Source organism: Meriones unguiculatus, chromosome 8, assembly GCF_030254825.1.
Source record: "Meriones unguiculatus strain TT.TT164.6M chromosome 8, Bangor_MerUng_6.1, whole genome shotgun sequence".
Classification (NCBI taxonomy): Eukaryota; Metazoa; Chordata; class Mammalia; order Rodentia; family Muridae; genus Meriones; species Meriones unguiculatus.
In genome coordinates, this window is record NC_083356.1 from 864954 (window position 1) to 925901 (window position 60948).

The following is a 60948-nucleotide window of genomic DNA, read 5'->3' on the forward strand; positions in this document are numbered from 1 at the left end:
TCCCCAGCTCCCTAACGCAGGGTGGTCCTTAGACCCTTCCCACTTTCTCTGGAGACTAGTGAAAGTGAACCTATAAAGCAGGAGAGCAGAGAAGTCCACTAATGAGCCAAACACACAGGAATTAAATATCATCTTTATGACTCAGGCAAAGGGAGCAACCAACAATCAGACCTACAGGGAAAAAGCCGCCACATGACAGCAATCCCAAGAAAGCTTCACTGCTGCCCAACTCAGAAGCAGTTCTCAGATCACCCCTCCCTCCGCAACACCTACAGTTATCACCGTGGCCCACGTCAGCCTGGTGTCTGGAGCTCAGCTGTCAAAGGACACCTCAGTTCTGCCACCCCCACCCTGAAGCCCATCGCCTCCCTTCTACCTCAGCTCTGCGAGCCTGCAGCTCTGCCCCTTACATCCTGGCTCACCCTGCTGGGAGGGGGTAGCCTTCAGCCTGTACAAGCTCCTTGACCTACAGGGAAGGCCCTTCTCTTCCTTTCTAGCTTTCTTGACCCTCCAGCACTCCTCAGCCTTCCACCCACCCCACACACACTTCAGGAAGCCTTTCCAAAGCCTTGCAGACTGATTATCCAACCTTTCTCTCCACCTCACCAGCACTTACCATCCCCAAGCTCACCTAAAACTAGTTTTCCTTTCTGTCTGGTGTGATCCGGGGGCAGGGCCTGGATCCTTGTACCTCCTGCTTCTGGAAATCACATCCCTCTGCCAACCCTGACTACCCACAAGGAACGGTTCATCAAATGCCAAGCAACAAAATGAGACAATTAAGACACAGAAAATGCACAGATTTATGGAGTGACGACTCTATGTTAGGATTTCTAGAAGCAAGGTTTTCTTTTCAGAGAAAGGGACAGATACAGATGGTAACGAGAAACCAGAACATGTACAATCTTCTATTAAAGATCACTTCCTGAGGGCTTTCCTAAGGAGAGCCCTGGGTCTGTGAACCTCAGTTTAATTAGAAAACATTCTCCCCTCGGAGGTGCTGGGTGCCGAGGGGTGCTGAGAGCAACACCAAGAAAGGCCAGGGAACCCTTGTGTGAATTCCACAAGGCCAACGGCACCTTCCCTCCCACCCCCACCCCGGCCTTCTCCCTGTGTTTCTCCTGTTTCTGAGCTCTTTCCAAATTCCTAAACAGAAGTTCCATCCCAAAGAGCCAAGAACAGCTCATGTCAAATCCAGCAATCCACCCACTGAACTGCAGGCTGCCCGGCTTTCCCAGCTGAACCCCACCTATCTTTCTTGGTCCTGGAGGTCACCGCTCACCCCTGTCTTGTCCTGGACCTTCCAAAACATGTTCCCATGAAGTCAGTCCCACTGAGTCCCCCAAGGCTGACCTCACAGATCTCATAAGACAGCTTCAAACAGACTGGATGCAAGTGACTTTGCTGGAAGCTTAGTAAGGCCTTCACAGAAGAAGCCTGGTGGGACTATTAAATTGTTTTCTGCTCTCAAAGCTTCAGAGAAATGGACTCCGTGTAGCAGCTCTTGAGATGCATTCCTTTGTGTGAAGCACAGCTTCTGTCCCTGCCCAAACTGTATAACTTCTCCTCTCCTTGTGATTTCCAGAAAACAAAGACCCTGGAGCCAATCAAACCAGGGCTCTCAAGAAAACTAGAAACGTGTCTGGGTGTGTGGGCTTCTCCGGAGTTGCCAGCGTTCTGGATTGAGGAGATCCAGAAACACAAGAGCAGAGGCTCTGACCCAGAAGAGCTGACAATGCCTAGACAGGTGTGGGGGAGCAGCTGCCCTCCCAGCACTGAGGAGGATGGAGCAGGTGGACAGGTGTGGGGGAGCAGCTGCCCTCCCAGCACTGAGGAGGATGGAGCAGGTGGACAGGTGTGGGGCAGCAGCTGCCCTCCCAGCACTGAGGAGCAGGTGGACAGGTGTGGGGGAGCAGCTGCCCTCCCAGTACTGAGGAGCAGGTGGACAGGTGTGGGGCAGCAGCTGCCCTCCCAGCACTGAGGAGCAGGTGGACAGGTGTGGGGGAGCAGCTGCCCTCCCAGCACTGAGGAGGCTGCAGCAAGGTTGTCACAATCTAAGCTCAGCCTGGCTCATACAGTGAGTCTACAGTTAGCTTGGGTTGTGAGTATCTCAGTGGTAATATTAATTGTGGGCTAGAGTGCTGGCTCAACAGTGTAAGGGCACAGACTGGTTTTGCAGAAGAATAGAGTTCAATTCCCAGCATACCAGGTAGCTCACAACCACCTGTAACTGTACCTACAGGAGAGCCAATGCCTGTAGCCTCTACGAGTATTGATACTCACATACACATACATGTAACTGGAAAGTAATAAAATCTTTTAAAATTATTGTTCTCAAAATAATTGTGCTATATCCAGAAATTTGAAAAGTGCTTTGACTTGGAGTAGATTTTAAAAGAAGGAAGGAAGGAAGGAAGGAGAGAGAGAGAGAGAGAGAGAGAGAGAGAGAGAGAGAGAGAGAGAGAAGAAAGAAAGAAAGAAAGAAAGAAAGAAAGAAAGAAAGAAAGAAAGAAAGAAAGAAAGAAAGAAAGCAGGCAGGCAAGCCAGGCGGTAGTGGCACACACCTTTAATCCCAGCACTTGGGAGGCAGAGACAGGCGAATCTCTGTGAGTTTGAGCCAGCCTGGTCCACTAAGGGAATTCCAGGACAGCCAAAGCTACACTGAGAAAGCCTGTCTAGAAAAACAAAAAGCAAAACAAAACAAAAAAAAACAAGGAAAGAAGGAAGGAAGGAAAAGGGTAGAATGCAGTATCATCATGAAAACCTAGTGTGTATCCTAGGTCTACAAGCAACAGAGAAAAACTGGAAACTTTTAGCTTTTGCCTTTTCTAGGATCTGAGTCTAGTCAGTCGTTCATGCCCTCATTCAATAAATATTTACTGGTCCCCAACTACTCAGCCCTGGGATGTAGTGAAGAGAACACAGACAGAAAAATTCCTCCACCCTGGTGACAAATCTCAGCAACAGGAGCAAACCATAAACAAATGAGATAATATCCTGTGTTAGACTGTGATCTGTGAGGCCGGGAAAACAGAAGCTCAGAGAGACTAGGGTGTGCTATGGCTACAAGCTATGGTTCCAAATGGGGAGCCCAGGGCCAAGAGCTGGGAAACAGCATGATAAAAGCGCTTGCTGCCAAGTCTGACAACTGGTTTCCCCACCCTACACACACACACACACACACACGGACTAAAATTAAACTGAGTAGTCCATTCTAGTAGAGTGCCACATACCTGTAACCCTATAAACTTGGGAGGCTGAAGCAGAGGCTCACAAACTCAAGGACAGCCTGCGCCGCACTGTAAGATCTTCTCTCAGAAACCAAGACAAGCCAGTCACAGTGCTGCACACTTTTAATCCAGCACTTGGGAGGCAGGAGCAGGTGGATCTCTGGGAGTCAGAGGCCAGCCTGGTCTACATTGAGAATTCCAGGGCAGAGTGGGCTATATAGGGACCCTATCTCAAAAACAAACAAAAGACCTAAGACAAAAATTTACTAATATTAGAGGCTCAAAGACAGCCTCAATGAGATGGCGTTTTCACCAGCAGACGGGACAGTAGAGGGATCAAGTAGAGGGATCAGCGATGACACAGACCTCTGAGGAGGGCAAGGACAAAGAAGCCGGTCATCTTTGCACATGTTCTAACACTTGGCTTGAAGAACACAGACATGGTGTCAGGTATAGTCACACGGTCGTTCCATCACCAGCAGCCCTAGCCAGGATGGTGGCGCCCACTACAAGTTTTCCAGCCCCTCCTTCCCCAGCCATCTAAACAAAATCCTCCTTTTTTTCCTATCTTTGCAGATTTGATTGCTCCACAAACATCAGAAAAACAGATAAGTCAGATAAACAGAGCCATATAGTATTTGTTGTTCTGTCACTAGCTTGTTTCCCCTTAGAATAATCCACATGGCCTCACGCGTCTAAATTCCTTCCCTTCTGAATGCTAGGGTTCCACTGCAGAGAGAGTCGGCCCTGTGCTCACGCTCTTACCCCTGTGAGGTTCAGCCTCCCTTCTGCCTTTGGCCGACTGACGATTTTAGGAGTGCTGGATACAATGTCTTTTCCAACCCACTTTCCTTCTTTTGGATATCGAGAAGGGAGTTCACTTGCTCGTGTTTAGCTTTTAAGGAGCCATCATGCAGTTTTCCACAGTGGCTCAACCACTTTGCATTTCACCGATAGCACAAGGGCGTCATCTCTTCACACTCTCACAGGCACTTGCTGGTTTGTGCTGTTTTAATAATAGACATTTTCATGAGCACAGAGTAGAACTTAGCCATTCAGGGTTGGCACAGAATGAGGAAGGGGAAAGAACAGGATTAACAGAGATCAGGACACTGAGTCATTCAAATGGGACCTTGGGGCCACGAGAGGATTGGGACTTTTACTCTCAAAGCGAAAGAGCCTCCACAGAGCAGCAGGGCGGTGGGGTCATAGGTTGGTTTTTTGAGCTCTCTGAACTAAGTACCTGGCTCTCAGACTAAGAATGAGGGATCTGAGCCCCAGTGCTGCTGAGTTTTCTCAAATGTCCAGCGTCCTGAGAACAAAATAAGCTGAGGCAGTCTCCTACCTGTCCCCCTCCTTAGTCACCAAAGTGGAGATGCCACACAGCCCGTGGGGTCACTGACAGATTGCTCCCAGGGTATCTGCTCATGGTGGTTAGCCACAACACAATCACTTAAAAAGCAAAAAAGAAAGTCTCCTTTAAGCCGCCCCTAGTTTTGGATTACCCCTCTCTTACTGTGGATGACCAAGAGCTTGTATAAAGACAAAGGGTGCTCAGACCTCAAAACAAACAAACAAACAAACAAAAATGGAGAAATTAAGGACGACACAGATGTGGGCAGACTCTCAGAAAAGGGGCAGAAGCTCTGTGAATCACGCACTCACAGACCTTGCAAAATTAAATAGATGAATTCAGTCCCAAGCCCCAGATGCTTCAGGAAGGACTGTCAGAAATGTCTGAGATGATCAGAGCTGGGGAGAGAAAGGGCCCCAAAGGGAAGCCAGAAAACACATTTTTGAGAGGCAGAGAGTACCTCTCATAACCTCGCTTCCCCCAGGCGACAGGGATGAAAGCTTCTACATCAAAATGAGAAGTCCAAGGAGTTATAGATTTTCTCAACAATAAATAATCTGAAGAGAATGGCCGCCCAACCACCGTTTATAAATGTTAGAAAATACACACTTGTGTGTGATGGTAGGAGGGGATGGAGAGGAGAGAGGGGAGAATTATGGAGTTGTCCCCTCTGGGAGAGGAGGAGGGACAGAAATCAATTTCACTATGGCATTCTTAAGATTCAAATGGGGGCTAGGGGAGGGAAGTATGGAAAAATCCAGAAACCTAAATAACTAATTTCTCCCAGCGAGAAAACAGACCACATACCCCCAGGACCTCTACTGTTTTTCTTTCCATCAGAGGGCCTCCTCATTCATCTTTCTGCCTCTATAGGGTATAAACACCACCACCACCCAGGAGGAAGGAGACCCCAAAACACCACCCAGGAGGAAGGAGACCCCAAAACAGCCCCCCCAGGCCATCACCCAGTGTGACAGCCCCCTCCAGACCATCACCCAGGTCGTTAGCACACACTCCTACTACAGTCTTGATAAAGAAGGACTGGGTACCTCTCAGCCCAATGAGTTATAACAAAAACTGCAATAGGATAAAAGAGAAAGCTGTCCTCTCAGCTAGAAAATTAAGGCAGTGAAAGTTTTGGGTCATTCATTCATTGATCTATTCACCCAATCATATTAACTGCCTACAGATACACATAAAGCAGAACAGGAGAACCAGGCGTGGCAATGCACGCCTTTAATCCTAGCACTCAGGGGCAGAGGCAGGAGGAGCTCTGTGAGTTCTAAGGCCAGCCTGGTCTACAGAGCCAGTACAGAAAGCCAGGGTTATTACACAGAGAAACCCTGTCCCAAAAAAGTGGGAAAGGGGGTCTCCCTATCCTGTATTTTAAAATGTTCTTATGGATATCCCAAAATGTATAACTTGAATTTAATGGTGTAAAAAATTATCAATCAAACTAGCTTTCAGCCAAACAAGCAGCCTGTTCTCCTCAGCGCTGTGCATGTTGGGAACAGCAGGCTAAGAGGCCAGTTCAGGCCGGAGGTAGAGGAAGAGACAGGACAATGGAATGTGTGTGCAACCTTGGACCTGGGTCTGCATTGAGGAAAAACTCCTCCTATTAAAAAAAAAAAGTTACTGAACAACGATCCACCTTGACAATAAAACAGACACACACAGGGAAATAGACAGACGGAAGGCAAATGTGTCTGGACATTAACTGGCCAGTCCTGATGAAAGATAAGTGGGCGTCACTATAAATGCTATCCCGGCAACTGTTCTGTAGGTTGGTATTTTTTAGCCTAAATGGTTGAAAAGAAAGCAAGGGTTCTCCAACAGGAAAAAGTGATAGAACTTTCTCCCTGCAAATGACCTTTATAAACAAGTTTGCCTTCTTGGGGTGGGAAGTAAAATCCACCCGGAATGATCAGGACCCAAATGAAGAACTTTAGCTTAGCAAGCGGGTGGTCTGAGAAACTCCTTTGCCTTTGATTTACAGCCCCAATTGTCAGCAGGTAAAAACGCCTAGAAAGAAACCACAACCTTGGCTCAAGCTAATACAGTTATAAAAAGTACATGCTGTTATTGCAATGTTGTAAGACTAGCACAAATTAATAAATCAGGGCCCTGAGCACTAAGCAGGATGGGAGATAAAAGCACACAAAAACTATCTTACAAACAGATGCCAAGTATGTATTCAGAAACTAGGGACGCTCAGGAAGAGGTAAACAGGAAGCAGTACGCTTTAGCTCCAAACGTGCACACATCATTTTACTCAGCCACCATAACAGCTGTCAGTCTGTCGGTCATGAGGAGATGCCAAGACCGGTATAAAGGAGGTGTATTCCGCTCTCAGAGTCTGAGCACTGGTCTGCCGGCTCTCCTGACCGTCCTCTTGCTGGAGGAGTCCCGGGGTGGGACATCACAGAACAAGAGACAGAAAATACTGTGATTATTCTTCCTGTCCTCCTCCTTCTACTCTTCTTTATTTTCCTTCTCTTCCTCCTCCTCCTCCTCCTGCTCCCCATCTCTCTTAGAAAGTTGTCAGTATTCAAGTATGAGGCTCTGCCATGACAACCTTTCCAGTCACCTTCCAGGAGCCCCATTTCTGAACACCTAAGCTCACATCTTCCCATAATGTTTGGAACAAGCATTCTACATTTCATGCGTTGGTCTCAAATTCATGATCCTCTTGTCTCAGACTCCCGAGTGCTGGGATTACAGTTGTATGTCACCTGCCTGCCTTCTAAGCTTCCACCTTTTTTATTTCTCTTGTGTGTGTGCATAGCGGGCACACGCCCATGTAGGCACAGGTGTGCGCACCTCTGTATGTGAGGGAAGGCAGGAGAGGTTCCCCTGGTCTGCTATCCATCCTCTTCCTCTGAAGAAGGGTCCCTCACTGACCCTATAGCTGGCTTACAGACAGCACACTCCAGTGACGCTCCTGCCTCTGCCCCTACAGCCCTGGGCCATGGGCGTGCAATACACCTGAATTTTGTACATGATGCTGGGGATTTAAATGTAGAGCTTCTAGCTTGTGCATCAAGCGCCTCTGCCTGCTGCACTCTCTCCAGCCTTTGTTTCACCTTCTTAATAACTCAGGGTAGAGGTTAAATTTCAGCACATGAACCAAGTGTGATAGATGCATCTGTAATTCCAAGACTGAAGAGTCAGGGGCAGGAGGATTAGGAAGTCAAGGCCAGCCTTGGCAACATGTCAAATTTAAGGCCAGCCTGGGTTACATGAGACCCTGTTTCAAAAACACAAAAACCAAATCAATCAATTTCAATAGATGAGCCCTTGAAAGGATGCCTACACAAATCATATCCAGCTCAGAGCAAAGACTCAACAACTGTTCCTGTTATTCTTATTCTTTCATCTGGTGGACAAGAGGGTTAAATCATTTTCTCAGTAAAAACAGCAGCTGGGATTTGAAACAGGTTCTTCGTGACTGTGAAGCCTCTTTCTGCTTCAGCACCTGCTCCACAGAGAATGAGGAAGGTCCAGTCGGAGTACAGTGGTGCACACCTGGCAGGGAGATCTCGGCTAAGGATCATCACTGACTACACAGTAAGTTCAAGGCCAGCCTGGACTTCATGAGACCCTATCTCAAAGAAAAGTGTGTGGGGGGGAACAGGTGGAAGAGGAAGAGGTGGAGTGGCCATAGCTGAAGGATGGTCTGATTAAAGGAACAACATCCACCAATGTTTTTCCGTTCCTTCCAAACAGCTACATAGTGCAGAGACAGAGTTCCATCTAAACCACTGCCTGCTAAATCCTAAACCAGTTAACTCCCAGAAGTCTCCAGACACTGACAAGAGATTCCAAAGGCTCCCCGTGGCTTCTCCAGGAGCTCCCACACATGATTTTAATTCTGTCTTTTCCCACAACTTCATCGTCTCCCTCTGCCTGCAGGTTTGTGGCAATGTAGTAAAACATGTCTAGACGCCAACTATAGGGAATCCTCCTGAGATTTCACCAATCTATTCCAAATCGTTGAACTCACTATCTCGTTCCTAAGAAGGGGGAGTCTCCTGTCCACATCAGGAAATCTAGAGGAAGAAGTGGAGCCTTGTCTTCATCGCCAAAGGAAGATGAAGAAGTAAGAGGAAGGCATTATGGAAAAATGGTGGCCCAGTGGTAGGAAAAATGGTTGTGATTTCCCTGATAACCCAAACACTGCTATATTTGGCTTTCCCAAACCTCAGCCATCACCCAAGGCTTCCAGATGCTGCCGGCACACACTGTTAAGAAACATCTGCCGCAAGGAATGGCCCCAACTGGGACAAAGGCAAGGAGGAAGGCAGACGGTGCCAGTTTAATGAGGATGGTTTAACAAAGCATCCTTAAGCTTCCTAATTCACTTGGCCATTTGCTCCTTAGAATTGGCTGCCAATCAGGAGTAGGCGGGGATGTTTGCTAGGGAAATGCAGGCTCTCCCCATCCTCAGCCCAGAAGAGCATCGTGTCAGCTTTCCCAGTCACCCCATTCCAGAGCTGAGCATGCACGATGGTGCCGGGGAGTGATGGCTGAGCTACAGGAGCTGCAGCAGCCTGGCCTGGTCCGTCTTGACAAGCCCAGCCCCTCTGCAGCGCAGTCCGACGTCCGGCCCGGAGCTCACAACACCTACAGCATTCTTAGACTGTCTTGATCTTTCATGAAAATACACACAGGCGTCAGCCGTCTGCCATCAATACTGTCCTCTCAGGCACCTCTGAATGTCAGTTAGGAGTACGGACTTTGAGATAAGGAATAATGGGTACTTTGAACACGTGACTGGGACAGGAAGAGCCATGAGAAAATAAAGACTCATCTTTTGCCATTTGAATTTCAAAAGAGAGAGAGACACAGACAGAGAGGCTCAGGCCCACCCACACTTGCAATGACTAGGAGACTGACCAAGCAACCTGTAAGGATCCTGGTTGTACTCAGAGACATGGCATGACAATTCAGAACAAGCCAAAGATGCCTCAACAAGAGCCACTGGTTTCAGATCCTTGGGGATCACCTAGCCCCACACTCCAGCCCATGTGACTTGGTAGCACCTTTCTTCAGCCAGAGTCTCTCTAAAAGGATCCTACAGTTCAGTATTATCTAGGGACGGCCTCTTGCCACAGCCCCTGGCCTACCATCCTGGCCTCCAAAACTGATGATTCAAAACAATGCAATCTACTCAGATTCACCCAAACAGCTTTCAGAGTGCTGCCCTTCCCAGAAGCAGCCTTCAGCCCAAGTGACATCCTCTTGCTTGCTGCTTCATAGATTCATCTTGCTTGATGCTTCGTAGTTACAGCAGATAACTGAAGTGTGAGTGCCCTCTACCCTCCTTCTGGAAAATGGCAGTTTCCTCAAAGCCAGAAATCAATCTCTCTCTCTCTCTCTCTCTCTCTCTCTCTCACACACACACACACACACACACACACACACACTTACCACTTACCCAGACCTACAACTTCAATATCTTACACTGCTTTACTTAATTTGGAAGCTAAGGCAGGAACAATACCTTGGTAGTATTCCTATGATGTGAATGTGCAAGTTACAGGAAGGAGAGGACAAGAGGCTAGGATACAGCTGATTTCCTTCACAAGGTCCTGGATTGATGGAGGGGGAAGACCAAAGGAGAGAGGTGAAAGGGAGGTGAGGGTGAGGGAAGGAATGCAAACATAAAGGAAGGGTCTGTAATCAGGTGAATGCTGGTTGATACTGGAGGATGAAGAAGTGCCCATGAACTGCCCTGCTGGCATATGCTCCCCACAAAGGGAATCTTCTGTACTTGCTGCACTTTCCTGCATCACAGGGAAGTGAGCTCATGCATGAGTTCTGATTAAGTTGGGTTGTCCTGAATAACAGGCACTAATTCCTGTACATTTCTGTACATTTGTGCCTCCTCAAGTGGATTGCACCAAAACTTTCTAAGTGATAACACCTGGATTCAAACTAATAAAATCATTTTTTCCCAAGGCAGGGTTTCTCTACGTAGCCTTGGCTGTCCTGGGCTCCCTTGTAAACCAGGCTGGACTCAAACTCACAGAGATCCCCCTGCCTCTGCCTCTCTGCATGCTGATATTACATGCATACCACTATACATGGCTTCTAAAATCATATTCAAATGCATGAGTTTTGGATTTGATCTCCAGCATTGAAAAAAAAAACATATTTCAACTGAGTATTAAACAGGCAACTTCTAAATTAGAAAATTTAAGCACTAACAAAATTATTTTTTCAAAGGAATTAAATCAAATCAATATCTCTCCCTCCCCCCAAAATAAATTAACATCACAATCATCACTACCAAATTACCATATATCACATACCAGGTCCTGAACACCACATATGAAATACCATATACCACATTCCATATGTCAAAACACCATATACAAAAGAAATGGCAGAGAATAGAGACTTCCTCTCCTGGGGGAGCTCACAAATAAGAGCATTTCCTGGGCACCTCACTATCCCCAAAGGAAGCTGAAGATACACGAACCACAGATTGGAGAAATTAGTCATAAATTACAGGTGAACATTTCCCTGAGCTGGCCAATTAGAGTGTACTCCACCCCATCAGCTCAGCTGGGGAAACATTAACGTGGCATAGCTTCATGATGGTAGAAAGCCGAGGCTGTGATAACACACACACACACACACACACACACACACACACACAAGCTCGCTCACGTGCACGCACCATCAACCAGACATCACAGGCTTTCCATCCCTCCTTGATGGCCACTCAACATCAAAACAAACAAACAAAAAAAACACAAAACCCTCTACACACGTTCTAACCAGTTCTCACAAACACAAAGATCCTCTTAAGCCTTCGCCACAGATACTCAAGCCATTGGTCCCAGCAGGCAGAGGCAAGGGATCTCTGTGAGCTCCAGGACAATCTGGCCTTTATAGTGAGTTCCAGGACAGCCAGGGCAGTGTAGAAAGACCCAGCATCAAATAAATAAGTAAATAAATAAACAATCTAATACGTTCTAGACTTTAAAATACAGTAACTATGAACTAGTTTACTTGAACTATGTGAAGGAGAAGGAAAAGCTGTTTCAGTAGAAACTGTTTCCTGTCTCTGTAGAAAGAGAAGTGAGACCCAGATGGCCTCGCCGGAAGGTTGGGAAGAAAGCCGAAGTGGCCACGGTCGGCTCCTACTGAAGGAGATAAATATTCACGCTCTCCTCCCGGGAGTCTTGGAAAATGACCTCACCAAAGTGACTGTTTACCAGGCTTCTTTCCCCGACCTGGGGACCTCCTCTCGCTGCACTCTGCCGGAATGTTCCTTCAGAGAGCACTTGCTCTCCCTGTCTCAAATAAAACTCCTCTGGGTGGAAGCTGATTCCTGTTCTTCAGCGAAGCTGGAAATCGTAATTCTGCAAGCAAACAGTTCTGGCTGCCACCAAGTCCCCAAGAAGGAGCACAGGTCCCCCTCACCATGCACACCCACCAGCCATCACAGCAGTACACCGGCCTCCCTCACCATGCACACCCACCAGCCATCACAGCAGTACACCGGCCTCCCTCACCATGCACACCCATCAGCCATCACAGCAGTACACCGGCCTCCCTCACCATGCACACCCACCAGCCATCACAGCAGTATACCGGCCCAGAGACTGGATCCCGAGCTCACGGATACACCAAAGCCCAAAGACCATGCAGAGCCCCTTCTAGGTAAACCGACACCCATGACAACAGAGCAGAGCAGGCTTACTTCCTCCCTCTGCGCTTACTCCCTGCTCTGTGCAGACACTACAGGACTCCACGGAGAGTGAGTCATCAGGAGTCCAGAGCCCCACAGAAGTTATGGGTTCTTCATACTACCTAGTGGGTTCTGGTAGGGTTGTGAGCACGCTGGTATTTCTGAGACCCTTGGGGACAACTTCAGGACAGCTTCTTCATCGGGATTCGACACACTAAGAGATTCCGTTACAGCCAGAATCCAGTTTTGGAAGGTGTCGGGCCCTGCAGCCGGGGACCTCGACCACTCAGCTCTCCCCAAGCTGAGTGGCTCATTAAGCTGCCCAGGCTGGCCTTGAACTCACCGTGTCTCTCAGGCTAGCTTTTCATCTGTGGTCCTCTTGACTAAGGCCCCTAAAGAGCTGAGCTTATAGCCCTGCAACATCAGGCCCAGCTCCAACTCTGGAAATTCTCAGCATTTTTATTGTAAACAAACAACAACAACAACAAAAAGATGGTGGACTTGACAAATTAAGAGAGACTGTAATTCTGAGCTCTCTGGAAACAAGTAGCCTGTGGGGAAGAGCCACCTTAGGTATCACCAGACCAGACAGACGGCGCTGCAAAAGCCAGGTATAACAGACAAACGCGTTTCCTCTCTTTTCTTCCATGGTTCTCTATGGCCCATTTCTCAGCCCAGCTTTGTCTCACCCAGAAATCCTCGAGAAATAATTCCATGGAGAACAGTAGGAGGCATCCATCTGCTTCGCTTTCTGATCAAAAACTCTAACATAGGAGAGTATTTGTAAACACAGGGCTCTGAGCCACACTCATTTTTTCCAAGAAGCCTTGCTGAATAAATCCTGTTTCTGTCCACAGATCCCCTTACTTCCTTCTAAGCAGAGAATGTAGAAATCCATCCAACAGTCCTGCTACCCTCACATTCTGTGTCTGTTTATAGACTAGCAGTCCTAAGTGGTCAGAGCCTTTGCTTCCCCTCCCATGGCCCTCCTCCCAGAAGCCACAAACACAGTGCATATGGGAGGCCGAGAAAACGCTAACTCTCTCTCTTGCTATCTTCCTTCTGGCCGCAGTGAGTCATTGGCTGTTCAGTAGCAAGATGCCTCTATTTCTCCTCACCCCTTCTCACTAGACTTTGCCTGGTTCCTCTCCCTGCCTCCCAGACAGCTCCTCTGCACCCCACCATGTACAACAGTCTTCACAAGAAAGCTCTTCTGTGGTGTGAAAAACACCAGATCAGAAGAACCAGGCTGGAGTGGCTCCCGTGGCAGCGGCCAACTTCAGCACAGCTCGCTGGCCATGATCTGGAGGAGATGACACTGACATGAGCAGAAACAACAGCCCGAGCAGCAAGCGGCAGCCTCTCCTCTGCAGGTTTGTGGTGTAGACACCACCACTCTTCCTTCTGTAGATGTGTTGCTTCATCTGAAAGTCATGGTTGGGGCCACCTAGGTGGGTTCCTGAGGTGAGGAATCTGAGGACATCCTCCTCCTTCATCTGCAGGACATCAAGGGCTCCGGACATTGTGTGGCTTTCCCTCTGGGAATCAGAACAATGCCGTACGGACCCATCCCTGGGCAGTGTGGAAAGGCTAGAGATCCTCTCTATTAACTTGTACTTCTTAAGGGAAATTGGGACATCCACACGGTTTTGCTGAAGTTGGGGGTTAAAAGTCATCTCTGAGACATACATCATGTGTTGATGGCAGTGGAGAACACGTTGCCAAGAGCTGCTGGAGAGTGAAAGAGAAAGCCTTCAGCAGCGCTACAAAGGGTGGTTATTTTTCTGAACTTCCCAGATTGAGATGTTACCCAAAGGGTACGTGTGTGTGAGGTGGAGAAAAAGTGAGGACTTCAGGGGCCTCAGAAACTAGAGTCTCAGTGCATCCTGCAGTAACCGCAAACTTCCTCTTAGAGATGCAGGCTCTTCTCCGACCCTCCTCAGTCCCTAGCTGCACCTACTCCACACGTCAAACTGATGATGCCGAGAGGATAGAGCCACCAGGGTTCAAGGTTTGCTTGCCACCAGCTCGTCTGAGACATGCTTAGAACCTACGGCAAGCCTTGATAGTGGATTTTATTTTATTAGCTTTATTTCAGGAGTATGAATGTTTTGCTACATGTATGTGTGTGCCCCACATGCATGCCTGGTACCCATGAAAATCAGAAGAAGGAATCAGATTCCCTGGAACTGGAGCTACAGATGGATGTGAGCCACCATGTGAGTGCTGGAAGTCAAACCCAGGTCCTCTATGAGAGCAAGGGTGCTCCCAGCCATCTCTCCACAAACTACCAGGCAGCCACGTGCTGGTGGGACTTGGTAATTTTTCTTCCAAAAACCTTACTGGATGGGCCTAGCCTCCTCAGCAAGCAGGAAGAGCAAGAAGACTTCCTTCAGCAGCTCTCAAGATCATCTCCTCTCACCGTGGGCAGCCGCCTTGTCAAAGTGGAGCTGGTCTTCTGCAAAGTCCACATCAGTTCAATATTCCCCCAAACAAGACGAGACAGAGAGTTTGAGACTCTGCAGTGAGAAAGGACGGCAAAGACAAAGCAGCAGGAGCCCCAAGTAGGTAAAGCATTCACTCAGAGAACATTTCTCATCATGTCACATGCTGGGCCCTGCATTGAAAGACAAGATGAAGACGTAAAATCTGTACCAAGATCAGGAGGAAAGGCCAAGAATAAGGGTGTGAGATGATTCTGGAGGAGCAGCCTCCCTCCTGTCTTCCTGGAACTGGACTAGAGATGCGGAAGAGTGTCCTGGTTTTAGTAGGAAGGAATGTAGGCTCCAAACCACTGTGTCCTGAACAAATGACACCCTCTCCAGGTCCACAGACCCCTAGTGTGAGTCCCCAACCCAGAGCTCCGCCACGGAACCACGGAATCATCCTATCAGCAGCCCGGCAGGCTCAGCCCTCCTCACATGTGTTAAAGTTACAACCCAACTCCAGAACATATCGCTCATTCACCCATGGCCTAGCTGAAGAGGAGAACTCTAGGCTCTTTGGAGACAGAGGTGTATCTTTTGAGGCGCGCTCTAGAGGAAGGAAGGCGGCACAGCCTGGAATCAGGAGGGAAGCTTAGGCAGGCAGTAGGAGCAGGGCTTGGACCCAGTTTGGGTGTGAAGGCAAAACAGGCTTACCCAGTGCTGAGCTGGAGACTGGCAGCACAGAGTTTAAAAACCAGAAGGCAAGCCAGGAGTCCCAGGAAAACCTGATTGGCTGGAGCAGAAAAGAGGGGTGGAGCTTTGCCTGTGGCAGTTTGCTAGCCAGTCCCAAATCCAAGCAAAGACCCCCACTCTGAGGTTCTCTAAACAAGGAGAGAAGTACCTAGTTTTTTAACTGCTCCCCAAGTCTTCCTGCTAGCTTGCCTGGCCTTCACCCATGTTTCCATCACCCCAGTTATAAAAACTCAGGGAAACTGGTTTATGTTTCCTTGCCAACGACTTCCAAAACATTCACAGTATCCATTAGCAGAACACTCCCTAAGCACCAAGGAGCAGGAGATAGGGAAGTCCTGCCTGGACAGCTTCCTGCTCTCTAGGGATGTTCAAAACACGGTTCCAAAACCATGCAGGACTGTAGAAAGGGACTGTCCCCTTCTGGAAGTTACCTTCCAACACTGGTGAGGCTGTCACCTGAGGGGTGAAAGGGAGCTGACCGAGAGACGAGGGCCAGAAACCATGGGTCTTGTGGCACCCACTGCCTTTACATGGTGGTCCCATGGATACCTTTAAACCCTAATTACATGCAGGAAAACCCCGAGTAGATGGGGGAGAGGAGATGAGGAAGGAGGCAGTGGGACCTGGAGGTACAGAGTCTATAGCAACTCTAGGACAGAATGCTGGACCAACAGCAAAGGAGAATTTCCCCTTGGCTCTGCACCTCCAAGCCTGACTTTGACCCTGCCCTGTGCTTCTCAGTTAGCTGAGGACACCTCCTCCTGGACATGGCGGTGAGCTGTAGGTGGGTGGGTGGCAGTCCAGCCTGCAGAGCCCACATCCTCAGAGGCGAAGGAAACAGACGGAGTTGGAAGATGGCTGGAAGGGTAGAGTGGTAGGGGAGGGCCATCTGGGTATTTGATTTATGTCTGCTCCAACAACTCAGGTAGCCCTCCCCTGCCTCAAGCTGGGATTTTCCCAGATGTGCACTGCTGGAGGGGACGGAGGGCGGCGCAGGGGGAGGGTCTCTGTGTCCTTGTGTCTGGGCCCAAGAGCAATCCCTTCCCCTCTCTCCCAGGGCTGTGCTGCCTGCTGGGTAAGGGTGGGAGGCTGGGGAAATGCCAGGGCCCCCAGGTAATCACCAGGTAATGAAAAGAACTGGCCCAGGGCTGGGGGAATGCAGAGGAGGCAGAGTTGGGGCCATAAATCTCTTCGGGAGAAAGGGGGTACAGAACTGGGGGACCTGACAGCTGGAGCCCATCCAGGTGATTTCACATGAAGTATCCGAACCTGCTGGGGTAGAGGGAGGGGAGGGGGAGAGGCAGGCAGGGGTGAGAGCTAAAAGAGACAGAGGCAGGAGAAGCAGAAGGAGACAGGGGGACAGCGATGGGGGACATGGAGGGGACAAACAGGAGGACCTTCCCCAGGGACTGAAAGGCTTATGAGGAAGTGCAGGGCGATGTGATGCTAACAGAGACCCTTAGAGAGCTGCCTGGGAAGCATCAGCCCAGAAAACTCAACCCAAAATATGTAAAGTCAAAGAGACAGACAGACAGACCTGCCTGACAGAGATGAAGGTGAGGGAAGCAAAGAAGGAACAAAGAAAGCAGGGCTGCGGTGGAGAGGGGGAGGGAAGGAGACAAAGAGAGAGAAGGAGGCAAGTGCGCAGCAGGAGGAGGGGGCGAGGCCAGGGAGGGGGATATATATTTTCTTTATGATCCTCTTCAATCTCACTCGGCTCGCTGCGGAGTCTGTTCCCTCTCAGGTGCTGCCTGGTGGTGGATGTGCCCAGAAAGCTGATGGGCTGACACTGCAGCCACAGCGGCCCCAGCCACAGCAGGCACCCACCTGGGGGATCTGAGCCTCTGCCTGGGTACACCCTGCCACCCCGCCTCCCTCCCCCCAGACGCTGCCAGCAAGCCCGGCCTGAAGCCCAGCTCTAAATTTTTCAGAGCTGACAGGCTAACACAACAATGACAAGGGGTGTGGGGCAGAAAGGAGAGAGAAACTGAGGCAGACGAGCAAGAAAACAAGTTCTGGGGATATTGGGGACACCTTTGGTTAAAGACCACTGAAAGGAGCATGAAGAGGCAACCACTATGGAGGGTTACAGAAACAGCAGCAAACAAGATGCCGCAGGCTTGCCCCCTTGAAGGAAAGCATCTTCTGAGAACTCATGACCAGTGTCTTCAAGCAACTCCCCAGAACAGGCCCCCAGGAGTGTGTGTATACATATACATATATATGAACATACGTGTGTGTGTGTGTGTGTGTGAACGGGGATCCAGAGGCCCCGTGCATGCATGAATCTATGCTGGTGAAGTACAAGGCCAAGAGTACAAGGCCCCAGCACTCTGGAGTTGGAGCACTCGGCGGGAGGCAGAGGCAGGCTGATCTCTGTGAGTTCAAGGCCAGCCTGGTCTATAGGTAGAGTGCCAGGACAGCTGGGGCTACAGAGAGACCCTGTCTCAAAAACCAGATAAACAAACAGCCAAGAGCAGGCCTAGGACTAAATCCAGCCCTGTGAAGCCTGTCTTTGCTAGGGGTTGTCTCCAGACTGAGGAACTGGGTGAGCACAGGAGGGATCACCCAGCCCTTGTCGGGGCCAGGAAAGACTATCAAGAAAAATTACCTCCCTTTTCCGTCTCCTATGTTAAAAAAGCAAGAGGCTGAATAAAGGTGATAGCCAGTGTTCAATAAGTCTCCCAGCAACAGAAATCATTTCTTCCCTGCCAACTTGGGGTCTCAGAGCAAATTCAGAGGCTGCTGTCGGCAGCCTGCTTTCAAAGAGGCGCGGGTGGAAACCCACCAGGGGGCGGAATCAAGGAAAACAGACTTAAACAGAGCCCTACCCCCAGGGTCTCTGCCTCTGCCTAGGGACCGCAGAGGCCTAGCCCAGCCCAGAGGCTTAAAGGCTGAGCCAGCTCCAGGGAGGAAAGGTGCAATACCAGAAGCGACCGCTAGGGGGTGCCTGCCAACAGCCAGGCTTGGGAGATGAAGAAGGTGGTGACGCCAAGGAGACCGGAAGGCAATCGATCAGAGTCTCCCTGGCAACCGGGCTGAGCCGAGACCGACAGCACGTCGATAATGAAATCATCGTTAAATGACTCCAAGCCCTAATTAATAATCCAGGCCAACCGAGGCCGTGCCTGACTGGGGTCGAAGGAGGGGATGTCATTGTTGGGGGAGCTCTGGAAGCTTCCAGACAATTAATCAATTAATCCACTCACTCAATAATTGGCTCCTTTGTCCTCCGCCGTGACCCCCTCCCCCACCCCATCCAACTCTGACTGTAAAGTGACTAGCTAACACTGAACTAACAGTCCAAGGGCCACAGTGCCTATCCCTTTCATTCTGACCCAGCACACAAAGGCTGTGCTATGCGAGGCTTGCCAGCTCTTCCACAGAACCTGCCAAAGAATAGGTATTTTAGGACCTGGATGGATCACTAGCAACACACACTTCCTCCTATCTTGCTGCCTCCTTTAGGCGCGCACACACGCACGCACACACACACACACACACACATACACTCACCTTTACCCTCACCCACGGCTACCCTGCCTGAAAAGACACTAAAGCACAAATCCTGAGAGGCAGGTAAATGCCAACCACAACACCTGTAACTCAAGGCAGGTTGACCTTGGACTTGTCTCAGGCTTCTGTGATCCCTTCCTGGCCATCTTCTGCTCTCTAATGCCAGTCCTTCCACGGGGTTTGCTAACCCCTGGGGATGTGGGCATTGCAAACAGTGCCACGTTCTGTGTGTCAAGTGTCCCACTCTCCAAAGACTCGGCTTGAGCAGCGGAAGGACCGATGGCATCAGTGTGGGAAGGAAAGACGCCCTAACCATCCCCCATTTGCCTAGACCTTCTGGCCCTTGCCACCCACCTTGCTTATTGCTCTCCACAACCCCCAGCAGGAAATGAAAAAGGTACAGGAAATTGCACTTTAAATCCCCCCAGCTTCTGGCTCCCTCCACCAAACCAAGGAACAGCACCTTCACAGACAGGCTGTTTGTAATTAGTAGGGTACTTAGAAGGAAGATCTTCCTACAAAAACAGCCCCTTTCTCAAGCAGCTAAGCACATTATTCCCCCCCCCCAAAAAAAAGTGGTCTTGGGAAACATGCTAAATTTGGAGAGAAAGAAGCAGAGGATTGGGGAAAGGATAATGACTGTGAGGTGCCAGGCCAGGGAGGCAGCTGGGACATCCTTTCTGGGGAAGCTGACTGAAAAGTTACCTGTAGCTAGCTGGGCGCAGCAGAGGGCAGCCAAGGGCTTGAAGGGGAGGAAGTGCGGAAGGAAGCACTCAGGGAAGCCCTGAGAGGAGCCAGAGACCAACACCACCGCTCCATCCATCCCACCCCAGAGACGCTCAGGAGGGAGGTCCGGGGCTCACCATCAGGGCTTCCTTCTAATCAGAGCCAGGCGCTGCCCTGGGACGTTTCTTCTCCAGGTCCCTCCTTTCCTCCCCTTCCTCCGCACATACACATCTTTCACAAAGACACTGAGCTAGATCCAGGACTTTAGTTAATACCTCCACTAAAAAGATAGGCTTAATTTCAGCAAGAGAAATTTAGAGTCAGCTTCACAGAGGATTTCCTCCCTCAGAGTTAGGGTTGATAAATATTCCCTCACCACCAACACACACACACATTTTTTTCTCAACTGGGCACCAAGTAATTGATAAGGCAAAATATGGTCTGTCAAACTATTAGAAAAGCAGTCCCATTTAATCTTACCTCCAAGAGGGATTGACTGTCCTTCCATGCCACCTCCCCCTCTATCCCACTCCCAGCCGGGTCATCGGAAGCACTGCAGAAGAGCCAGGTATAGAAACTGCATCGGTCTGAGCACTCTGGAGGCTGAGGCAGGAGGGCTGAACTTGCCTCAAGTTCAAGACTGGCCTCTGCTACAAGGTGAGCTCCAGGCCAGTCTAGGCTACTGCCTGAGACTCTGTCTCCACCAGAAACACGCTGTGGGTAAGAGCAGACAGTCAACACAGGGTCTTCCCCAGGCCCCTCGCCTCCTGTTCTGTCCTCACCTCTGTGCCCTACTCAGTACCCATTCTTTTGGACTCACCTGGCAAAGCCAGTCTTGGAGGGATGGGAAAAGTCCCAAGGCAGAGGACAGTACTCAGCTCTCCAGGGCGTGAGAAGAGCAGGGAACTGAACCAGAGGAGGGGGAAATAGTGAAGCCTGTAAGTTAACTCACTAACAGATCTGCCCCGGGGACATAGGGCAAGGAGTGTAGAATTAGACATGAAAAGTAGGAAGGAGGATCAGAGGGCAGCAAGTGGCTTAGGAGACGGTCAGGGTGTACAGGGCATGGGAGAGCTGATGTCATGTCTGCAGCACACTTGAAGAAAACCAGCTATGGAGAGCTCACAGAGACAGCTTGAAAACCCAGAGCATTCAGGTTTTCCAAGCCCGTGAAGCTGCACAGCTTTCTTTTGCTTATACCTCATTTTATCCTCAAGAGCGAGCCACGGAGGTGGATCCTAATGCTGCCGTTTTACCAATAAAGAAACTAACAGAGGCAGGCTGGATAATTTGCCTCAGGACGCAGAGCGGCTGGTAAGCAGCCAGGAACAGAGCTGCACATTCTGGTTCCAACTCCGAAACATTCTGCTCTGAGAAGCAGCCAGGCTTGGAGTCCGGCAGGAGAGGATGAGGTTGCCTTCCCACACCAACCCACACCCAGCCCTGCAGGAAGGAGCCTGAGGCCTGATGCACTTTCAGTGTGCTGTACAGACCTCTGTTCAAGCTGGTTAACTATTCCAGGCCTCTGTTAAATAGGAAAGTGCTATCTTGCCTTCTGAAAGTGGAAGGCCGGACTGGATAATTAAATGTGTAATTTAGGCTGCTGCTGTAGTTCAGTTGGTAGAAGCACGCTGAAAGCTCTGGGTTCAATCCCCAGTACCACACAAGCCAGCCCTGGTGGTGAAAACCTATAATATCAGTACTCAGGAGGTGGAGACAGAGGGTAGAGGATCAGAGGTTCAAGGTTACCCTCAACTACATATTGAGTTAGAGACCAGGACAGACTACATGAGATAGATCCTGACTCCGAAAAACTAAAATAAAACGAAATGAATGACTCAGTTCATTCAGAAAGAGTAGATACACAGGTCTCAGAAAACTTGGGTCTTCCTACAAGCCTTCTCCACCCCATCTCTGTCTGCTGACCCAGGGGCCTCTTCCTCACATTTCACAGCCTGAACAGCTGTCTCCACGCAGCCATGGTTCACTAACCCATGAAATCCAGACTCATTCATCCTCACACAGAGGACATGTCCGGGCCGGGGAAGTCAGCCTGGCTTCTGAGCATCCTACTCATCCAGCCCAGGGTCCCTGTGGAGCTTCGACACTGGGGACCTTACGCTGCTGTCCTATAACCCTGCCACCACTGCCACCCCAGCCCAGGGGCCTTCCAGGACACACCAGCCAAGACATTCTACCCTGGTGTAGCAAACAGGCCCCCTCAAACACGCCCACCCCACCCCACTGTCCCCCAACACAATGCCCCCGGCACATTTCTGCCTCACCGCTCTTCTGAGTTCCCCACTGGCCTTTGCTTACCCAACAAGCCACACTTTGCTCAGAGTTCAGTTTTTCTGCTCCCTGCCCACTGCATGAGCACCGTGACCCCTTCCAAGAGGAAGGCCCTATACTTCCTGCACGGCTTCCGTCGTCTTCCTGCCTGATCATTCTTAGTCTCCCCAACACCAAGTACAACGCTTGATCCAACTGCTCCGATAAACTCACACACCGTGACTGCCTCACTTACACCTCTCGCTCTCCGGTACCAGCCTTACCCTGCCTCTCTGCATCTCCCCTCAGAGTCTACAAAGGGCAGCACACACAGAGGTGGCTGTAAGCTCAGACCTGCCGCTTAGGAATGAAAAGGGAGCAGGGTAAAGGGCCACAGTCAGGAAGAGAATTTTGTGCCTAGCGTCGCCCTGCAAGGTTTACAGGGCAGGGAGACCGCCAGCCAGAAATAGCTCCACCTCAGGGCTGCAGGGAAGGCAGGAGGATCTAGGTGCCAGGCGGTAAGTCCCCATCAGGATGCAAGAGCCGTGACAAGCCACTCAGTCTCCAAGAGGGCACAGCCCCACTGCTTCAGGCTAAGCAGACTACAGCCGGGTCATTCCTGTGGTGTCTGGGGCTTTGGGGTTTTTGTTTGTTCTGAGACAGGGTCTCACTACGTAGCTTTGTCTAGCCCGTGTGTAACCTTCTATGTAGACCGGGCTGGCTTGGAAATGGTGGCGAGTTCCCTGCCTCTGCCTGCAGAGTGCTGGGACCAGAGGCTCGCGCCGGCCGTGGCTCCGCACTGGTGTCCGGGTTTTCATTTTCTCGGTCCGGTGTACGGATCTGCACGGTGCCTTTGTTCTGGGATTCAGCCCGCCAGAGCTGCATGCAGGTGCTCAGCTGCTCGAGCGACATCCGCTTGGGGCCTATGAGGGCTGCGAGTTTGTCACACCTTCCCTCAGAATTTCAGGCTAGGGAGCGGACTGAGGGAGAACACGGAGGGAGAGGGAGGCGGACGAACAGCGCTTGCGTGCGTGCTGTGTGCCAAGGTCGCTACCCTCGTTATCCCTGCGCTCTTTCTCACAACTGTCCCACAACCAATGCACTAAAATTACTCCCCCCTTTGTAGGCGAGCAAGGCCAGGTAAGAGGCCGCAGGGTGAGGGACAAAGCAAGACCTACAGGCCATCAGCAGCCAGGGGAGCGGGGCAAGACTCCGAGCCTGCCAAACATGCCTGCAGCTTTGCTAAAGGAGCAACAAAGACCTCAACCACTCCCCGGCTTCCAGTCCTAACGGTTAAGGGCCGGGGGGGGGGGGAGGGGGAAGCCCCCGGGCACCTAGTCCTGGGGTGTGAGGGCCTGGGGAGGAACCCTGACAGCAGGCGGAAGGGCGGGCGGGAGGCTGCTGCAGCAGGGCAGTGACATGGCGGAGCAAGACAGAGGCCCGGGCCACGGGGTGCCCGGCACGGAGCGCGGGTGACTGCGTCCGACGGTCCTCGCCAGTGCGCGGGGAGGGGAGGTGCCGTAGAGGAGACGGGGAGACTGCGACAGAGCCCGGAGCGAGGGTTCGAGGCAGGCGGAGGGCGGGCGCGGACCCGCCGCCTGGAGGCGGGAGGACCGCAGACCCTAAAAGAGCGGGCGGGGCGGGGGAGACCTTCGGCTCAAGGACACCGGGCGGGCGGGCGCCCAGCGCGCAGCCCCGGGGCGCAGCTCCCGCCGCCCCCGCGCCCTCCCCGGCCGGGCCGCGCGCGCCCGGCGCTGGCATGAAATTGGCTGCAGCCGTAATGAGTCCGCGCGGCGCGGAGGAGGATGAGGGCCCGCCAGGGAGCCCTGCGCGCCTCGTTTAGCTTGTTTATTGTTCAGGCCTAATTAAAACGTTCCACCGCGCTGCGTTTACATCCGCCCCCCGCTAATGAATTCGCGGCCGCCGGGCGATTTCGGAAACTGCCGCGGGCCGGAAGGGGGTGGGCGGGAGGCAGCGGGACTGGGGAGGGAGCCAGGCCCGGGACGCCCCCGCGCCTTCTCGGCCACCGCCCCGGGAGCCTGCGGACATCCCGCAGTCGGCTCCGCGGTGGTGCGAGCGCCCCCAGCTGCAGCGCCCTAAGCCGGGACAGGCGTTTTGGATGCGGCCGCCTCGGCCGGAGGAAGGGAGGCCGGGAGCCACAGTGCGCGCCCAAGGCCCCGCTGCTCCTGAGGGCGTGCGCGCGTGACCGCGCCTGTCCCGGGGAGCGCGGCCACGCAGCATCTGTGCGCTGGTGTCTGTGGTCTCCCTCCGCCCATCCTATCCCCAGCAGGGCTAGTCTGAACCGGCTTGGAATACTTGTGCTCTCCCTAGCTGTAGCTGTTTGACACTTTGGCTGTTTGCCTCCTTGTCACGACCTCGGAGAGGGCAGATGGAGCCAGTGGAGGGAGAGAGACGTGACTCCACGCCAGCCTTGCTACTCCTGCAGACACCAGCACTCAGGCGCACGCAGCTCGTGCGTTCACTCTGCCTTCCACCGCATGCAGCCAAATGAAACACCCAGAAAGCAATGGAAACGTTGCTCACACACGACCACGTGGAGACACACAAATGAACAAACACGCTCAGACATAGCTGATGCCAGTCGCACACAGATGGAAAGGCACAAGCCTGCGGCAGAAAGCCACATGGCACGGAGCTACTTGGATACTCACACCCCTACACCACACACACACAACCGCACACCTATCCAGGAAAGTGTACGCAAGTGTGTCTGATAGGCGTGTGTCAGTAGGCCCCAGCTCCTCTTAGCCAGCTGGGAGCACCCAGCGCCCTGAGCCTGCCTCCAGTCCATCTGTCCACGCCGCTTCCTTGGACCCAGCCGGAAAGGCTGTTCGCGGCCCTCCTGATTTGTTCACCCTCCTCAGAACCACCAGGGCCCGTTGGGGTTCTCCACACCCACTCCTAACTCTTTCAGGCAGCCTTCCCACACGAACTGGCTCTCCTTGTACGTTTACCCTGGCATTCACACCTTTCAGTCTGATACGTGTAGGGTGTCAGGGTGTCACCAGGTTTTCTGCACTCAAGTGTGCTCTACACCCACAGGCCACGGGAAGGGGGTGTGCGCCACCCTTGGTGGGGCTGGGGGAGGATGGGGTGTGGGAGCTCTGTTTTCCACAGCCAGAAGACTGGAATCTCCAGCAGCGGCTGCAGGCTCTCCTGCCACATCCTGCAAGGCTCTTCAAACGGCTTCTCAGAGCACCGTGGGAGGAGGGGGACCCCACGGTGTCCTCCCCCATTCACCTTGTACTTAGCTGGAAATATTACTCCCCAGCTGGGCCTTCACCTTATTCTGCAGCCTTGATTCCTAACAACACTTAGCTGTTATCAGAATTTAGATCCACCCCTAAAGGATACAAATTTGCCTCTGGTGAGACTGCTCAGAGTTACACTGCAGGCTTTAAAGGCGATCCCCAAAGAGGAATTGCCAGGAATGACCCAGCGACCGCAGCAGCTCAAAGTGCTACTTAGATGAGATGGCATGCGCCGGAATAGATGGGTTCTCTGAACAAAACAGAAAGGCAAGGTCACCCTAAATTTTTTTTTTAAATCTTTGCCTGCCTCCCCAATACCCTGCTGGCTGTTTCATCCCAGCCCACCCTCTGTGGGGAGGTTGGTATGCCTGTGCCAGCCCCCAAACCTGCCTTTTCCTAACTCCAGCCTTTGGATGCCTCCCTCGCCCACAATCGGCTGGCTGCTCCCCGCGCTGTTCTTCCTGCTTTCTGTCAACCTCTTTTTCAACACCAACTATTTCTCTTTCTCCCTTCCGGATCTTGCTCTGGCATTTTCCCCTCTCCTCCTTCTCCATTGTTCTGAGCTCGCAACTCGCTCCTCGCTGGGGCTAACAGGTAAAGGGACTCTGCTTCAACATCAGGTGGTCTGCCATTTTAAGTGGAGCCGTATGGACGGCTGAGCTGGGCTTCCTGCCCCAGGCTTAGAAGTTCTCCTCCCACCCAGGTCCTGGGAAGCCAGAAGAGCACTTGGCGTGGAGGCGCCATCGTCCTGTGCAACCTCATAGCCCGCTTCCCCTCCACCGCCTCTTCCTCCCGGTCATCGAGCCGGTGGTCAGGGCTGTCTCGGGTGTGGTGTTGCCTTGTCTTTGTGTGGGTCTTCGCTCCCTCCTATTTCTGGCCCCTCTCCTCCATTTCCCCCTCGTTCATCTCCAGGGTGCTAGGACCCACCCAATTTTGTCCCACTCTGGAGGTCCCTGCTTGAATTTACTGGGTGTATTGTGGGTTTCTCCTCTTGGTGGGTGTGCTCCCCCCATTCCCGGCCTCTTAGCACTGCCCACGCGTTCTGGGGATGGAGTGGGGAGGCTGGTGCGCAGGCCTGAGAGGGGGAGGGGCGGGCGGGCCTTTGTGTGGATGAGTGACGGCTGCGCAGCCTCCGCAGCGCTGATTAGGATGCAGCAGGGGCTCCGACTGCAGCACTCAGCCCCTCCCCAACCTTCTCGCCCATTCCAAATGTCTGTCCTCTCCCTGCCTGCTCCAAGGCCCCTGTGTGGTAGTGTGACTTACCCCATCACCCTAGCTCCTACGGGAGACGCTAGGATTCCTGAGGACCCAAGCCCCGTCCGTACCCCCACCTCGTCCCCCAGGTACCCACCTGAGGAGAGGTGGAGGCCCACTGACGGTGCTCGTGGGGATGGGGTGAAGAACAGAAACTTACGTGGGGGTCAAGACTGGGGACCCCATCTGAGCATCACCAGGGTGCTCCCTGAAGCCCTCACACAGACTCACATGGAGCATCTGGCTGGAAAGGAGATGAGTGGGGAGAGGAGCGGGATTATAGCTGTTAGTCCAGCAGTCAGGAGAAAGTCAAGGGCAGCCTCAGTTTGGGGCCCCACCTGGTGTCCATGAGACCCTACCTCAAAAGGCAGACAAGAAAAGGGTCCGTAGGTGCAGGCTCCGCCCCTCGTTGACTCCCTCCCCCTCCAAGGCATTTGTGAACTGTGCATAGCAGGCCCTCGAACCGGTGCCTGGTTCGGCGAATTGGGTTCCTTTCACTGTGCCTCCCCAAGCTCCATTCACCCCCAGCGTCTCAGGCTCGGTCTGGGAACAGTTTCCCTTCGAACACCTCAGTCGTTATGAAAGCCCAGCTCCAAGCCACAGCCAGCCAAGCACTACCCATCAGCGGCCAGTAGGCCTCCTGGCTGCCTGTCCACAGGGCTCTCCCGTCAGTAATGAGCACTGAGTCTGAGGGGGAGACCGAGGGCAGCGTGGTGGGTGGGAGGGACCCACAGCTAGCAAATAAGGAGGCCTGTCAGCATCTGTCAAAAGACGCCGTGTCCCTCCATCATCCGTGTCTCCTGCCTTCCAGCGCCTGCCAATCCATTTCTCTGTGGCCGGTGACAGCCTGAGCTCAGGCGCCCGGTGCAGGGAGCTGGGGCAGGCTCGCCGCGCTTCAAGCTCTCCAGAAACGTCGCCAGACCCGGACATCTTTCTTGGAAAATCCCCACCCAGGAAGCTGGCGGTGCGTGTGTGTGAGCCCGAAGGAAGGGGAGAAACGCTGCACACAGCCCCGCTCACTCTCAACCCCTTTTCTCCTCAGCGCAAGTCGAGGCGCGGGCAAAAGTACGGACGCTCCCAGCTGAGGAAGGACCTCGGCGGCACAGGGGCCGCCGGGGTCGCCTGCAGACCTCTGCAGGGAAACAGGCCGGAAATCACAAGCGCAGCTAGACAGCCGAGGTGGCTTCGTGTCACGCGTGAGATTTCCACCAGGGGGCGAGAGAGGCAGCTCCGCGGCCAGCTGGCCTCCAGCAGCAGCCTGCGAAGGGCCGAGCGGCCACGCGAGGGCGGCAGAAAACAGGCTCCCTGCAGGCCCCGAGCCTGCGTGTGGCTGGGGGGACTGAACAAGAATCTGAACTTCCCAGTCGAGGGACCCTTTCTGCACCCCTGTCCTCCTCAGATTCCCGGCCCTTGAAATGCTGTCACCTACATCAGCACCTTCTTCCATCCCACCCGATGACCCCCCACCCTGGCTCCTTAGCTCTAGAACCAGACATAGGAGCACCCCATGACACCCCAGCTCGAAGAACGGCATGCTCTGGAGTCCAAGCGGATGACTGCAGCAGAAACTAGAACGCGGGTTGTCTGGGAGGCAGGGTCTCCCCACACGGTGCCAGACGCTGCTCCAGAGTTACCCATACCCTACAGTTGCTGATGACTCTTAAAAAGTTAGAACCAAAGACGCCATATTTCATTAACACGCATAACTCGTGCATACGGGACAGTTGGCCCAGGACACAGAGATGCGGGCTACTAACGCTGCCTAGGGACCACTTATCTCTGTCCTGCCTTCCTGCCTGCTGGTCTGAATCCTTTCTTTCCTTGAAGGAGCTTTGCATTGTCCCCAAGCTCTTTGAAGATGCAAGGAGGAAACCCTGTTCAGGTGCTATACTTGGTCTCTCTACATGGGCGGAGAAAGCTGTCTCCCAGTCCCTTTCCTGCCCCACACTCTCTAGCTCCTCCCTCTCTGCTTCCTGTCCAGATTCTTTTTGCTGTCCCTCTGCCCTCCACTGGGAAGTTCTTCTGACTAGCCCTCCAAGCTTCCAGTGAAATTAAAGAGAGTGAGAGTGAGGAGAAATGAGACCTGTGTGGGTATAGGCCTGTGGGCTGATGGCTTCTGCCCACCTGGGACTTTCCTCAAGGGGTGGGGGGTACCAACCTTTCAAAAGACCTAACTCTGCCCATTCCCGTGTGCCTCTGGGTCCACTCAGATTCTCAGATTCCGTCCCTCCCCCACCAGCCCCCAAGCATCTTCCCAGAATCTAGGCAGCCCGGAGCCTCCATCCTGGGGGGGACTGGGCCACACTGTCACGGTCACGTTGGGGCATCGCACGGATGCCCATTCTGCTAGGAATCCCCAAGGTCAAAACCATTCTGCTGTTATTAAAAACATAAATGTTGCATACCAGGCAGCCACGGAAGAAATTATAAGGCGGCCAGACAAGAGGGAGAGGCAGGGCTGGTAATTGTCTTCTTCCCGAGTCAAGCTCCACAGGGCTGGAGCCACGCGCAGAACATTGCTTTTTAATTTAGCTCAGGAAGGCCAGCAGCAGCAAACGGAGCAGGGCAGGACCCCAGCTCCAGGGGAGGATTTCCCCACCATGGAGGGAAGACCTCTCCCATGCCTCCTACAGGAGGACCCACTTCAGTCTACAGAGACAGCGGTGGGCCAGGATTTCTAACAAGTACAGGGAAGCAGAGTCGGCGGCTGGGAGGACTCTGGGAACCTTGGTCCTCCAGGAAGCAGACTAGGCCCAGGAGGCAAGGTGTTGAGAAAAGTCAAGACTCACAGTGGGAGCCTCGGGGCCTGGGGTTCCTGGAGAGTGAAGGGACCCTAAGACGGGAAGGAGACAGGCAAGTGCCTCCATACCCACTCCACAGAAGGGGTAACGTGTCTATCAGAACTCTGGGTTCCTGTCCCTGACTCCTGTGAACCCCATGGCCTCCACGGAAGTAGACCATCGTCTCCAGTGATGAGGAAAACTGGGGGCAGACTGGACCCCTTCAAAACCTCCCCCAGTGCCTTCCCACCTGTGGCTCTGTATAGGGCCTTCTCCTTTCCAGTCCTGAAGAAAGGATTAGAATTAGACCATAGAGGGGACTGTCAGATCAGCACTTGATGGTAGTAGACACAGCCCAGGTCAGAGGAGAAAGGCTTTGGAACTGACTTCCCCTGCCACCCCCGCCAAGACAGGGTTCTCCGTGTAGCCTTGGCTGTCCTGGACTCACTTTGTAGATCAGGCTGGGCTCAAACTCACAGAGATCCACTTGCCTCTGCCCTTGCCTCTCAGTGTGCTGGGATTGCAGGTGTGCCCCCCACCCCCACCCCGCACTGGTGTTTCTAAAAAGACTGAGTGTGTTTCCATAAGGAGACTGGAGAAGTGCACTCACTGACAGGCCATCAGCTTGAAAACTGCGTGCAAAGCTGGCCTGTGGGGTAGGTTTGTAATCTCAGCCACTAGAGGCCGAGGCAAGAGAGTCAGAAGTTCAAGGCCTGTCTACAAAAGAAGAGCATGATCAGCTGTTTAATGACACTGCCTCAAACCTGTAACAAAGTAAAAGCGAGCTGGGGTAGAGCTCAGGGGTAGAGCACTTGTTCCACGGTGAAGAGCTCTGGGTTCCATCCCCATGAAGGAGCAGAATGTCCATCAAGCAGCCTGGCTTTGAGGTCACACCTGCACTCCTGCTTCCCTTGCAGGCAGTCATTTAGGGAGGTATGATTCTTCTAGAAGTGTCCTTGCTACTTGGCTTTCCCGCAGTTCATACTCCCCTCCCAAGTAGGAATTTAGGGATTTGCTGAGAAGCCTTCTGGGAAACCGGAAGCCACCACTCTGGATGCTGTCACTCCAGAGGACACCTCTTAGTACGGGCACCCCAACCCTGCCGTGCTCACTAGTGGCCACAAGGTGGCAGCCTATCCAGCGGCCGCTCAGACCTAGCTCACCTCTTGGCATCCTTCTTAGTTAGGCCAGGCCCAGCCCAGGCTCTCAGGAAAGGGGCTTAGCTCTGAAATGACTCCATGGGGTGCTGAGATTGTGTGGGAGAAAGAAGCGAGAGTAAAAGCAGAGTAAGAGGCCCCAGGGCCCAGCACTGAGTCCTAACCTACAAGCAAACTCAAGAGAGGAAAAGGGCCTTTCGCCACCACCTCCATGACCAGACAGACCAGGCCAGTGGGCATGGCTCTCACCACCGTTCCTGGAGGCCAGGAAAAGAAAGAGGTTATGGGTGTCCCTCCCCCGGGCCCCCCACAGTGCTGTCCAAGAGCCAAGGGTCCTGGGAGAGACAGACACACTGTGAGACTATGAGGTGCAGCCAGGGTGCACAGGTACACAACTGGGGAAGAAGGAAGGGGTTGCCAAGAAACCGCCTCGGTGTCTTGACAGCAGCTCACAGAAGCGGTTGCATCTGGGAGGGCTTTCTGGATGAGGAGGTTATGGGGCATTGTATCGTAAAGGGCAGAGGGGCTGTTTGGAGGAGGAGAAGGCAAAAAGATGGGTTGCCTGCCGGAATCTAGGAGTAGGAAGGAGAGGGGCGTCTGACTGGGGTGTGAAGCCCAGCATCATACAGGCGTTCACATGCAGAGATGAGGAGCTGAAGCAAAAGGTGCAGTGGATGCCAGGCCCCCAGGACTCACTAACGGGGCCTCCAGGAATCCCACACCAGGATCGGGAGCTGGGTTTCCAGTGGCAGCCCCATGCGTGAAAGACCCTGCGCGTGGCCGTCAGGCCTTGTCTGCTGCAGGATGGACCGTTGTTGATGCATGCCGCTCCTCCCACAGTGCTCTGCGACCCACCAGGCCTTCTCCACACACACACACACACACACACACACACACACACGAGAGTCTAGGTTTAATTATATAGGGAGGGCAAACTAGATGGTTCAGTCAGCATGGGAACTTGTGGCCACGTCTGAATTCAGTGCCAGAACCCACAAGGTGGAAGGAGAGAATCAAGTTCCAGAAAGGTGGCCAGGTGCCCTGCACGTGCCCGTGCGCACACTCGTACACACACACACACACACTGAGTAAATAATAAGTGTACTTTTTAACTACACAGCATTACTGGCACTTTTTAAAGGTGGTTCCCACCATCAGCCTCTATACTCTGGGCTCTCCCACCCCCAACCAGAAAAGGCTATCCCACATTGGAGATGGAAAGGGTGTGGTTGCACACACCTTGCTTGGGTCTATTAGACATTGCAGGATAACACGAGGAGACTCGGCCGTTATCTGACTTTCCAGAAAACAAGCAAACGGCTTCGAACAACTTCGCGTAGTGGTGCCAGTGAAAGACGGTCGCCTTGGGCATGGGGCCTCAGAATAGCAAGATCACCAACGGTGGGACCGGCAGCCCTGAGACAGAGTGAGCTGAGCTGGCAACTCTCACGTGGCACAGGTGCTCTCAACACACGCGCAAGTCACACCCACGCGTAACGTACCTTGGCCGGCATGTGTACGCCCCACCTGGCACTCTACTGCTCACCAGCACTGTGGGCCTTCCACAGACCGGGGGCCAGACCCTCCGTGGGGGCGGACACTGCGCAGGGAGGCTGCGGGAAACCAGGCCTCCAGGCCCAGAGCGGCACCACTTCCCGCCACCGCTTCCCGCCACCGCGGCCTTCCGGTCCAGACCGGAAGTGGGGCCTCGGAGGTGACTCCTGCACTCCTCCTAAGCGCTTTGGAGCGCTTAGCTGCCACCCGCTGTGCAGGAAGTTGAGGCAGACAGTGAGGCTGCCCCGGGGTGTGGTGGGAAAGGTAAGAGCTCAGGAACTAAGACTTTGAGTTCAGATTCGGCCTTGGTGTCTTCACACTGGGCTACTTGGACGCGATCTCTCTGAGCCCCGGTTCCACCACTCACCTGTGTGAACTAACACAGGGAAAGCCTCCATTAGCCGTGCGTCCCCCCACGAAGAGTAAGACTGACCCTTCCCCAGCTCTGAGGTGACGTGGGGCCCAGCAGCTCCCCAAGACCCTTCCGCTTCTTTGCCGCCTAGACCAGAACCCCGTTCTCCTTCAGCGGCAGACCCCTCAGATGGCACACCTCGGGAAACCCGATCTCGGACTTGGCTCTGATGGGCTCCTCGTCCTCCCTCCCCCGCCCCGGTCCATCCTGCCTCTCGCCCGTTTGCAGGTCGCGTTTTCCGTAATAACCTTTAATGCGGCTGGCCACGGCCCAAATGTTCGCGATGGAGCGCTGGGCCCCGCGCATCAGATGGACGATGAAGTGTTAATCATCCCCCAGGGAGCCGTCCCGCAGAAAGTCGTCATTAATTTCTCTGAATTACACCAATTCCGAGACATTCTTTATGGACAGACAGTGCGGGAGACAGTTATATGACAGGACTTGCTGTGCTAAGCAGATGTGGGAGAGATTGCGTCGCCCCATGAATACTAAACAATCGCGCCGCACAAACCCCACACTCTGTCCTGCGTGGAGCCGGGCGTCTGGGCACTCCCTGCGGGTGCCCGGGGCTCCGCAGGCCTGGGCCCGGGAGCGGGAGATGGCTCCTTCCCGGGACCATCCCCGGTGCACATTCCTCCAGGCCTGGGGGCGACACCGTGTGCTCTTCCCACCTTCCTCGGCTCGCCACCCCTGAAGGCCTTCCTGGGCCTGCTCCTCGCTGCACCTCCCAGAGGCCCACCTTCCCTCCTTCCCACTCTGCAGCCTCTGCGCCCTCTCACTCCTGTGCCAACCTCAGAACCCCAGGGCGAGGTCCTGCCTGTGCCCCTCTCCCCCGCCCTGCTCCTGGGACAGCTATTAGAGACAGCTGACGGGTCACCAGGGGCCACGGCCTGGATCCGGTAGAGCGGCGGCGCCCTCAAACCCTGCCACGCCCGTGGGCCCACCTTTGGCGAGCCGCGCCCGCCACACAGGCCCCACCTCCTCCTGGGAGCCGGGCGCCCCGCCCACCGGGCCGCGCCCGCGCCCCTGGCGCCCTCGGCCGCGGCCCCTTCGGCCCACCGAGGCCTGGGCGGCCTGAGCCCGCGCTCAGCTCCCCTCGCGGGCCTGGGCGGGCGGGAGGAAAGCACACCGCCTCTGTGGCTTTTCTCCTCGCAGATAATTTATGTCTGAGAGCCGAGCAGATGGCGGGTAATTTAGCAATTACCGGGCGCGGGACCGGGGTTCATGCCGCCACATGGAAGGCAGCGCGCCTGCTGCAGCCTCATCTCCAATTCTGCGGGTTTTCTCCAGTTTCCCTCCCCACTCCCCCCGCCCCGTACACCTTGCTCGGTTTCAGCGTTAAAGGAAGGGGGATGGGAATGGTGCCTGGTCGACCACCCTAGCGCCTCGAGGCACAAACAAGTAGAGCCTTCTGCTTGCTGGAAGTGCTTTCTCACTTCTCACCGTGATCTTTCCTGCTGCTATGGTGACCAGTCGGGACCGTTCTGATCAGGGGTGGGGCCGGGGAAGGAACGCGCTCTCCCAGCCTTCCCCTGCTCCCTACTTGAAGTTTTCTGTAGTGTTCCCGCAGAAGCCAGGTTTCAGAAAAGACTAGCCAGACGTGCTGACCGCCTCGCGAGGCTCAAGCAGGAGAAGGCAGAGCCCGGCTGGGCTCACGGGCAGAGCCTGTCCTATAATCTGAGAGCAGCGGGTATAGACAAGCGGTAGAATCCTCGCCTACCATGGCTAAGGCTCTGCGGTCATGTCACAGCAGGGCAGCAGAGGCCTCCGCACTGGAAGTCAGTGCCCAGAAGCGAGGATACAAAAGTCCCTGAGCCTGGTGAGCGTGAGGCAGGGGTGAGCTGGCAGGAATGGGGCTGGAGGGGCAGGCATCCTGCTCCTCATCTTCCCCCCTACTCCTCCATGACTCCCAGGTTCCAAGAGCTGGAGCCGAGGCTTGAGTCTGGGACTGAGCTGGGAATGGACGCTTGTGCCAAGCGTAGACCACCGGAGCGTGGCCAGCCTCCCAGTCCCCTCCCAGGCTGGGTGCTCCCCTCACCTCAGACCTCGGGGACCTCTGGGCTCTGAAGAGCTAGACTCTCACTTTGAGACGCCCCCAAGTGGCCTCCCTCAGCCTCTCCTCCACAACAGAGGAGCACTAATTAATTAAAGTGTGCAACCAGCCATGGGCCCAGATCTCGTTACTCACCACAGGGACCCGCCATTAACACACCAGACCCGGGGGACGCGGGCACACGCCAATTACACAGCCAGCAGCTCGGCTAATCACAGCTCCTGGTGACACTGGGCTCACGGAGGACCCCTCCACCCCGCCCCCCAACCTCTTTCTGCGCTGCCTTCCGGAACAGCGGCTGGGAGATAGGGTAAGGACTGGGTGTGGAAAGTTGAATCTTGCTTGCAAACAGGAGGCCAGCCAAGGAGATGCTGATAGAGAGTGAGAATGAAAAGTTAGACATTTTCTCCATTCGTGATTCTAGGTTAGAAAGGGCCACTATAAAATTAGTAACTGCATCAAGATAGAGCACTGATTGATTAGACTAAAAGGACTTCTGCAGGGCGGGTGCGGAGGTCACATCTTTAATCCCAGCCCTCAGGAGGCAGAAGCAGGAGGATCTCTGAGTTCAGGGCCAGCCTAGTCTACAGAGTTCCACGACAGCCAGGGCCACATGTACAGAAAAACAAAGAAAGAGAAGAAGAAGGACTTTCTTGTAAGCTGGTGCTAGAGTAGGACTGAACTTGGGAAATAGTAACTTTTTCTCATTGGGAAAAAAGTGTGTTGGCGTATATTTTTAACTGTTTTATTTACATTTCTTAGTTTTCTTTCTCCTCCACCCCAACCCCAACACCCCAGCACTGGGTAGGTCGGAAGGAGCATTAGTGGGGAGCAGGGGCAGAGCTCTCTTTAATTACTTCCTGTGGTTAGGGTCGTGGGGTTCCTTGGTACAAGGAAGGGCAGTCTTCGCTTCAGGAGATCTCCAACTTCTCCTCACATTGCATCAACAGCAGCAGGAGCAGCAGGGGGCGGGGGCGGAGCACAGCAGCCTTCCCCTGCCTCAGAGCTCCCTCCTCTCTCTGGTTCTGGCTTTATTCCCTCAGAGTCTTGAGGATTAAACTATCTTCAGCTGGCAAAGAGCCCCTCTCAGCCCACAGCTGCTGTGGACAATCTGAATCAGTCCCACATCGCACACCTGGGGTCAAAACAAAAACATGTTTATATCCCTAACACGGGTGTGAGAAGACAGCAGCTAGGCTGGACAGAACCAGGACCTTTCCAAGAAGTCGTGTAGCTGAACCATGCTGTCCCCCAACTTCAGTTCAAGGGTATGGCGAGGAGGCAGCCAGCTGCAGACACAGGAGACCGCCTCCCTCCCACACACGTCCCATTGACTTTGCCATTCCGCTGTCACTCTGCAGCTTCTCCGAGATTTAACATATTGACTCTCCGAGCTGCAGAAAATTGAATTTTCTTCATTACGACTGTCTCCCGACAAAAGCGCCTCATAAATTCCCTATCTTTTCCAGGCTTCCTGCCCCCTCCCCACCCAGCATCTCTTCAGGGGATTCACACGTTTGAACATACAGTGCACATGGATGCAAGAACAACGTACAGCCCACACCCCCACAGCATCGGCCCTCACCACCTGTGGCCGTGAGGCACCATGGGAAGCGAGAGCCCCTGTTCTCCAGAACCAGGGCGGGAGAGGCCCCCAGGTAGCAGACACAGCGGCGTGTGCCGGCGTGTGCCAGTGTGTGCCGGCGTGTGCTGGGGACCAGGGCTGCACTCAGCACTTGCCTACCCTTCCGCACCCTGGCAGCAACTTCACAGTTCCCACCCTGGGCACAGCTATGTGCCCATCCCACAGCGCAGAGCCCCTGCACTCTCTGCTGGGAGCTTGTACACCGGTGTGAGGCATGCTTGGACCCACGTGACTTTGCACAGGGCCCCGAAGAAGTACAAGAGAGAAGGCTCAGTGGGAACATCATCCTCTCTCGTCCCCTGCCTCACCCAGCAGCTCAGCAGCTGCCTCTCCTCGAGGCTTGCAGCCCGCAGTGCAGCAGCGGCCTCTCTCTGAGGCTTGCAGCCCGCAGTGCAGCAGCGGCCTCTCCTCGAAGCTTGCAGCCCGCAGTGCAGCAGCGGCAGAACATTGCAACATGTTGCTGTCATCTACAAAGTTCATGTTTGGGAACCTCACGGTCAAGTTCTTTAAAAAATCACAAGAAACTGTCAAAATGTTTCAAGTGAGTTTTCCGTTTAGCGTGGGGCTACATTGTAGCAGTGGTCAGCCAGGGCAGCCTGCAGGTTGGACCGCCCCTGGCCATCCTAAGTTCAGACCCCCAGCCATGCCCAGCACCTCTCATCAATTTCCACTTCTGCCCCAGCAACAGGACTGAGGGAGGGCAGGGCTGGCTCCTTTGGTCAGTGTGCCAGCCCAGCAGCTGAAGCCATAATAGGTGGGCGGCAGGCCAGGCTGATGGCCAGCACCATGTGTCCTGTGCCCAGGGCCAGATTGGGGCGGGAAGTGGTGGGCTGGGTGCCCAGGCACTCCACCCTCCAAAATGCCACACAATCTGTGAGGAGAAAGACAGAAAGAGGATCCAGAGTGTTTCCATTTGAACATGCCTTGTCTGCCCCCCAGCCCCCTGCCTCTGTAGGTTCCCAGGTTGAGCTCTTGGGCCGCAGTGGTGGTGGTGCTTGGAGAAGGTGGCAGAGACACAGGGGCCTAGTGAAGGCAGGGAGTCCCTGGTGACACACCTGTGAAGGCTCTGCCTGGTCCCCAGGGCTCTCCCAGTCCTCCACCACACACTCCCGTCACTGTGACGGTCTGCCCAGATCCCACGGGGACAAGCAATCGTGGACAGAACCCTCTGCAGCTATGAGCCAAAGCAGACCTTCCCCTTTTACTTTATTTCTCGGGAGTGTTGTTCAGAGTTGTGCAAAAATAGCTAACCCAGAAAGTGAGTGCCTGCTGAGAGCAGCGGTGCCAGCCTGGGCCCCTGTGCAGACAGCCTGGGCGGGCCGTCCCCAGCTCTGCCTCAGGCAGGAAAGGATTGGCCCGGAGCCCCAACAGAAGAAAGGCAGCCAGTTCCTTTCTTCACAGTGTTCAACCTAGGGCTTGTGGGGTGCCGCCAGAGCAGGGAGCAGAGATTGCTCTGCACGGGCAGAGGCTGCAACCAGGAGGGCGGGGCAGCTGTGGGCACACTATTGTGTTCAGGCCCCATCCCCGTCACTCTGGGCTCTAACTCCTGCGACCCACACAATTCTTCCCGACGGCTCCTCAGCACCAACCCAGTGTCACACCAACAAGTGTGCACGTGTGTGCAAAGAGACCAGAGGATGTTGCTGCGTCTCCACTCTGTCACTCTCTACCTACTTCCTGAGGTGGAACTTGCTGTTTTTTGACTAGGCTGGTGGCCGTTGAGTCCCCCCGCCCATCGCCTGCCTGTGAATCAAGCAGAGACTCAGGAGCACAGGAGAATAGAAATTCTTGGCATGCATTTCATATAAGCTATGTGACTTTCTTCACTGATAATTATCACATCATGAGCTGCTGATGTAACACCTACCTAGCAGGTATGAGGCTGAAGTTTCAGTATCTAGTGCAAGAAAAAATAAAAAATCATATTGTTGTAATAACAAGACTGATCTCACACTATGGTAAAATCAAGCAGGTCCAAGGATGTGAAAGGTCTTTGAAGTTAGGAAGTTCCAAATGTCACTGGCTATTCTTCCACTGCTAGTCCATAACGCTTATTAAAGACAGACTTAAGCGATCTGGAGAGATGGCTCAGCAGGTAAGGCACCTCTCTGAGCCCCTGATGCCCAGTGGGGGCTGCAGCCAACAGTTGGGAGAGCTGGCCAGTTAGAACAGAGGAACTCCAGGTTACAGTAAGAGAGCCTGCCTCCGCATGTAGGCGGAGAGCAATCAGGGAAGACATGTCAGTTTCTGCTCTACACACACCCAAGTACATACAGGCACACACGGAAACGCGCGCACACACACACACACACACACACACACACGCTTAAAAATGAACTCAGTGAATGGAAATGAATGCTGAGAATGAATGGATGATTTAATCACCAATGCTGCATCTAACTCCCCATTGCCACAAGCTGGCTGAGGTGACTGCTAGTGTTTGACAGGGTCTCTAGCTCAGTAGCCGAGGCCGGCCTTGAACCTATGGTGTTCCTGCCTCCTGAGACTACAGGGTTGCATCACCACTACTACTAGCAATGTCTGTTATTTGGGTGGCAGTTGTCCTCAAAGTGCTCACAGTGGGAAGCTAGGCACCCAGGAGGAGACTGCATGCAGATTCCAGAAGGTGGGGACCACGCGGAGGGCCTGGGTTTCAGAAGGGATTAAGGTAGTTCTCATAGGACGCAGGTTGGCCTGGCAGCCCAGGAAGCAGCTTGTTCCATAGCGTCCTGTTTCGTGCTGTGACCCCTCCCCACACACACACACACCTCTGGCTCTGGCTCTCACTTACTGCCATCTGCAATCTACGATTAGGTCTTTAAAAGGAGGAGCCAGAGGGGCTACCCAGTCTTCTGCCTCCAAAACTGTAAGCCAAGCAAACCCATTCCTTCAGGTTAGTGGAGGACAGAGCCGGGAGAGCTGGTGTTGGTGGCAGTTCTGGCCTGTGCAGGGAGGGGTTGCTGCAGCCTGGTCACTGGGATTTCACACCCTCCCAGTGAACGGTGCAGAGAACGGTGGTGACCAACACTGTCACGGACTAGGTCAGCCTCTGGGCGCACCGCTGAAGGACACTCTACACGAGGTTAACTGAGGTGGAAAGGTACTCGGTAACTGTGGACAGCACCGTCCCATGGGCTGGAGGGGACAGTACTACAGAGAGAGGGAGCAGGGAGCTCAAGCATTCACCTCACTGCCTCCTGACATCAGCACGGCCTCCCCACCTCTCGCCTACCTGCCTCATGGTGAACCCCCTAGAATTATGAACCAGAAGAACCCCGTCTCCCCTAACTTACTTTTGTAGGGGTATTTTAACAAAATGGCAAGAACAAGTAATACTAGGACCAAAGAAAGAAGGTATTGGATAACAGTACGAAGGTGGACAAGCACTCAGGAAGCAGAGGCAAAAGAACAGGAGTTCAAGGTCATCTCTAACGACATGAGTTCTAGACTAGCCTGAACTAAAGGAGATCCTATCATAAATAAACCAATACACAAATAAATAAATGCCTGAAAGACTCAGACTCTGAACTAAACTTTGTGTCTATGTCCCCAGTGACTTGTAAGGCTGAGGCAGAAGAATAACTTGAGCCCAGAGGGTGAAGATCAAGCCTGGGCAGCACAGAAGAACTTGTCTCAAAACATTAAGCCAATGCTTTTCTTATGCCAAGAGTCTGCACCTAGAAAACATCAGAGTCTGCGATATCTGAGAAGGCTGTTTCCCTGTGTTTGTGTTTCCTCCCTCCCTCCCTTCCTTCCTCCCTCCCTTCCTCCCTTCCTCCCTTCCTCCCTACCTCCCTCCCTCCCTCCCTTCCTTCCTTCCTCCCTTCCTTCCTTCCTTCCTTCCTCCCTTCCTTCCTTCCTTCCTTCCTCCCTTCCTTCCTTCCTCCCTTCCTTCCTTCCTCCCTTCCTACCTTCCTTTCTTCCTTTCTTTCATTCTTGTTGTTTTCGAGACAGGGTTTCTCTGTGTAGCCTTGGCTGTCCTGGACTTGCCTTGTAGTGCAGGCTAGCCTCGAACTCACAGTGATCCACCTGCCTCTGCCTCCTCTCCCTGCGTGCTGGGATTACAGAGGTGCTTTTGTCTGCGAACCAGAAGATGGCATCTGACAGTTGTAAGCTGCCATGTGGGTGCTGGGAACTGAACTCAGGATCGATCTTCAGAAGAGCATCAAGTGCTCTTAACCACTGAGTCATCTCTCCAGCCTTTCCCTGTGTTTTCTTTTTCTTCTTTCTTTCTTCTTTGTTTCTCTCGCTTGCTTCCTCGCTCTCCCTCTCTTTCTCTGTGACATAGAATCTCATTCTGTAGCCTCAGGCTGCCTTTAAACTCACTATATTGTCCAGGCCAGCCTTGAAAATCCAGTTACTGTCCAGGAGCTTTACAGACCCTAGGCTCCTCTCTTTCACTATCAGACTAGTGGGACAATGGCTCCAAGGCCCCAATAAACTGGAATTTCTCCAGGGGCCTCCTGCTGGGAAAGGAAGCCTGCCGAGCTCGCCTCCCAGGAAGAGATTTCACCCAGTTCAGGTCGCCTTGCAGGACAGACTGGAGCCAGACAATGATGATGGGCAGGCCCACAGATTGGCCAGGACTTAGTGACACAGACCCTTTGCCCTGTATCAATGCTTCATGCCTTTTGCCCCTGTATGTGAGTGCTCTTTCTGCACGTACCCCTGCACGCCAGAAGAGGGCATCAGATCCCAGTATAGATGGTTGTGAGCCATGATGTGGGTGCTGGGAATTGAACACAGAATCTCTGGGAAGAGCAGCCAATGCTCTTAACTGCTGAGCCATCTCTCCAGTCCCTCTTTCCTCTTTAGTTGGTTTATTGAGCACCATCTTTGGTGCTAATCCTCCCGTCTCAGGTGCCAAGTGCTGCAAAGACACTTGTAGCCCAGGCTGGACTTGAACTGGCAGCAATCCTTCTGTCTCAGCCCACAGTGTCGGAATTTCAGGTGTGTACTGCCACACCCAGCCAAGGTTACTCACAGCCTGTCTCTTCCGTCTTTGTGGAACTCAGACTGTGACTGGCATGGACTTGGGAGGCCAAGCTGACGGAAAGGGCACCTCACACAGCAGGCACTCAGATAACGATGGCTCCTCACAGCTAAGAGGCCAGAGCCAACCGCCATTCAGCACACATCATGTTCATACAGGTGCTGAGCTAGGTGGGGGAAACACCAAGTTAGGAATTTCATGAGAGACCTAACACTTCCGGAAGGGGTGAGGGTATGGCTCCATTGCAGAGCACCAGCCTAGCCACTCCTCCGTTTCAGCCCATGGCAGCAGGGGCTGGGAGAAGCCCCTCCACAACCCCTGGAGAGCCCACCACTATCACAACACATTTCCCCCCTCCCTTTGACAGGAGTTATACTGCATCCCAAGAAATAGAGCACCAAGTCTACCATCCTCACTCAGCAGTCTTTGATTTTCACAAGTTCCACCTATCCTCACAGTCTCTCTCCTCTTCAAAAAAAAAAAACAGAAGAGCGCTGGGCATGGTAGCACACACTTTTAATCCCACTGCTGAGAAGGCAGGAGGATCTCTGTAAATTCAAGGCCGGCCTGGTCTACAAGTGAGTTCAGGACAGCCAGGGCTACATAAAGAGACTCTGTCTTGAAAAATAAAACAATAACACAACGTTTCAAACATATCTGAAACAACAAACCACTTTTGATAAATTAAGAAGCATTTGCTACTACAAAAAAATAGATCCCAAATCTATAGCCATGGTAGAAAATAGAAAATCAATGTCAAGTGAAGTCCCAAAGCATGGCCCTGATTCATAGTGACACAGGGAAGCAGGCCTTTCGCTCTGAGACACCACTGTCTCACAGGTGGGTTTTTCTCATGAGAACCTGGTGTCGTGCTAGGCAAGTGCTCTACCACCGAGCTAATCTCCAGCTCTTTCCCTTTTCTATTTGCAGTTTCACTAAGTTGCCCAGGCTGGACTTGACTCCCTCTGCAGCCCAGTCAGGCTCTGAACTTGTGAGCCCTCTGCCTCAGTCTCCCAATAGCCAGAATTACAGGCCTGGCTAATACATGGTTTCAAAGGTCACTGAGCTTAAGGTCATCTGTAGCAATTCCAGAAAAATCATAAAAAATGTCCCTCGAAATGTTTTTTTTGTTTTTAATTTTTAAAAGAGGTTTTTGTTTACTATTTATGTGTATGGGTATTTTGTCTGCGTGTGTGCTTGTGTACCACGTGAGTCCCTGGCACCCTGGGAAGCCAGAAGAAGGAATCAGATCCCCTTGGGCCTGGAGTTGCAGACAGCTGTTAGCTACCATGTTGATGCCTGGTGCCGGGAAAGGAACCCCTGTCCTCTTAATCCCTCAGTCACCTCCCCAGCACTCTTGTTTTTGCTTTTTGTTTGTTTGTTGTTTTGTTTGACAGGGTTTCTCTGTGTAGCCCTGGCTGTCCTGGACTCACTTTGTAGACCAGACTGTCCTCGAACTCACAGAGATCCTCCTGCCTCTCTGCCTCCCTGAGTGCTGGAATTACACTATCACCTGGCTGTTCCCCCTTGCTTTTTATTTAAAAAAAAAATTATTCTTAGTTTATGTGTACGACTGTTTTGCCTGCACTTATGTCTGCGCATCCTGTGTGTGCTGGAGCCTACAGAGGTCAGAAGAGGGCGTCAGGGCCCTAGAACTGTAGTTTCAGGCAGCTGTGAGCAGTCATGTGGTTGCTGGAAATAGAACCTGGGTCCTCTGGAAGAACAGCGAGTGCTCTTAACCACTGAGGCATTTCCAGGCCATATTTAAATTTTTATTTGTTTGGGTTTTTTTTTAATAATTTTTTTAAAAAGTAGGTAGGGGGTGTAACGTGGAGGCAGAGGATGACTCTCAGCGCCTCTCTCAAAGTCTCTGCCATGCTAGCTGACCTGTGAGGGCCAGGGCAGTTCTCTGTGTCCACCCACCATCTTGACACAGAAATGCTGAGGTATAGCTGCATGCCCCCTCCTCCCCTTTTCCAAATGGCTCTGAGGGCTGCGCCCAGACCCTTAGGCCTGTTTGACAAGTGCTTCAGCCTGACAAGCCGTCTCACCAGCCCTGCCTGTTCTGTTCTGTTGAGATGGGGTCTCCTATCACTAAAACTGGCTCCCAGGCTGAGTCTGTAGCTAAGGATGACCTTGAATGCTTGACAGTCCTGCCTCTACTACCAAGCTGATTGTGGCCATGTGCCACCATGCTCCATTTTATGCAGTGCTGGGAGCAAACCTTGTGCCTCACACATTGTGTGTGTGTGTTGTTGTTAATTTGAAACTAATGTGCTATTTGAGTACCTGCCTAGGCTCTGATGACCTTCACCCAGCCCCATTTCTGAATCTTGGCTTTATCCTAGAGTAAGCCTTTTCTTCCTGGTCCCCATCTTGACAAACTAACCGAATCAAATATATTCTTTGGTATCTGTATTTATTCTTTCAGTGGGATCTATGGAACATAGAACCGACACATACTTGCTGCATGATGCTACTTCCCCTTGCCTCGTGCCTTCACTGAGCACATAAAAGCTCAGTGAATATTTATCCCCTGACTAACAGCGCTGCTCCTCACAACAGAATTTAAACCACATTAATACTGTGTGCTGACTGCTGGAACTTGAACCCTGATTCTACCACTTACTTAATAACCGAGTGAGTTATTCAGCTGTCCGTGTCTCACTCTCGTCGCATGTAAAATGATGATAATAGGGCCTGCATCATATGGCTGTCTAAACACACTGGACACACCCCAAACATGGAGTCGTTATTTTTAGCGCTACTTCAGACTGAGATTTTACAGACTTTCATTCTGATGGAAGACAAAAATTAACATCTGCGACTCCAGTCTTAGAACACACTTCCCTCTCAGCTCACCCGAGGGCCTTGAGCCATCTCCCCACCTAGCAGCTTGTGCCCTAACTCATAAATCCTGACTAATGACACAGACATGTCACCTTAATGCTTGTGCAGCCCGGTGACTTAATGCTTGGAGATCTTCAAATGAAAGGCACCCAAGGACAGCACCGAATACCCTATTCAGTCTTAAAAGGGGGAAAAATGAGAAAGGCAGAGGTATCAGAACCTACTATTGCAGCAGATAATTAAACAGGCACCTAGGAAGGGGACAGCCATCCTTAAAATGTAACTATTTATTTGTGAGGCAGGGTCTCCTGTGTAACCCACATCAGCATCGAAATTTCCAGGATTCCCCCAGCTTCTTCAGTTGCTAGGATTGCAGGTGTGTGCCTCTACACCTCACCTAATCCTTTAATATAGAGACAGGGAAGAGAAGTTTGGCCTCTTCCAGGGTTGAAGGCGGCCCACAGCGGTGAGAACCGTCCAAGTCCTTAAGTGATGTGGGGTGTGAGAACCATGGGACTCTTTCACCTATTCTAAATAAAACACACAGCAACCAACCACTTGCATTGTTACTCTAATTAATTTAAGCCACTTAAAAGGCTTGGGCAAACAAGCCTCTCTAAGTAGCTTGTTTGTGAGCTGCGCAAGTCCTGCAGTAAGCCATGTTCCCTTTTCAACTGCGTGCTTCTCATTCCACAGCTCCTGGCCACCCACCACCTGGGGCCGTGCACCTCTTCCTGGACCCAGAAGCTACCCCAGGGTTCGCGCGTGCTTGTGCGTGAATATTACCAGACTCCCTGGCACAGAAATCTTCTCAAGATGGAACAAAATGGTAAGATGTGACACTTTTACAAGATCTAAAAATAAGCAAGCCAAAAATAACCAGTACCACCACGGTGAGTTCCCATCCCCAACATGGTGACCGGCCGGGTGGTAGCCCACAGCCCGGAACCAGCCTGGCAGAGTTCTACCGTTTCATAACCTTGACACGACAGGGTTCCTTAAACAAGTTTCTTTTTTTGTATATGGACATAACACTACGACCTATCTTGTAAAAGAGAACAAGAAGGCTGTGCTGGAAGCGTTCCGCCCCGATGAAAACAGCTGTGCAGAACGCGTTAAAGCCGTCAACCCTCCCACTAAGCACGCTACTAACCGGCAACCACCACCGGACTAGATCAGCTGGGCCTTACTTGAGGAATCATGGGCCGTGAAGTCCTTTGGTAGCCACACCCTCCTGGACTGCCACGGAAGTGAGAACTACATCTCCCAGAATGCCACAGTGAGCCCACCACCGCCACCGCCCTCTTCCCCGCCCCTGGCGCATAGCTTCCTGGGACATGTAGTTCTGGAGGCAGAAAACTGGGCGGTGTCAGGTCAGAGAAGAACCACACGCCCCAGAAGCGCTCGCGTCACTCTTCCCCTCCCCTCCGGTAGTCGGAGTGCTGTTTTTGTTGTTGGTGAAAGGTGAGGGGAACAGCTGATCCGTCTGTGGGGTAAGAAACTTGGCCTAACTGAGGGTGGGCTTGCGCGGGGTCGTCAGCCGGCTTCTCAGCCTACGAAAGGCTAATCCGTGAGGACTGTGAAAGGGGCCGGCAGGACCGTTTAGGTTTTAATACTTTACGCACTGAAGAAGCCACCCCCACGTTTCGGGTGTTGTTGCTTTCAAGGGGGGCCCTGCGGGTAGCCCCCGTATTGTCCTCGCTTTCTTGCGAGGCCTTCTCTGTAAAGCTCGATCCGCTTATGGAAGCTTGAAGGGACTGAAATGCTGCTTAATCTTTTCTAGGCAGTTCTTTGCCCTCATAGACCTTCTTCCCTGTCTCACCCAAATCCAAAGATCCGAAGGCCTTTACCACGCTGAATCCCTGAGGGGAAAACTTCCAACTTGTGGAATGCCAAAACCTAAGAGCCCTACAGTGAGAGGACACACACACACACACACACACACTCTTCACACAGCAGTTGAACGTCGGTGTCTGACTACATACACTTTAGGTGCAGGACTTTCCGTCGTGGAGAATGTTTGCAGCTGTTACGGATTTTCTTTGTGGGGAAGGAGGGATGGGGGTGCGGTTCCTGCCTGTCGAACTTTGGAGACGGTTTACCCTCCCTCTACCCTCAGAAGAGTTGTAAGAAAAGATGGAGTAAATGTGATGAGGGATTTGTCAGAGATTTAAAAAAAAAAAAAAAAAAATACATTGGAGTAGCTCAGTCCGGTCTCTTTTCAAGGAAAAATCTGTTCCCTTTGCATCGCTGGCCCACCTTTTCCGTCTCCACGGAGTATCTAATTTCTTTTAAAGTTCCTCCCACACCGTCTTAGCCTGGTGTGGGTTTGTGATGTTTGGGGGCGTGCACAGGATTAGTGGTGATGGCTGATTGGACAGGTCGGCTGCAGCTGACACAGGAGGCAGATTTGTGGGCTGAAGAGGCTACCTCACAGCCTTCCACTCAAGTCTACTTCATTTTTATTTTCTAAGTTAACAATGAGATCCATTATGACATTTTTAAACATGTACATCATTCTTTGTACTCATTCATCTCTTAGTACTACTATGTTTTAATTTTTTATTTCAGTGTGTGTGTGTGTGTGTGTGTGTGTTTCGGGGTACAGAAGAGAATGACTTGGAGAAGTCAGTTTTTTCCTCTCACCATGTGAGTCCTGGTGGTTGAACTCAAGTTGTCAGGTTTTGTGGCAAGCACCTTACCCACCCAGCTTTCCCACCCACCCCAATCCTGTACTTTTTTTTTTTTTTTTTTTTTTTTTTGGCTGTTCTGGACTCCCTTTGTAAACCAGGCTGGTCTCGAACTCACAGAGATCCACCTGCCTCTGCCTCCTGAGCACTGGGATACAGGCGCGTGCCATGGAGCTCGGCTGTCCTGTACTCTTAATTGTTATTACCTGGTCTCACCTGCCCTGTGTGTCCCAGTTAACTCTCCCTAACTGACTGAAAACATCCCTTCCAACTCTATCCTATCTGTGTACTCCTGCCACTACCACAAGCATGTGGCAGGATTTAGACACTTAGCATTGTGTCCAAGCGGAGCGAGGAGGGGCTGCTAGAGCTGTGCCAGCACTGAGACAAACCATTAGCTTTCTAGCTCTGCTCAGAGCAAGGTGTGCAAAAATGAAGGTTCCTTGTTGACCGATCTGCCTTTTCTCAACATTGAATGTTCGCTTTCCCTTCTCAGGGCCCCTTACTTTGTTTCTAGCCTGCCCCCTGCCTCAGGGTACAGCTTTCCTGGCTCCAGGCCCCACATTCCATCTCCCTACACCACTACCTTCCTGCTGAATAATTCACTCCACCCTGCAACTGCCACCTCCAGAATTTTTAACTTCCTAGAATAGAAGTTGAGGGACAGAACCTGTCTTTCCTATTATCCTCCCCTTCTCTTGTTCTTGGAGGAAACAAAGCTTTCTTCTGCTTTCTTGGAGGTGCTCAGGATAGATAACTCACAGACAGGTGTGCTGAGAGCAGAGAACCATATTCTCTGAAGACTCTTCATCATCATCAGAGATTAGCTATTGTTTTGGGAGTCTTACCTGGGAACAGTAAGGTCAGCAAGCTTAGGCGTATGTAAGAGAAACCTGCTCAGACTGAGAGGGGCCCACACTGTCAGGGGCCCATACTGGATTTTGAATTCCAGAGCCAGAAGGTACAGAAGATTGCATTGGGAAACCAAGAGAATGTGGAATTCCCAAGGATGTTGAGAGATCCTTGGGAATTCCACATTCCCAAGGAGAGACTGAGAGGTGCAGAGCCTGGCATGCTGAGACTTGGTTAGAGGGGCAGTGAAGGGACCAGGCATCAGACAAGTGAGGGTACAACATGACAGGGTGGGAGGCTAGCGTGGAAGGCCAGACCTGTGCACACAAGCTGGGGGAGGAAGCAGAGTGGAAAGACTTAGCCCTGCCAACCCTTTCTTTCACAGGACAGCAGGCATCTTGACAGAATGGAAGAGTCGTCACTGTGCCGGGCACCGTCCCGAGGTGGGGTCAACTTCCTGAATGTGGCCCGGACGTACATCCCCAACACCAAGGTGGAATGTCACTACACTCTGCCTCCAGGCACCATGCCCAGTGCCAGCGACTGGATTGGCATTTTCAAGGTATCACTAGACCCTGTTCTGACTCAGGCTTATGGGACACAGGTTGGCTAGAATATGAGTGGTGACTAGGTCCTTAGAGTCTCAGGTTGATAGGGAGAAAGATGACACACATGCCAGAGGCCATGTCTAAAGGTCATCTACAGGGGCCTGGAGAGATGGCTCAGCGGTTAAGAGCACTGGCTGCTCTTCCAGAGGACCCCCACATGGCAGCTCACACCTGTCTGACTGCAGTGCCAGGGGCTCCAATACCTCACAGAGACATATACAAGATACCAATGCACATACAATAAAAAGAAACCATTTTAACCAGGCATGGTGGCACATGCCTGTGTTCCCAGCACTCAGGGAAGCAGAGGCAGGCGGATTGTTGTGAGTTCAAGGCCAGCCTGTCTACAAAGCAAGTCCAGGACAGCCAGGGCTACACAGAGAAACCCAAAAAACAAAAACAAAACATAAAGGTCTTCTCTCTTAGCCATTCTCTCTCCTGATAGTATAGTGTCCTCTGACTCTTAGCATCCTTGGTACCATTCGCTCAGTCCTGTCAACCCTTCCACCCTTCCATCACTCACTCCATCACTTCCATCACTCTTCTATCATCGTACCTTTGTCTTTCAGGTGGAGGCTGCTTGTATTCGGGATTATCACACATTTGTATGGTCTTCGGTGCCAGAAAGTACAACTGACAGTTCTCCCACACATGCCAGTGTTCAATTCCAAGGTATAAAGACTGGCGGAGAACTGGGATGGGGGAAGCAAGGAAGTGGGGGGGGGGGGAGTGCTGGGCTGACAGGCATACGGAGCACAGAGGAAAAGGAAATATGAATGCGTGTAACTTTTCATTGCCAGGCCTAATGGTACTCCAGTGTCACCCCAGACACTTCAGAGGCTGGGGCTGAAAGATGACTTGAATCCCGGATACTAGAGCTGGCCTGGGCAGCATGCCAGACCCCGTCTCCAAAAAAAGAAAAACGCTATGGGCTGTATCCAACAGGGTTCAAGTCATCAAAGGCTTAGCTTCCTCAGGGACTTAGAGGAACTATAGAAAGATGGGTTTCGAGGATGTTAGTCCCACCTGTTTACCCAGAAAAAAGAGAAACTCCCATATGGGACAAGGAAAAGTGTGTGATAACATCAGGAAAGTTGGTCATAGCAGTCTAAAAGACCCGGGTTCAAATCTCGGTTCCCTGTTTTACAGGCTATTTGGCATTGAGCAGGTGAGTTAAAATAGGGCTTATAGGAGTAATACAGGGGTTTAAAATGGTCGGGGACACTGGCGGTGCAGTGTGCAGGGGCACTGGCGGTGCAGTGTGCAGGGGCACTGGTGGTGCAGTGGGGGGGACACTGGCGGTGCAGTGTGCGGGGACACTGGCGGTGCAGTGGGGGGGGACACTGGTGGTGCAGTGTGCGGGGACACTGGCGGTGCAGTGGGGGGGACACTGGCGGTGCAGTGTGCGGGGACACTGGCGGTGCAGTGTGCAGGGACACTGGCGGTGCAGTGGGGGGGGACACTGGCGGTGCAGTGTGCGGGGACACTAGCGGTGCAGTGGGGGGGACACTGGCGGTGCAGTGGGGGGGACACTGGCGGTGCAGTGTGCGGGGACACTGGCGGTGCAGTGGGGGGGGACACTGGCGGTGCAGTGGGGGGGACACTGGCGGTGCAGTGTGTGGTCCACGTTGGCACTTAGTAAGTGGCAGCTAGAGCCTATGTGAGGAGGAGGCAGTGAGTGTCTACAGGGGGTAGGCAGGGAGGGGTAGGAAGCATATCCCAAGGACCAGCCACAGGGGCCTGGACAGCAGGTGACATGGTAACACTTTTCCTCCCCTGATGGGAAGGGGGACCTGCGGGCAATGAGGAGCCAGAGGTCATCCTGGGTTCTGGGCTATTCTTCCCACAGCCAGCTACCTGCCCAAACCAGGAGCCCAACTCTACCAGTTCCGCTACGTGAGCCGCCAGGGCCGGGTGTGTGGGCAGAGCCCCCCTTTCCAGTTCCGAGAGCCAAGGCCCATGGATGAGCTGGTGACGCTGGAGGAGGCTGACGGGGGCTCTGACATCCTGCTAGTGGTCCCTAAGGCCACTGTGCTTCAGGTAAGACGGCCACAGCAGAATCTTTCCCGGGCTGGGGGTGCCAAGGACAGCTTTGCAAGGCCCCTTCTTGCTCTGTGCTCCCTCTGTCAACTCAGCTGAGCACTTCATTGGGAGATAGCAAAGGTCTGCTCTCAAGAAACTCAGCCTCCTCAGACACAGACTCAGGACAGGGAAGCGTTCTCATAGGCCAGCGCAGCTGAGGGTTCTAGACCTGAGCCAGCCTGCTCACAGGGCCACTGCCTGCCCTGAGTCCCACAGGAGACCCACAGGGTACAGGGGAGCTGCCCCAGAGAACACAGGCAGGTAGGGACAAATAACACACTGGATTTTGAACACTTAGTATGTTAACATTTGCTTATTTACATATGTGTTTCTGGGTACGTGTGTATGCGCATATGTGAGTGTGTACATGCCGTAACACAGGTAGAGGTCAGACATCGACTTGTGGAGTAGGCTCTCTCCTCTGCTGTGTAGGCTCCAAGGGTCGAACTCAGGTTTCCAGGCTTGGCAACAAGCCCCTTTATCTGGTGAGCCATCTTGCTGACCCAGCCGTGGTGCTCTGAACTGCCATCCCTCAGCCCAGGCGTGCGCACGTACATGTGGACACAGAGGCCAGCAGGAGTGTCGTAGAATGCTCTGGAGCTGGCATTTTGGTGGTTGGGAAACCCTTGGTGTAGCTGCAGTACCTAAACCCCGGCCCTCTCCCAGAGCTGCAAGCACGCTCTCCAGCCCTCAGAGTTTTCTTATTAAAATGGGTACTAGAAAGCATAAACTCAAAAACGTGCCTTACGTAAATATTTCTACTGGGCCAGAGAAGGGCCCTAAGTCTGAAGGCAGATACTGGAAAGATCCTGAGGAAAGGTGAGAGACAGGTGGGAGAAAAGCTGCTCAGCAGCTGGGAGTTCACAGCTGCTCAGTGACTTGGACAAACCCCTGCCTTCTGGAAGGCAAATCTATAAATACGTGAATGGACAGGACGATGTTTATACCTAAGTGAGAAGTAAGACAGGCCACTGCTAGGTGTTCTGTTTTACCTTGATTATGCTCAGTAAGCCTCAGAGATGAAGAGTTCGGGGGTTTGGCTAGTAAAACTGCATTGCAGACTTACCCAACTCTGTCTGACTCCATAAGAAAGGGTAAACGGAGAGGAACCCTCTGTCACTGCCCTGTCAGAGGGAGGTGCCAGGCCTGGGCTGGAAGGTAATCAAGGGCTGACAGTTAAGCAAGATCCGTAGCTGGGCCATGACGACTCGATTTCTCCACCCCAAGATGCCTCTGGCATGGTGCCTCACAAATACCCCCGTCTCCTGCCCGTGTAGAGCCAGCTGGATGAGAGCCAGCAGGAGCGGAATGACCTGATGCGGGTGAAGCTGCAGCTGGAGGCTCAGGTGGCAGAGCTGAGGCGCCGAGTACAGGAGCTGGAGGCAGCTCTGGCCGCTGCCAGGCAGGAGCATTCGACGCTCACAGAGCAGTACAAGGTGCGAGTTGGGGCTGGTGGGGAATGAGGCCCACACCCAGCAAAGAACAGGAAGGAAAGATGTCGGTGGAGTTTTAAGATGATCCTAGCAGCAAAGAAATAGGCTTACGATAACAGGCGAGACAGAACTCTATGAGAAGAGGTATGTCTACAGTTTGTAGTAAGACTCAGTTCTTTGAACCTAGGAACACTAGCCTGGTGCCATCTTCCCAGGTAACAGTATCTCCACCCAGTTTTTTCAAGGAAGGTGGCAGGACAGAGGTGGGGTCATATAATGTTAAGCCTGAGTCTGTCCTCACCTTCCATCTTCCTTGGCAAAACTTAATCCCAGGGCCTCTCCCGTTCCCATGGAGAGCTGACAGGAGAGAGGGATGTCCTAAGCCAGCGGCAGGGAGAGCATGTGGCCCGCATCCTGGAGTTAGAGGATGACATCCAGACCATCAGTGACAAAGTGCTGAAGAAGGAGGTGGAGCTGGACAGGTATGGCACCTCGCCCCAGGGCTGAGGCCTCCACCCCCCTTCCCTGTGTCAGGTGACCACACCCCAGCCCACTGTGGCCCGCCACAGTCTCTCATAGCGTATTCTCGTCCCTCGGAGTCTCCTTCTGCTGCCTTTATACATCCGCCAACGCTGTTCCGTGTCCCTTGCCTTCGAAGGGCTCAGTTGCCGTTCACTGAGCGGCAGAAGCTAAGCAGAACCAGAGGTGGGATATTTAGAAGAGATTGGGTAGAATGGTCAATACAAGACAGAAAGATTGAGTTCAGACTTCACTTTTCTTTACTGCAAGCTGTGTGTGGCACATCCATATCCATTCCCAGCTACTGGGGCAACTGAGACATGATCCTAGCTTCGGTCCAGCCGGGAAGACATAGCTGGACTCCATAACGTATAGTCATAGAGACAAGGATGTGTTACTGTGCGTTAAATAAGTAAACGGCATCGTTAAAGCACAGGAAAAGAATTAGATTCTGTTCTTGCTATCGGAAATGCTCAGTGTCACAGCACAGCAATAGGAGCAGCTTTTGAGTGTGTGCAAGGCCCTGGCTTCAGACCCAGCACTATAAAAACGAGAGAGATGGTGGAGCTGGTGCCCCAAGAGTATAAGAAAATCTGTCCCCTGAGAACAGGTATAAATTACAGAATCTTTTCTGTTTGTTTGGTTTTGGTTGAAACAGAGTCTTGCTATGTAACTCTAGCTGTCCTGGACCACACTATGTAGACCAGGCTGGTCTCCAGCACAGAGATCTTCCTGTCTTTGCTAACCAAATGTTGGGATTAAAGGCACACACCACCATGCCTGACTAAATCAAAGAATCTTAACGTCAAGAGTAACATAGGGTATATGAGAGAGAGCAGCTCTCAGGCCAGCCTCGCTCAAACAGCTATAACTTCGTGTCTATTGTACAGAGCCAAGCTCTACTTAATGGAAGGGCAAAAACAAGATCACCAGTTATACCAGCCTGGGCTACATAGTAAGTTATGGAGCAGCCTGGGCTACAACATGAATTATGGAGCAGCCTGGGCTGTGTAAAAAGTCCCTGTTCTTTTGCTTATTTGTTTGTTTATTTGTTTTGTTTTGTTTTGTTTTTCAAGACAGAGTTTCTCTTTGTAGCCCTGGCTGTCCCGGGCTCCCTTTGTAAACCACACTGGCCTCAAACTCACAGCAATCTGCCCGCATCTGCCACCCCAGAGTATCAGGACTAAAGGCGTGCACCACCACACTTGGCAAAAGTCCATGTTCTTAAAAAGGGACAGGGGGGAAAACACAGTTATCAGAGTTATTTCTGTCAAGCAGCGTGAGTACTGATCAACACCCATGCCTGTCCTTCGGAGCCTTTACCAAGTTCAATACTCCAGTTCTTTTGTTCATCAGAGAACATCATTAGGTTACTTTAATTCATCATTGGTAAATATTAAAACAACAAGAACAAAACTCTTTGTAAAGGGAAGAGAAGTTCTGCCCAAGTCTTGGGCAGTACGTGAAGCAATTCAGGAGGTTGCTTACTGACCTAACCCGAGGTCAGGACAAGACATCTGTGTTCCTCAAGGCATCTGGACTGGGAGCCCACAGACCACGCCTCGTCAGCCTACCACCTGGTCTCTCCTGAGTTGGCTGATACTCAGGTAGAAGAATACTCTGTGATGATGAGAATAGCCAGCGTTCACTGTGTAAGGTTTTCTCGGGCTCCGCGCAGGTCCCCGCACACGTTTGCCTGTGGCCTCCTGCATCTGCCACTTCCTGACCTACAGCGAGATCAGTGGTGGCTGCCCACAGGCATTGGGAAATGGAATTTTCATCTCTTAATCAAGTGGAGGCTGGAAGCAATGCGATAACAGCCTGTATGTTACAGAAAGAGGAAAGCCTGGCCCACGCCTTTACTCCCAGCACTCGGGAGGCCGAGGCAGGGGGACCTTCGAGTTCAAGGTCAGCCTGGTCTACAGAGTGAGTTGCAGGACAGCCAGGGCTGCACAGAGAAACCTGTCTCAAAAAATAATAATAATAATAAATAAAATAACAACTCTCGTCCGGTATTGACAGGGTCAGGGACACAGTGAAGGCCTTGACGCGGGAACAAGAGAAGCTCGTGGGACAGCTGAAGGAGGCCCAGGCAGACAGGGAGCAGAGCGAGGTAAGACACACGGGGGTTTGCAGTTCGCTTCCTCAGTGCACTGGTGTTTATCCTGAATGCTGGCACAGAGGGCACACGTGGAGAGGAGGCCCCAGGTGCTGTACCCTCCTCAGCACGGCGCCTGCCCACATCACAGCAGAGCTGCACCTAGTACAGGGTTCCAGGGAGGTGGGCGCGGGCGCATTCCATTAGAAACAGCTGCTATGCACACCTCTAATGCTGGCGTGAGGATACCTGGGCCATGCTGGCCAGACAGTCTAGCCCATCAGCCAGCAGAGAGCAATGGAGGACGCTCAAGGCCAACGTCTGCTCCACGAGGGCTTGTGCATGTGTGTGCGCGCACACACACACACATGCACATACGCATATGCTCACACACACACGCTCATACATATGTGCGCGCACACGCACACACACGCTATCAAAGACTATCAAAAGGGGGATGTAAGGGCCAGGCATGATGACATTCTGTCCTAGCACTCAAGAGGCCGGGCGGAAGGAATGTGAGTTCAAGGCAGCCTAGACTGTTGGAGGTAGGAAAGAAGGAATTCAGACTTTGAACACCTTGCAGATGCCAGCTGGTAAAGGATAATAGTCAGCAGTTTTCTCGTCAATTTGATAGAACAAAAGAAATTTTCTGGGGGGTCCCAAAGACTGAGTTAACCTGAAAGCACACATCAGTGAATTGGTGCTCTCCAGTGTGTCCTCGTGCATGCTGAGGTGCTTTTAAAAGTAATTTTTAACAATTTAGAACAAGTGTAGAGCTGAGACTGTAGTTGATCCAGTGTTGAGCAGGCAAAAAATAAAATATTTTCAAAACCAGAACCCTGGGCCTCTCTCTAACTTTGGTTTGATAGTACTGTAATTCCAGCACTGGAGAAGCTGAGGCAGGAAGATTGCACTGGTTCTAGGTATCCTGGGCTACATGGCAAGACCCTGTCTTCAGAGTACAAAACAACGCAAACAGAACTGTGGGCTCAGTTAGGACAAAGGAAGGTGCAAGGGCGCATGCGTGGGCAGCTGAGGCGCCGTGCAGCGCTTTGCGGAGCTCTAGCCTGGGACCTTTCTCTTTAAGGGGTGGAAAGTGCCAGGGAGTTCAGGCAGGGCTGCATAGCTGCACTGAGAGCACTCGGGAGATAGAGGCAGGCACATCTCTGTGAGTTCAAGGACAACAGACAGCCAGGGCTACACAGAGAGACCCTGCCTGGAAAAACAAACCAACAAAAACTTGCATAGAGTAGCACTTTGCCTGTTAGAAAATAGCTAGTTACAGCACTGTTCAGGCATCCCACAAGAACAGCCACATGGGCTGAGCCACGACTCAGCTGTTAGAGCACTGACTGCTTCCAGAGGACCTGGGTTCAAACCCCAGCAACAGCAGACAGGAATGACATGAGCCTCAGGAAAGGTAGCATTCACCTGTAATCAGCATGCAGGTGCCAGAGAAGGAGGAAGAGTGTGTGTCCAGGGCCAGTCTGGATCAGATGGTATGAGCCTATGCAGGGAGGGAGAAGAGAGACTGACCCAGAGGAAGGGAGAGGTCTGGGTGAGGCACAATATTCTGAGCGTGCGGGGCCAGACGGGATAGGTAGGACAGCAGAGTGGGGTGCCAAAGTATAAGACCCCAGACTGTGAGTGAGGCCTCCGAGCTGAGGACCAACAAGGGAGGGCAGGAGCTGGGTGCTTCACTCGTGTTGCCTGAGTGACAGGCTTCCACCACAGAGGGCAGGAAGGCAGCCTGCCTGGGCTGCCCCAACACTCATCCCGCCCTGGTCCTCACCCGCTTTCCATTCCATCAGGCCGAGCTACAAATGGCCCAAGAGGAGAACCGCCGTTTAAACCTCGAGCTGCAGGAGGCTAAGAGCCGGCAAGAAGAGCAGGTTGCTCAGGTCCAGCGACTGAAGGACAAGGTGGCCCACATGAAGGACACCCTGGGCCAGGCCCAGCAGAAAGCGGTGAGTGAAGGCCTGTGGGAGCATTCCAAGTAGTCCAAACACGTCTAGGGGTCCAGAGAGCCCCAAAGAGAGGGCTCCCTGCTTCACAGGTGGTTACCTGAAGGAGCTAATCTTGGTCCTTTTTCTCCGGAGGCTGAGCTGGAGCCCCTGAAAGAGCAGCTCCGAGGGGTCCAGGAACTTGCGGCCTCAAGCCAACAGAAAGCTGCCCTTCTTGGGGAGGAGCTGGCTAGTGCAGCGGGAGCCAGAGACCGAACCATCGCCGAGCTGCACCGCAGCCGCCTGGAAGTGGCTGAAGTCAGCGGCCGGCTGGCGGAGCTCAGCCTGCATGTGAAGGAGGAAAAGTGCCAGTGGAGCAAGGAGCGGGCAGGGCTGCTGCAGAGCATGGAGGTAGAGGGGACCCTTGCCTACCTCAGACTCCACCCTGTCCTGGGTGCTCTGGGAGGAGGGAGGAGCCGATGGAATCCTTGGAGGTACTCTTTACTTTGCAGGTGTGAGCCAGTCCTAACACAGAGTCCCAGTCCTGATCAGTGGAATCCCTTCCCTAGTTTCCATGCTTGGGGCAGGAGCATGTGCCGTCATGGCGCTGCCCCTGCCATGTGCCCATTTCTGCTTCCAGGGGATCAGAAGGAAGGAAATTGCTCAGAAACAGTTTAGGCCCCTAGACATATAAGGGACCCAGCGAGGGCAACGCTATTTCACGGGCATCCCTTGCCACTTCACCTCCCTCCTGTCTTCCTTTGTACCCTGTCTAGGCTGAGAAGGATAAGATCCTGAAGCTGAGTGCGGAGATCCTCCGGCTGGAGAAGACAGTACAGGAGGAGAGGAGCCAGAGCCACGTATTCAAGACCGAGCTGGCCCGAGAAAAGGATTCTAGCCTGGTGAGGTGCCCTGCCACCATGGGTTCAAATCTGGGTCCTGGTGTGTAAGGCCCTGCCTGTGTCTCTTGCTCTGAAATACTGCGTACTGCCTTGCACGCCTCCCAGCCCTCCTGGTTAGAATGTCCACGCCCCTTTCTGCTCACAGAATACGTGTCTGGACCTGGGGGGATGACACAGGTGCCTCCCCGTAGCATGAGGCTGGGGCCCATTTGAGAGGAGAGTCTAGGACTTTGGCCTGAGCCCTGGGGGCCACGACAAGGGCCTTGTGGAAGAACCAAGAGAGGGTATAGCTTAACTTTTGGACCAGGTCTTTGGTGGCACATTGTGGGTTCTGGGTTCCCCTCAGGTGCAGTTGTCAGAAAGTAAACGAGAGCTGACAGAGCTGCGCTCAGCCCTCCGGGTGCTTCAGAAGGAAAAGGAGCAGCTGCAGGCAGAGAAACAGGTGAGTGGCCCCTGTGTTCAGCCGGGTGCCACAGCGCTCAACATTCTCTGTCACCGCGGTACTCTCTCCGCTCGGAAACTAGAATTTCTTTTTGGGCACAGGCTGAAAAGGGGCCCTGACTCCTCTCAGAAACTGACCTGAAGCAGGAGAGGGACCCACAAGGGGAAGCAGGCGGGTGGTGGAGAGCTCCCAGTTTAGGGGATCCGCCTTGCGTGACTCTGGCCCACCGTGAAAGCATCTGTCCTCTGGGGGCGGGAAAGGCCCAGGAAGCAGCAGAAGGCACCCTGCAGGCTTCAGCCTTTTGCTTCCCCACCCCCAGGAACTGCTGGAGTACATGAGGAAACTGGAGGCCCGGCTGGAGAAGGTGGCAGATGAGAAGTGGAATGAGGATGCTGCCACAGAGGACGAGGAGGCCACTGCTGGGCTGAGTCTGTGCACCCCCATCCCATGACACCTTCCCCCGCCCCCAGCTCTGAGAAAAGCTCCAAGTGATGCCCTTGGAAGCAGCCTGGCCTGCCCTTCCATTCCCAGCCCGCTGCAGTCCTCCTGCTCAGATCCCTGTGGCTGACCTCTCTCCTCTACCTGCCTTCCTCCCACAGGCTGCCCCGCAGCACTGACAGACTCAGAGGATGAGTCCCCCGAGGACATGAGGCTCGCATCCTATGGCTTGTGTGAGCGTGGAGACACAAGCCCCTCTCCTGCGCTCCGGGAGGCCTCTTCCCTTGTTGTCATCAGCCAGCCAGCACCCATTGCTCCCCACCTCTCAGGGCCGGGGGAAGCCAGCAGCTCTGACTCCGTGAGTAGTGAGAGCCCATGCGCACGCGTGTGGAGTCATACGCAGTGGGGACAGAAAGCCTGGACTATACAGGACTCTTGCTCTGGCCTGGAGGAGGCAGGCCTAGCCTTTCTTCAAGACTGCTGACAGGGCTAGTCAGAGTAGTGCAGACCTTCAGACCCAGCTCTCAGACAGAGTTCAAGGCCAGGCTGGATAGCTCCGGGGCAGTCGAGACTATACAGTGAAGTCTCAAAAAAAAAGGACAGAATCACCAACACTCAGGCCAGCTCAGCAACCTCAGTGCTCCCAGATTCCATCCCATCCTCTCCCCACCAACCCTCCTCCTCCCCACCCGGACCACCGTGCCAATCCTCCCTGTCTCTTTGGTGCCAGGAAGCTGAAGACGAGAAGTCGGTCCTGATGGCAGCTGTGCAGAGTGGGGGTGAGGAAGCCAGCCTTCTGCTTCCTGAGCTGGGCAGCGCCTTCTACGACATGGCCAGGTGAGGGTGGCACAGGGGAGGGCAGTGCGTGGGCAACTGCCGTGCCCTACCCCAGGTCCCCCTTCTTGGCTCAGCCAAGAGGACAGGGTACCAGTGTGCCGGACAGGAATGTCAGCTCCCTCCACAAATCCCAGGTGGCTTCGCGTCCTCTCTCTCCCTGCCTTTGGCTTCTGTGTTCTAGCATCATCTTCCACGGAGCTCAAATTGCCCTGCTTCCCCTCTCTCTTGTCCCTACCCCCTCCCCAAACACCAGGTAGGTACCTAGGTCTTCAGGGAGGAAGAAGGTGACCAAGGCCTGAGGGATGGGCACAGAGAGAAGGACCACCATCAGAGCATCTGTCTGCCTAAGCTGGAGATGCTCATTCTGACTTGCTAGGAAGTTGGGGAGGGGAATCTGGGGTGGGCAGGTATCAGCTGGTGCCTTCAGCCTGGCTCTCCTGCCCTGCTCAGCTGGGTGGGGCCTTGGGGAGAGAGCACCAGTACCTCTGGCCCCAGCTCCGCCTGGAGTGAGGGGCTAGGCAGGAAAGGCCAGTGCTTGTCACCTCTTACTGCTGGAGCAGGAAGATGAAGAACGGTGTCAGCCTCATTTTCAGCCTCATTAGGCAGCAGCCATAGATGGGGGAGGAGGTGGGGAGGCTGGGGGATGGGTGCTACGCTACTGACACCAGCAGGGACTCGGGCAGAGGGGACTGGGCATCTGAAGAGCCAGGGGGACAGTGTTACAGGCAGAACGACCAGGGCGGCACATGAGGGGCCTTGCTCCCTGAGGTCAGCAAGAAGGCAGCAGAGGCTGGGCACTGTGCCTGCATCCGGAGCCCTTGGGAGGGAAACGTGGGAGAATCAGGGGTGCAGGGGTCTTCCTCTGCACAGAGCAAGTTTGAGGCCCTGTGTCAAAAATAAAAACAAAGACCCTCTCCGTCTCTCCTCTCTCCTCAGTGGCTTTGCCGTGGGCTCCCTGTCGGAGGCCAGCTCTGGGGCCCCAGCCACCCCTCCATGGAAGGAGTGTCCCATCTGTAAGGAGCGCTTCCCTGCGGAGAGTGACAAGGATGCCCTGGAGGGCCACATGGACGGACATTTCTTCTTCAGCACCCAGGACCCTTTCACCTTTGAGTGACCACACTCCTCCCTATATGTAGACACGCACACACACACACACACGCACACACAGGCACACACACATATGCACGAGTGCGCGCACACAGGCACACACGCACGAGCGCATGCACACACGAACACACATGCACACACACTCAGACGTGTATGCACTTTGCTCTCATGCCTCTTCGTAATCACACTGGGCTCTGTAAGTTCTGTCCCTGTAAACCAGGCCTGCATCCTGCTCTCTCCCAAGCTCATGTCCTGCAGTCCCAGGCGGGGATCTGTGTTCAAAGCAGTGGCTGGGTTTACTCTTTGGAAACAGTTTGGAGGAGGCTTGCCCTGTGAGAACAGAATTATTCACTGCTGGCCCAAGTGTGTGCGCGCACACACACACACACACACAAACATCCCACTCCCTTCTTTGCCCAAAGCCAACCCCTGGGGCACCCCACCCGCTTTTATTCAGTTTGTTTATTGAGTTTTCTCTGGGCCTGCATGGAGGCAGCAGCATGGCCTCTCAGCCTCACGGTCTCTCAGTTCTTGGCGACACCGGTTCTTCTGTTACCCACTGCTCCGCACACCCGCCCTGGCCCTCCCAGGCCTTAGGTCCTAAGTTTGAAGTTTGTTTTGTATTTTTAAGGACACCTATATGGTCTCATGCCACCCCACACCATGTCCTCAAGCGGAAAACAAAATGTATTTGTGCCTTCTATGAGGGATGGGGACAAGGGATCCTAGGTGTCCCAGCCCCTCGCCCTTCTAGGCCCCACAGCAATAAGAACCCCCTCACCTCTTATCTGTAGTTTGGACAAATATATTTATATGATATGTGTAACTGTGGTCAGAAAGTGTGTTCTTACCGAGATGTGTCGCCACAGAGAAGGGCCTCAAAGTCCCAGCCCCTGTTGGGGGGGAGGGGATCAGTAGGTGCGTTCTTAGTGGGCCTTCTGGTGAGCCAGTGAGGCCACAAGAAAAGGCACACCTGTCTCCCAGGAGGGAGGGCTGGCCCGGAGCATGTGTTTCAGGAGGCAGCAGCCTGACCGATGGTGAGAAGG

At 53.1% G+C, this 60948-nt stretch overlaps 1 protein-coding gene across 2 annotated transcripts; it reads left to right on the forward strand.

The window, feature by feature from the left end:
- The first annotated feature begins 45308 nt into the window (after positions 1-45308).
- Positions 45309-60728, forward strand: Calcoco1 (calcium binding and coiled-coil domain 1). 2 transcript variants are annotated; one of them, XM_021643557.2, is made up of 15 exons: positions 45309-45441; positions 47876-48052; positions 48668-48770; positions 49948-50138; positions 51458-51616; positions 51947-52095; positions 54155-54245; positions 56045-56200; positions 56333-56587; positions 56953-57078; positions 57425-57520; positions 57840-57948; positions 58120-58316; positions 58689-58795; positions 59732-60728. In XM_021643557.2, exons 2-15 carry the CDS (start codon positions 47897-47899, stop codon positions 59907-59909), a joined length of 2073 nt encoding a protein of 690 aa, XP_021499232.2. In that variant the 5' UTR covers positions 45309-45441; positions 47876-47896; the 3' UTR covers positions 59910-60728. The 2 variants fall into 2 exon arrangements, with proteins under 2 accessions (XP_021499232.2, XP_060244475.1); XM_060388492.1 differs by having other exon boundaries at positions 57431-57520.
- Positions 60729-60948: the final 220 nt, after the last annotated feature.

Bases quoted from the DNA above. Each gene is read 5' to 3' on its own strand.
- Calcoco1 (XM_021643557.2), top strand. From the start codon at position 47,897: ATGGAAGAGTCGTCACTGTGCCGGGCACCGTCCCGAGGTGGGGTCAAC. The intron at 52,096-54,154 runs GTATGGCACCTC...CGGTATTGACAG, and splicing joins AAGGAGGTGGAGCTGGACAG to GGTCAGGGACACAGTGAAGG. The intron at 58,317-58,688 runs GTGAGTAGTGAG...CTTTGGTGCCAG, and splicing joins AAGCCAGCAGCTCTGACTCC to GAAGCTGAAGACGAGAAGTC.